Source organism: Rhagoletis zephyria, unplaced genomic scaffold, assembly GCF_001687245.7.
Source record: "Rhagoletis zephyria isolate East Lansing unplaced genomic scaffold, Rhagoletis_zephyria_1.1 Rzeph_scaffold_02006, whole genome shotgun sequence".
In the NCBI taxonomy this organism is placed as follows: Eukaryota; Metazoa; Arthropoda; class Insecta; order Diptera; family Tephritidae; genus Rhagoletis; species Rhagoletis zephyria.
This window is the reverse complement of record NW_016159090.1, coordinates 12,334-84,422: the sequence shown is the minus strand read 5'-3', so window position 1 is coordinate 84,422 and position 72,089 is coordinate 12,334. Positions and strand designations below refer to the sequence as shown.

The 72,089-nt window shown below is 34.3% G+C and overlaps 2 protein-coding genes across 4 annotated transcripts; one reads left to right on the top strand and one right to left on the bottom strand.

Annotated features, from left to right (window-relative positions):
• Positions 1–20,557: 20,557 nt before the first annotated feature.
• LOC108365803 (protein kinase C iota type) lies at positions 20,558–45,630 on the top strand. Its single transcript, XM_017619965.1, has 9 exons — positions 20,558–21,161; positions 24,341–25,529; positions 38,444–38,494; positions 38,612–38,697; positions 38,782–39,786; positions 39,849–40,043; positions 43,205–43,320; positions 43,562–43,688; positions 43,772–45,630. Exons 1-8 carry the CDS (start codon positions 20,673–20,675, stop codon positions 43,647–43,649), a joined length of 3,219 nt encoding a protein of 1,072 aa, XP_017475454.1. The 5' UTR covers positions 20,558–20,672; the 3' UTR covers positions 43,650–43,688; positions 43,772–45,630.
• Positions 45,631–53,129: 7,499 nt separating this feature from the next.
• Positions 53,130–65,119, bottom strand: LOC108365802 (fas apoptotic inhibitory molecule 1). Of its 3 annotated transcripts, none has more exons than XM_017619964.1 (4): positions 65,048–65,119; positions 53,908–54,149; positions 53,553–53,825; positions 53,130–53,479 (listed from the first exon to the last, which is right to left on the bottom strand). In XM_017619964.1, exons 2-4 carry the CDS (start codon positions 54,109–54,111, stop codon positions 53,288–53,290), a joined length of 669 nt encoding a protein of 222 aa, XP_017475453.1. In that variant the 5' UTR covers positions 54,112–54,149; positions 65,048–65,119; the 3' UTR covers positions 53,130–53,287. The 3 variants fall into 3 exon arrangements, with proteins under 3 accessions (XP_017475453.1, XP_017475450.1, XP_017475452.1); XM_017619961.1 differs by lacking the exon at positions 65,048–65,119 and adding an exon at positions 62,386–62,486; XM_017619963.1 differs by lacking the exon at positions 65,048–65,119 and adding an exon at positions 62,265–62,469.
• Positions 65,120–72,089: the final 6,970 nt, after the last annotated feature.

Sequence of the window (72,089 nt, the reverse complement as noted above, 5' to 3'; positions counted from 1 at the left end):
ATGTCCTGCAGCGGTGACTTATATAAAGTATATTGCAGGAGACTGTCGCTTAAATGTCATTAATGATCATTGCACGACAAAGTCATGTAGATGCCATCAACGACCAAATTACCATTTCTATGAAAAATGCATGGACGACTTCCATACAAACGGAGCCCAAAGTCATTGAAGACGTAAAATGACCGTACAATACACTTAAGTGACTAATGCATGACATTCGCTACGGGGATGTAGTAAATATATTACCACATATAATTGTATGTATGTACATACATATGTATTCACATATGTAAATGTGTACCTTTACCTATGCAGATGAAATGAAAGTGAGATTACAAGCAATTACCACCNCAAAGTCATGTAGATGCCATCAACGACCAAATTACCATTTCTATGAAAAAGGCATGGACGACTTCCATACAAACGGAGCCCAAAGTCATTGAAGACGTAAGATGACCGTACAAGACACTTAAGTGACTAATGCATGACATTCGCTACGGGGATGTAGCAAATATATTATTACCACATATAATTGTATGTATGTATGTACATACATATGTATTCACATATGTAAATGTGTATCTTTACCTATGTAGATGAAATGAAAGTGAGATTACAAGCAATTACCACACACTCTAGCGCCAAGAGGATCGTTTTTCTGCTATGAGTGTTGATATGTGTGACAATTTAATTTTAAATGTAGTTATATGTATACATATGCTCATAATATGTATGGATATGTGTTAATGCATCTGGTTCTGTGCATGGGTTCATTTGCTCGCGTGACACTACTCATAAGTATTGTATTTTACAAATGTACATACGTATGTAGAGAAGTATTTTAAATGATTTTTCATGGCGCAAAACAGCTGCATATGCAAATGNTATGCTCATAATATGTATGGATATGTGTTAATGCATCTGGTTCTGTGCATGGGTTCATTTGCTCGCGTGACACTACTCATAAGTATTGTATTTTATAAATGTACATACGTATGTAGAGAAGTATTTTAAATGATTTTTCATGGCGGCAAAACAGCTGCATATGCAAATACAATACAAATCCTTCATCTTTTCTTGCATTTAATTCACATTTCTTTCTATTTATTTTTAAATCGCCTTATTTTGTGTATAATTACCCTCTTAGTAATTTATTGCTCGCCTTGTGCTCTATTTCTTGCACATACCTACATATCATTGTACATATTTTGCCGCTGCTGTTTTCGTGACTTCAAGGCTCATCAAAATATACAAGCATATGTATGTATTTATCTGTGAATGTACGTAAGCACTACTTAGTGCTGATATTGCGATTTTCTGCCTTCTACTTAAATGCATGTTCATACATATACACATATGTATGTACATACATACATATGTGTCTCTGCGCCATTTTCTTTGATTTCACTTGGCTGACTTATGCTCGAAAAGTCCTTAAATGGTGTCATCAGCGCTTTTCCGTTAAATAATTTATTTATTGCGGGATATTAAAATATACGTAATGCGCTAGTAACGCCCTACATACATATATTATATACTATGTACTTACATATGCACATTATTATGTATATTGTCGTCATTGAGGTGTGCTTTAGGCGCGAAAGAGTAATCTTTGGTAAAAGTGGTGTGACGTTGGCATATGGCAGCAAGTAATTTTTCTGAAGAACCTCACAAAGGTTATGGAGAAAAAACAATGGCAATCTAGTCAACTATGGTTAATGCATTATCATTTGTTTTGACACAAATCTACTTATGTATATACACATATAAAATTTCAATACATAGCAGTGATGAGGACATGGTGATCTTTGTTAAATATTTGCAAGGTTTTTAAAGTTAGAATTAAACTCACTCTAAGCTAGCGACATCTGTATAAAAGCGTGGTCTTAAACACGCGGGTATAGGCTAGTCATAAGTAAAACTTAAGAAAGTCCAGAAATTTTAAACTAATACTTGTTATGCTCAATCGTCATCACTACCTAGATATATCGCAGTCGGTTGCTGAATGATTACTCTTTGACAGTTTGGCAGACAGCAATAAGTTTAACGATTCTTTTTGAATATGTGCTATTAGCCCTGTCCGTGTACGCACTATCCAGTAAAATCCAGTACTAATTTAACTTGCTAGTAAGAAAATCAGCTGATGGCATGTTGCTTAATGCAATTCACACTACCAAAAGAATTGGTTGTGGTGCTTTTAGAGTTGCAATTGACAAAATAAACCTATTTAAATATATATTAAGAAGGGTAATACTATTTTTCTTAGAAAATTGCGTCGGTAAATAACAAATTAATCAGCTGTTCATAAAACTTGCAACTTCTTACTGGTTTTGCGTTTTCGTACTTTCTTGTATATTTCTCTCATTGGGAGTAAATATTGACCTACTCTCCGAAATTTTGTTGCTGACAAGTTACTGGATATATTTTGCTGGAGAATACGAAAACACAACTATTATCAGGGGAGCTAAATCGTGGGGAATTCCCCGGTTTGCTTGGAATTTGAGTTTGCGTGGGGAATCGGGGAATGGTCCGTTTTTTGTGGGGAATTTCAGTTTACGTGCAGAATCGGGAGATGAACTGCTTTTTGTGAGAAATTAGGTGTTAACTAATTTATTCTTTTTTGCTTCACTAATTTCATAATGAGGTAAAAAAGTCGCTTAAGAAATGCAACTGCAACTAAAAGTACTGATTATGCAATCCTGAAAATTATACAAATTACCGTCCGCAACACCCTCCACAAAAAGAAATCTAAAAAATCAACGGTAATTTTTAACGACTTGAGACTTGCATTTTCTTAGACTACAATTGAATGGACTGCAGAAATGCATAGCCGAAAATTTTGTAAATATTCTGATTACAAATTTTGAAATTTTGATGACAATTTTTTGAAGTTTGATTATTATTATATTTTTGCAAATTTTTCAAAGCCTTGAAACTTTTATCATTGCGGTTTCTGTTACAGATTGAATTATATTTTAAATGATAATTATTAAAAATAAAAAAATAGACATAATTTGCAAACAATATCATTTTGAATTTCGTTTCAAAATAGTTGAACGTAAATATGCACACACTGCGGCTATTTTAACATGTGTATCGATAACACTGTTGATATACATATCTGGCCCAACCAGTATATCATATTCATCGATATTTGTACCGACACATTAATTGATATTTTTATCGATATACATATACAAATGTCTTGATAGTACTGATTATGCGAGTAGATATAAATATCATTGGATATCTCAATGGTTATTGTTTTATTAATCGATTTTACGTTCGATACATTAATCGATACATTTTTTTTGTAATTGTGATTATCGGTATCGGTATGAATAAAAAAATTATACGATATTATGATATTATTAGAAAAAAAAGCTTTAATCAATATCAGGCATTATGCATTTCTAACTAAACTACGAGGATTTTTGTGTAAAGCTGCTCCGAAGTATTTTTTTTTTTTAAGTAAAAACTTGCTGAAGTAATTTTTTCGTACCTATTTATTTTTAAATACTTCAACTCACTGAACTCTCAACTGATTGTATTATTTCCGCTCTATAGTTAAGTGGGATACGATTAAATTTAACGCTGCATTAAACCATATTCCCATTTTAGTCCTATGCACATTAAAAGTGGAATAATCGCATACACTTATGTATGTAAATATGCGTGTTTGTATTCATGTAATTTTACTCATCTCCTGGCGCATACATTAACGAAAACACATGTAGTACATATCATGTATGTATGTACAGAGTTATTTACTTACAAATACTTGTCGCATAAGTTCTTTGCTGCGCTGCTGTCGCTGTCACTGCTGTTGAATTTGCTGTTACTAACCTCAATTGTTTCAATTTCTATAGTTCAGCAGCATCTAGCATCCACTTGTCTCCCGATTATCCTGTCACTGTCGCAGCTGAGCTGAGCTGACGTTGGTGCCTGCCTCAACGAAATTGCGATTGTGTCATGTCATTGCATTATTAATGGCTTCACTGGGGCCCCAAAAGCTTGCTATACGTATTCATACTTACATACATGTGGGACTAAGGAGGAAGAGTAAAGGGGACGGAGAAGGGAAAACGATTTTTTTTTGTAACTTGCAAAGATACTAAGGTTTTTAGCAAACCAAAAAAGAAAAGAAAGAAAACAAAAAAGCCGGTGTAACGAAAATCTGTCACTAGGGTGGGGCTTGTGCTCGTTTGAGAGTTTATGCTCGCACATTGCACACACTTATCGCACTTGAGTTGTTTAGTAGGTCCTTTTACTGTGCCTCATGCCACACGCCGCATGGCATGTCAGTTTGCGTACCGAAAATTCTCTTTCGTCGTTTGTTTTTTTTTTGTTTTTTAACTGCCTTTAACCGTGTCGGACGGTCGATAATACCTATTGAATTTATTTCGATTTCTCACAAATCCACTCTAAAGTGGAGATTAGTCGTCGTCTTTTTTTGTACTTTTTTCCTGTTCTAAGCGGCCAGGTGAGCGAAAAGCGATTAAAGTTAGGCAACCAGCAGGGCATATGGTGCAAATTATACAAAGAGGGCGAGTGAGAGAGTGGTTTGTGTCGTGAGCTCCTACGAGAGCGCGAGGGTATAATTTCTTTGAATTAAAAGCGCATGTGCCTAAACCAGTTGGGTACCCTCTAGGTTTTCTAAAACAAAAAAGTGGAGTTATACTTTCGTGTTTCCTTCCTACGCATGAACCTCTACGCATACAATGCTCGGTTTTCTCAGCTGACCAATTTTTGTTGCTATCATATTCACATGAACTTATGTGTGCGGGTAATTCATGTGAGATTGCCTAACACTAAAAAAGTGTTGCCAGAAATGTTTAAGTTAAACGGTCTGCGTCGATGTCATGAAGCTTGGACGTTCAAAAAAGCAGCAGCGTCCACGAATCCAAATAAGCATTTAGACATAGCTTATTTAGTCGGCAAATTGCTATTTTCCGCGAGCAAATTTTTGCCCTAAAGAGCCGTATTTAGCTTCTCCCAGTAAGCCCGGTTTAGTGTCGTCACCTGATGGAGCCCTGCAGTAAATGTCGACAGTGAAACTTTATCGATTCGCTATTGACTTTGTCACCAGTACTAGTTCCAAGATATGCGACACACAATGTTATTTGCTATAGNGTATACACTTACATAAGGATCCGCATTAGTAGCTAAAATATTGTCAAATTCCTTTAATTTTTCATCTGAGTTTATAGGAAAAATGCTCATAATGTTTTCCACTGCAACATTTTGGGAAAGAAGACGGTCCAACAACACTTTGTGCTCCGCCAATATCTCGATGATAGTGTTCTGTTGCTTTTCAACGGTATCTGAAATAATAAATAATAGTATTATGCAGTGAACACTAATCAAAACAAAGTAGTCTATAAGCACAGTGCAATAGTAAAAATTCATAATAAATATTTACATGTACCTTGTTAAAAAGCACAATGGGACCTGTGTAAGCAAGAAATTGGTGGAATTCAGTCGCTTTCCAATGGTGTATTTCGTCCAAAGACCTGGGCTTTCTTGGAAACGCTTTTGGAAAATGTTTTCTTAAATTTAAAAGTCCTGAAGATATTTTCGAAATGTTGATCTTTGGAGTTTTTTCTTCCGTCTTGTTTTGTAGTATTCGAACAAGCATTTTTTTAGTAACACCTAGATCAAAAAGGTGCATACTATCAAGAGGTGTTTGGGTTACCATATTAAAATCTATTTCTTCAAGTGGAGTTTTATCCCGTTTGAAGCTTTGACTGTGATGCTCTGGATATTTTCTTGCAGTGAAGTCATGGTCGCAAATCAAACTACCACTAGCAATGCTGTACGTAAGTATGTTGCCAATTTTTTTTGCAACTTGTGTGCATTTCGTGCAACCATGCGCCGAAGTATGACCAGGAACTCCACAAACGAAGGCTTTTGCTGGCGTGTCGCATGTCAAGCAGCGAAAAACAAGATTGACGCCTTTCCCATTTAAAATTAAACCATTTTTCAGCAAAAGAACTTCTTTAATAAAATCTTCGAAGAAAATATTGACGTTGCTCGGTTTGGCATTCCCGACATAAATTCCCACGGGAAAAGGTGTCACTTTCTCTTGAATGTTCACGATTTTTAAAAGAATTGGCCACAACTGAATGCGAGAACTTTTAAATAGAGGGATTCCGTCGATATTTATGTCTACTATGATTTCGTCATAGTCTTTTAACACTTCTTCTATCTTCTTCAATTGGTTTTCCACTCCAATGTGGCAATAAATTCCAGGAAATACGTTTCTAACAATAATCTGCCCTCGTTTTCCCAACAAAGTTTCTGCTGAAAGTGGAACATCCAGGCCTTCATCATTCAAAATTTTAAGCAGTTTTTGCAAACATTCTCTAGAAGGAGCTGTTTCTGTGTACCACTTTTTTAATTTGTTCACTAATGTCAACTTTGGAGTCCCAAAATTATCTCCACACTGACATAAATCTCCTTCATTTTCAAAAATTTCATTTGCAATTTCAGCAGAAATATTTGCGTCCTTTTCGTTATCACTTTCGGGCATTCGGCCTCGGTTTTTATATAATATGGATTGTTTTCTAATTTGTCTTTTATAATTTCGTTTACTCATACTTATGTATATGTGTATGTGATTTATTAATTATTTACGTTCACCTTTTAATTCCTGAAAAAAATTTGTAAAAATTTTGTTCGCCCGCACGTGCACGCTTAAAAAAATATCAGATGGAATAGAAAATGCAAGACGAAGCACAGCTGTTGTGCTTGTTGACAAAGTGTAGACAATATACACACAAAAACGCTACAGTCATTGTCTATGGCGAGTTCGTACTCCTGCAAAAAGAAACCGTTGTCGATATTTGCACTAGTGCAATTGTCGCTGTAGACGTACATGGTGGCTTAGCGTTGGCTGGCCCCGGGCTTACTGCAGGGAGTGGACTCTTTATACGCAGACCTTGGTTCTCTCATGAGTTAAGATCATCGGAGAAATGAGGAGGGGAAAGAGGAAGCTCTGGCCGATGAACGAAATCAGCCACCTTAGAAAGTATAGCAGAATGCCATTAATCAGAGAAATGAGGAGGGGAAAGAGGAAGCTCTGGTCGATGAATACAATCACCCACCTTAGAAAGGATAGCAGAATGGCTATTGAATGTTATAAAACGCAAGAGTTGCTGGTTTGCGTATAAGGAAGTCTACAAAAAATTTCAAGGTAAGATCAGGTAAGCCGAGAGATACTTTTGCACAATCATAGAACAGTCGGAGGTAAATGTGTTGAGAAAAGCCTGGCGTAGAATCCGAATTTTACCATGTAAATACATCCATGTAAATACATACTATGGAACCTGGCTTCTCCATCACTTCAACACTTCAAATTTCCAGTTATGAACGGCCCTCCTGGGAGACTTTCTGCAATACCAAAGAGAAACAGTTGGAGGGCAATTTCTTCAAAAAAGTGCGGGCGTCTCCTTTGTACATTCAGAAGGGGACTGAACGTCATCACGCGATTCCTGAAGTGTACTGTGGAACCTGGCTTCTCCATCATTAACTCTGGCAGCCGAGGAATTTATCGCTGCCAAAAAGGGTAGACTGGTCCTTCACACACTACAAATCTCCAGCTATGAACTTTAGGCTGTAGTTGAACTCCTTAAGATTTGTCTAAGACCAAATGATTGTGGAATTATTACCATAGAAGCATTCGCTTTAGGAGCGATAGGGAAGAAACCCTAGTCTTGAACCTGTATCCTGATTCTGCGTAAATTTTGATGGCTTAAAATTAGAGCTGATAGTTGAAAGTGGGGCATACTCGGAATAGCTCTCATTCAACTTTAGTTGGACGGAGCTTGAGGAAAGTTGGGTTTAATGTTACTCTACACATATATGTAGTCGTGTTAGGTTTGCAGGAATCCCAAATTTAGACAGCTGTCAAAAGTGGCTGTAAAATAGCCATTTTGTTATTTTCAAGCCGTATTATTCCTTTTCTCTCCTAGTTTTGTTCAAACGTGAGCTATGCATTTACCTGTGTTCTTCTAATTTCTTTAGGAAGTCTAAAAGTCTCGCAGTTTAATTTCGCTTGGCGTGTCCTTGTTTTACTGAGTCAGCCCTTTTCTTTCCTTTCCGCTGTTTAGAAACAGCTCTTTCTAATTTTTTTTTTGGAATGTGACTTTGACAAGGGATCGAATCTTAGACCCACTGAGTGGTGGTATGTTGTACTTATAACCATTCGGCTGCGCAGCGACTGCTTACTGACGATTTAATACTTCGCCTGAGGTGGCAATGGGAATAATAATTGTAATAGTAAGGACATTCGTATTAATGGTAACGGTAATAGTGGTGGTAACGGTAATAATAATAGAAATGGTAGCGGTAATGGTACTGGTAATGCTAGTGGTAGTGCATAGCTCATCGCAGTGCATAGCTTAACTAATAACTGCTCTTCGTAGAATCGACTATCAAAGTTTTAAAGCAAACACGCTGATTAACCGCCCTATTCCCGNATAGCTCATCGCAGTGCATAGCTTAACTAATAACTGCTCTTCGTAGAATCCACTATCAAAGTTTTAAAGCAAACACGCTGATTAAAATGAAGACCCCAACATCTGTTAAGTATGCTACGATGTGCAATTATGCGTCTGCATATTTTTGGTTTTTAGCTGTCGCACNTTGTCACTTACTCAGTAGGTCATAACAATAAAACTGACAATTGTCATACGACATCTTATAATAAATTTGCGGCATAGTATTAGGCGCAGTAGTCAAGGCAATAGTCAGCCGCTGAGTTTTGTCAGTGGTGAGGGAATAGGGCGGTAAAACGAAGATCCCAACATCTGTTAAGTATGCTACGATGTGCAACTATGCGTCTGCATATTTTTGGTTTTTAGCTGTCGCACTATGTTTGGCATTGGATGGCTGCCAATTCGACGACCACACACACACACACACACATGCCAATGCATACAGACACTGGGAAAGCGGAATTTCCGCAACCGATTGCAACTCTCTCCGCATATCTGCGCTCGCGCTACAACGCACGCCTTCGCACCATTTCCATTGCTACAATTATTACTTTGCGATGTTTATTTTGCAACTACTTCTCTCTCCTTTGCCATAACCAACCGCCAATGTTGTTGTTGTGGTTCGCTTGCGCTATCCGTTTCGTTTTGTGTATTGAGTTTTATGGAGCAATGTTGAATTGTGACACAAGCTCCAAGTCGTTCAGCAAGGTGGCAGACGGAAGTATACACTTCACCTTTTCTACCGAGCGCTACCGCTCTCAGCAGCGAACACCTAATGTTATCCTGGCGGCTATGTCGTTGTCAGTGTCGTCACCACTGCCACTGCTCCCGTTGTCTTTACCACCAATAAAGTAAGCGAAAAAAAAACGGCCAGGCGAGGTTACTGCTTTGCGGGTAGCTACAAAAACAAATACGAAACATATGTATGTATAGGGTGATTCAATGGTGATGCAGATCTTTGACCGCAATTATTTGTGATATTTATGTTAATATTACTGTTTAATTTTTTTCAGGCAATTGATACCACAGGCTTTGGCAAACTTAGTCATGAAGCTATACTCAGTTGAAAAAAGGGTAACCTAACCTTGATGCCAATTAAAAAAAAATCATAAGCGATGAGGCACATTTTCATCTAAACGGTTACTTTAACAAGCTTATCTTTTTTCAGATAAAGGGTTCTAAGGCTTTGGCAAACTTAGTCATGGAGCGATACTCAGTTGAAANTTCATCTAAACGGTTACTTTAACAAGCTTATCTTTTTTCAGATAAAGGGTACTAAGGCTTTGGCAAACTTAGTCATGGAGCGATACTCAGTTGAAAAATGCGTAAAAATTATCCAAACTTTTATGGTGATTTAAAAAAAAAAAACACTAAGAGCGATGAGGCGTATTTTCACCTAAAAGATTTCATTAACAAGCAAAACTGTACCCACAACGACCGTTTGGTGTGGTTTTTGGGCTGCAAAAGTAATCGGACCGTACTCCTTCAAAAATTCTGCCGGTAAAGCTTTTACGGTGAACGTTATCGAGACATGAAAACAAAATTTGTATGTCCCGAATCGAATGACATGGACTTGGGAAAAATGTGGTTTCAACAGGACGGTTTCATTTGCTACACAGCGCACGACACAGTGGCCCTACTGCGAACATCTGCGGTCTTATTGAATCACCCTATCATTCAATTGTAGGGCATAATTACACATGTATATGTATGTACACATGTTAGCTTGCTTTTGTTTGCTCACCATTCCACCATTTGTGCGGAGAGCGCGTTAAATACAGTTCACTGATACATATGTAAGTAGGGACAAATATTACAAAATGCTGTAAGCGCACAAATCATACAGCGTCAAACCGAACGAATGAACGAAGTACAAAGCGCCTTCCTTGTGCGTGAATGACTCAATGGCTGATGGATGAGACGGCTTTGCTTTGGTTCGGCTGGTGTGTAGGAGCTTTCTACTTTGACTTAAGCAATGTGTGTGTCGTTAATGACTGCAGTTGAAGGTGGCCTGGCGACGCGCCGTATGGTTTTTGTGGTGGGCTGAGTGGTTGTTTGTTGTGTTTTTTGTTTGTTGGTCGCTGCTTTTTTTGCTACTTGGCTCTGACTGACTGACATTGAATAATTCAATGTTCTTGTATCCGCGGCGCTTTTGTTGTTTTGTTGCATGTCCTTAGTAGAAAAAACATCACGCACATACTAGGAAGAGAGTAACTCTCCGTAGTTGAGTATTGAAGCTGAGGCTGACTGAAAATTTGGTCGGGTGAAATATAACAATTTGTTGTATTGGTTTTGAGCGCACGCGATGTTGCCTCTACTGCTGGTCTCCGTCGTAGGTTTTTTCTTCGGCTGTTTCATTGCCTGTGCTCCGCAATATATTATATTTTCGACGAAAAACACTCTTAGGCCTTCTGTAACGAATCGGCGCACATTCGCGCACGGATTTCAGCTGAAAATGGACGTTTCGTGAGCGCTTTGGGGCAAACATCTGCGTTGTACCCATAATGGCTTTGAGATATATTATTTTGAAATGAGGTATACTTTATGTTTGATTGATTTCTTGCTGCAAAATATTTTTTTTTTTGTGAATTGGTGGACGAGCACAAGTGTTGGAGGAAAAATGAGCGAAATTCATAAAATTATTAGTGCAAAAAAAATGTGTATCAAGCGCTAGTCTGTGTATGTGTACTTTCTATTAAACGATTGCATATATTTAGGCGTTGTGCCAAGTAAAAGTGTGTTCGCTGAATAAGAATGCAGCAGTTTAAAATTAAAAAAAAGTTCTGAAATAGCGAAATGCATGCATTGGAATTTGGAAAATATCAATAAATGCAAGTCAGTGAAAAAATTCGTGAAAATTCAGCGAAAACCCCAATGCATTGCATACTTTTCGGCTGTGTTCCGTTTGTTCAGCTATGCTTACATATTGCATACTTGTGTGTGTATGCATGCGTGTGTGTGTGTATGCAAGCAAGCGCTCGTTGATAGCTGTATGTGTGTGCGTTTGTGTCCGGCGATATCCGGGCGGCTTTCGTTTCGTTACATTTTCAAGCTAATCGATGTCGGTTTTGCATAAGCGCCTTGTTGAAGAAAAAATTTAATAAAAAACGACGACGGTCTGACTTAACCAACAAGCGCAGATAATCGCAACGAAAGTTGCGAAAGTCAACTTTAATCGCCCAGAAAAGTGTTGTGAGCTCCTATGGAAAAATTAAGTTCAACGCTGTGATTAATGTGAACGCAATGCAAAAATGCCAAAACAAGTAAAAAAAAAATTCAAAATTAAAATTTATGCGAACAATTTAAAGTTCCTCGTACTTCAAATTCTCTGCAAAAGGATTGCTAATTTTTCTTCAGTATTTAGTACTAACTTACAGATGAAAATGCCCTGCTGAAATTATGCACCAAATATGTAACGAACGATACAAAAATACCCAGGGCGTTTACTTGAAAGCTTTCTTTCCTTTGCACTTCGCGTTCACAAGTACCGAACGTTATACATACATATGTATGTAGCTAGCGTATTTCATCTTCTATATTATATTTATGTATAATCCATGTATGTAGGTATGTATTTAAGCTCACCTTTGCCCACCAATTATTCCATACATACATACCCGCTCGTTTGTATATTTAGCAGCAGTAACGGTGCGGCACATTTGTCCGCCTGCGAAAGCATTTAGAATTGTCGACTGACTGACCTCCGCCTTCTTTAGTTGTAATTTATCACCAAAGATGTCCTTGACTTTAGTACTGGATGTGGGTATAATAAGTATGAGTTTGTAATCTTGTTTTGCTGCAGCAGATTTACAACAAAATGCATGTATACATATGTATGCAGCTACGTGTGTTAATTTTTCTTACATTTGGCACTTAAAACTTGGGGAAAAATATATGCGACATAATTTTCTCTATATTTTTTTCGGTAATATTATTTAGCTTATGACATATTTAGTTTTAAATTGTACTTTGGGCTACACGAACTTTAAAATAGTTGCACATGTAATTGTTTTCGCTTAGGCTGTTAAGTCATAATATGTTTTTACAGTCTACTTTTAGGTGTACTTTTACTTAACTCTTACCTTAATGCGCTGGAGCATTTAACCCTCTAGTAGGCAAATTTTTTTATGAGTTAAAAAATTTAGGAATGGGTGAATTTAGAAAGAGAAATCCAAAAATGATGCCCATTTCGATCTGTGACAGTAACTTTTTCCTACAGGGGAGAAAAACCAAGACCGTCTGGAGACGGGCTCACCGATATACTTACACATATTTTCAGCTTTCTCTTACACAATGTTGACCTACGAACCGGCAATCCCGTCTGCAGACGGTTAAAAATGCAAACTGGGTTTTTATATGTTGGCAAGCCGGTCTGTAGACGGTCTGTGTTCGAAAGCAATTTTCAATGCTTTGTAATGGTGACATAATTATAAAACTTATATCAAAATACGGTGCCTTTAACTACGAGATCCACCGAATTTTTTTATATCAAAAAATGTTTCAAAAGAAAAAATTTCTTTAATTACGAAATTACTAAATAGCAAGAAATAATTAATTTTAACCAAGTCTTTCACAATCTGTAATTCAACAACCAATTAAAATAAAACGGATTGGCATAACGGATTCAAATTTACTTCGCAGTAAGGGTACGATTTTTGACTAAAGATCGTGCCTTACGAATATAGAAAGAAATTATTATAGGTGCACTAAAAAGGTGTTCAGTTAACGACCGTCTGGAGGCGGTTCAGCCTACTAGAGGGTTAATGTATGTCTAAATAAAAATTCTATTGCCAAAAATATCAAAATGTATAACTGATGTGCCTATAATTATGCAATAAAAAAACTCAATTTAATAAGTATAAGTTTGTATAAGTATAAGTTTGTATAAGTATGAGCGGCATGCAAATTTTCATTACAGATGTTGCATAATTCTAGTCACACCTTGTATGCATTTAGAGATATTTGACGATCTGAATTTAGCGTAGCGACTACTGGAAATAGTAGACCAAATCCTGAAAGTAGGCAACTGAAAATTTATATTTGTTTCTTATACACCTTTCATTTATTTAGAGATATTTATTTGGGCAAAATCTAGCGTAATAACACCTAGAATGCTACTGCTCAACCAAGTGTTAAGAAGGTAGTAAGGCATAGCCTTAAAGTATGCAACTTAAAATTGATATTTGTAGCCTATGATCCGCTTCTGATCCGTTTACAGATATTTGTTTGTCAAAATTTAGCGAAATAACTCTAAGAATTCTACTGCGCAGCCAAGTTGAAAAAAAACAAGTACAGCACAGCCTAAAAGTATACAACTTAATTGACATATGCTGCCTATTTTAAGACTCGTATTCCTAAATGTTGTTTTTTGAACAGAACAAAAATTTTGAACTACGAATAAATCTCAGCAACTATATGTACATTTATAGGTTAAAAAAATATCTTAATTGTTTGCATACTTTAAGGGTAAAAAGGTGCAAACATTAAAAATAATAAAAAATAAAATAGATTTAAAGAGCTCTATGAAGTGACATTTTCATACAAATTTTCGATTTATAAAACAATTAGAGTCTTTATTTTTTATGAATTTTGTTGCAAATTTTTAAGTTCGCAAATAAAGAATTTCTTCACAAAAATTATTAATTTACATAAATTTTAACAAGTTAAAAATTTAATTTTCCCACAATAAGTACCTTACGTAATTGATTTTTCACAAGAAACTACATATTGAAACATTTTCCTAACCTGCTAAAAATTCATTTTTATTTTAATATTATTGTATTTTATTTTTATTATAATTTTTTTGTATTGAAAACTTTATTTTATTTTTTAAGCTAATTTTTTAATTTAAACTTTTNAGAATTTTCAATTAAAATACAGTTCTTTCTCTAACAAACCCCATGTAAAAACAAGTATAACAATTTGTAGAAAACTTCAAAAAAGTGCAACAAATTTTCACCTAAATTTCAAACTTTTTTCTCAGAAGTGTTTGAATTTTTCTGAATACACAGTTTTATAGCCCAACCAATTTTAGTCTGATAATGTGCAAGTTTCAAGTTGCTAAAAGTTACCGTTGATTTTTTAGAATTTTTTTCGCCAAAGGTGTTGCGGATTTCTTCCATATACAAATAAATTGAGTTTATTCATTATATGGAAGCCAATGCGACAAAAAAATTGTAAAAAATTAAAGGTAATTCGTAGCCACTTGAAATTTGCATATTATCAGACTAAAATTGCAGGGGCTAAAAAACTGTGTACTCAAAAAAAATCTAAAACTTCCGAGAAAAAAGTTTGAAATTTAGGTGAAATTTTGTTGCACTTTTTTGAAGTTTTCTACAAGTTGTTGAACGTGGGTTTATATGGGGTTTGTTAGAGAAAGAACTGTATTTTAATAGAAAATTCTTAAAAATAAATAAATACACATAAGTGGCACACAATATCACTTTGAATTGGCGTGCTATAGATATGACCGATACTGTATGCATATGTATAGTATGTATGCATGTACATATGTATGTAGTATGTATTTTAGGGTGGTCCCCTAGGATTGTTCTATAGCGAAAAAAGTATACCCTTTTTTATTTTGAAATCAAGAAATATTTAGAGGGCGCTCAAAGCGCTCAAGGTTTTCCATTAATTTGTATATGGGGAAAAAACTTTTCGTAGGAATGGTATAGAATTATTGAAAATCAATATTTTTCGATCGGAAAACTCTCAATAATAATACCCAATTGTTTATTTAACCATTTGTTAATACTAACGATTTTTTATTGGTCCGCCCATTGCATTTTCCGGGGTTTTGTGTTTTTTTTGGCGGACCTATAAATTATAGTTTCCATGAAAAAATTGTTAAATAAACAATTGGGTATTATTATTGTGAATCTCCTGCAGATAAACAGAGTTTTCTGGTAGAAAAATATTGATTTTTTAACTATTCTAAACCATTTCTACGAAAAGTTGTTTTTCCCCATATAAAATACATGGAAAACTTTGGGCACTTTGAGCGACCTCTAAACATTTTTTGATTTCAAAATAAGAAAATAAGGGTATACTTTTTTCGATATAGAACAATCCTAGGGGTGAGAGCGTAAAATTCCGACTTCACTTTTTCACATGCATTTTTGGACCACCTTAATGTGCATATGTACATACCTACCTTTGACAAAACAAATAGAGTCTGTTTGCTGTCGAATTTATAACCAATGTTTATATTTGTATTTGCCTAGCGCAGACAGCTGTTGTTGTAGGCGTTTTTGTTTATGTGTGTATGTATGCCTTTAACTTTTGTTTTACCTCTCTTTGCCAACATCATCTGTGTTTTGAGCGTTTGAGCGTCCTTATTATTATTTATTTATTTTTTAATTTAATTTTAAAAATATCTAATTTTATATTTAAAAATTTTTAATTTAATTTATTTCATTTTGTTTTTTGCGTTTTTGTTTTATGAATTTTATAATTTTCCACTTCACATACACTCCTTACATTCACTCTACTTGGATATATTCACATAAGCACCACCTTTACTATGTTGCGCGAATTGCAAATCAATTCACTTATAGTATCAGCATTCATACCCATAGCTTTATTATGGTCCTTTTCGTTTTTTCTCACACTTTCCCATTTAAAAGGTATTAATTTTTCCACAGTTCAGCCAACCATACAACCTCTTTACCTTAATTTGTTTTTTTTTCGCTTTTTTAACTTGCTTTTTATTTCACCTCCTTTTTCAATTTAAACATCTGGCACGAGTAGGTTTCCTTTTGAGAATATACGCTCGAGTGCTCTGTGTAGTAGGCCTCTTTTGCCGTTTTTATTTTTTGTTGCTTCAATTTATACAATTTTTCGTTCTGATCGTTGTGTTGCCTTTTTGCTCTTGTCTCTTTTTTGCTTCTCATAAATAATGTACAAATCGCTTTTTTGTATTTAATATTTACTAATACACTGCCATTGATACCCTGCCGCGGTTTTATGCGCTGCTGTGGCGGCCTTTCCGCGTGCTTATCGTTTTTTTGTTTGTTTGTTTTATTCTCACAACCTTTCCCTCCCACACATATTGGCTCGTTACCCAATCGGCTCCTACATGTCTCATGTGTTACCCTACAAACACCCACTGCATTGTGAGTGGTTGCTTCTCTCATTTATATATTTGAAATATTCCTTTGGGATTCGTGATATGATGTTCTTATGGCATATTTTTTAGTGAAAAAATTAGTGTCTCTGAGGGAGTTGTTTAAATAAGTAATAAGGATCAGACCAATAAAACAAGGAATCGCAGAGGCACACTACATATCAAATGTCCGCTTCACAACTAACAACAAAGTGTAATTTCCTGTAGAAGACATACCAAAAAAATTTACTGTTTCATTTAGACATCAAATTCTGTCATAAAACCTCGTTGGAAAGCATGGGAACTCTATCATTTATTATACTAAGCAATCGAGGCAGTCCTTTTCGTTTTAGTCTTTAAAAATTATGTATATCATTTCGTTCTTTTAATCTAGAACTGATTCCAGAAAGTTAGTGGCTCTCAACATGCATCTACAAAAGCAACAAATGTTACTCCGTGATATGTATAGCAAGAGAATCGCATAGAATTTTCATTAGGGAATTTACATCANTTCCCCATATAAAATACATGGAAAACTTTGGGCACTTTGAGCGACCTCTAAACATTTTTTGATTTCAAAATAAGAAAATAAGGGTATACTTTTTTCGATATAGAACAATCCTAGGGGTGAGAGCGTAAAATTCCGACTTCACTTTTTCACATGCATTTTTGGACCACCTTAATGTGCATATGTACATACCTACCTTTGACAAAACAAATAGAGTCTGTTTGCTGTCGAATTTATAACCAATGTTTATATTTGTATTTGCCTAGCGCAGACAGCTGTTGTTGTAGGCGTTTTTGTTTATGTGTGTATGTATGCCTTTAACTTTTGTTTTACCTCTCTTTGCCAACATCATCTGTGTTTTGAGCGTTTGAGCGTCCTTCCTGTGTGTGTTTTGTGCTGTGGACGCGGTTGACGTCAATAGAACAGCTATCCTGGGAATTATTTTTCGTTGTATGCGCTGGTAACATGAAAGGAATATTTCTAAGGTAAAAAATACAAAAGATAAAATGTGAAGATAGGCAAAAAATAATAAAAAATATATATATAAAACTTCAACAAAAAAAACTATGAAAAAATTAAAAATTTAAGAAAAATAAATATTAAAAAGTAAATGAAAATTAGAAACAAATTAAAATAGATAACAAAAATAACAAAAATCTATGAAATAAAAAAGTAAAAAAATTAATTTAAAAGTAATTAAAAATAGATATAAATAAACAGTTTACAATAAAAAAGAGGGTCACTAAACTAGTCTATAGAATTCGTAACTCTAATATCATTTCACTTGATCTGACCTTTGCTTCGTAGAACTTGACATTTGACGAGCGCTCTTGGTGCTGTTTAAAGTTACTTCAAACTTTTAATAATAATAATAATAATAGATTGGCGGTTACACATGTATGTTAGCGCCTTGATGTTGTCACACAACAACAGTGATTGTATTTTACACTCGCAGGTTTGCCATTGCCTGCCGAGGGGCGTCCGCTGTTAAGAAAAAACATTTTTTCTATATTTTTTTTGCGATGTTGCTTTGACCAGGGCTTGAACCTAGGCCCTACGGTTTGGTAGTGTGCACTGCTAACCACTACACCACAGCGGCCGGCGCTTAAGTTGACATATAGATTAGATTGAGATGGCCCTAGGCGTTCACGTGCCTACCATAAATGCACTACTGCATGAACATTTGACCTTTAGAAATTTATGTGCGAGTTGGATCCCATTTAATATGGCAATCGCTCAGAGAAAAACTCGCGTTGATTGGTGCGGAAAAACCCTGAAAAAATATGCACTAGCACCAGGACGAAGAAAGAAAGGGCCTATCAGCTACCTGAAGCTTTCAAAGTATCTAAGAAAAAACAAACAATTTTCTCTTAAAAAGCACTTTGAAAAAAATGGTCGTTGAATTGTTCGCTACAACGGTTTATGTGGCTATAGTAGCAATATGTAAGGGCACGTCGAATAGTTCATTCTAAGTGGACAGAATTTTTTTTATTGAAAAACGCGAAAATATGACCTACTAAATCGGGGATTCTATCTTTTGATTGTATTACCTACTTCCAATTTCGACCGGAAATGGGTTAAACTGACAGGAAATAATTTTTTTTTTATTAGACATATGTACATATTTTTACGACTGATTCGTATTCTGAGGATTCAAATACGTAACTATGGTTTGACACTTTTTTCTCAGGAGTGTCTTTTTCAACCCCTAAATGACCTTCGGACTTTTTATTCGAAAACCAAAATATTTGAATCACCAAGTCGGGGATACTCTATCTTTTGGTGGTATTACCGACTGCCAATTTCGACCGGAAGTGAGTTATACTGACCGAAAGTCCCACTTCCGAACACAACCGGAAGTTGGCAATACTACCAAAAGATAGATCTCCCAATTTGATGGGCCATATTTTCGCGTTTTTCAAAAAAAACATGTCTCTCCATTTACCTCTAGAACACCGGTTTTAATTTGAAAAGACAAAAAAAAAATATAAGTATATTATTTTTTAATGTTACATGTATTACATATTGTATTTTTATTTTTTGAGTTTTTATTTTCGTTTCTACGAAGTCAAATATCCAACTAATAATTTTCGAGTTTGGAAATGGAGATCATGCGCTACTTTTGGCTAGAACAGCATTCTTTATTTAATGCCACATACAAATATATCATATTGGGCGTGGCTGCAAAAAATATATTCGCCAAATAAAAGCTGTGCAGCCACAACATTGGCGAAACGAAATGCCGTGCTAAATAAAAGCACTTAAATGGCTACAAAAATCTCAAAATATAAAAGTTATACACAGAAATCAGCAAAAATTGCAGCGAAATATTTAAAAGAAAATATGTTACGTATGTAGGTACATTGTCATTTTTATTTCACTGCTAAAACTCATCTGAACAACAATTTTTTACTTGGCGGCCTCCCGCCTGCGTTCTTCTTCTCGTGCTCGGTTCGAGCTCACAATTGGTCTCATTTAACTTTAGCACTCTCAGCGCTATGTGCGCACTCACTCATTTGGTGTACTCTGTGTGTGTGTGTGTCTCTCTCCGGGTTTTCACTCCCGCCTCACTCTTGTTAAATTTTTTGTCCTTAAAAACTTCTTTGCTCTCTTGTTGGTATGTCCCTTTTTCTCTTCTCCTTTTCACGCCCTTCTTCATGCGAGTTCATTTGTTTTTTTATGTCGTGTGTTTTCTTGTTGTTTATCGTTGTATAGGATACCATCTGTTTTTGCTTTCCCGGTAGTTTTTGTATTGTTTTTTGTGTATTTTTTATATGTTACTGTTTGTTGTTTTCTGATATTTTTTATGGTGTCACATGCTATCGAGGTGTGCCCAAAGCACATAGAATATGTATTTATATATGAGTAGATACATATGTATGTAACATTTTTTTTTGATTGTGAAAACTTTATTCTAAAACGTTGCAACGGTGGCTTTTCATCTCTGTTAGTTTCAATTCGGCTAACATATGTGTGCGTACAAATATTTTGCAGATATTGTCTTTTACTAGAGTAAATACTCGATAGCATATTTTTGATGTAATTTGAGAATATCTAAACTGAATCGACATGCTTTGGCTTACGGCGGGTATATTATGCACATTCACTTAAATTTTGTTTACACCTAAGCTTGGTGAACTTAAAGTGCACAGAATATCAGAGTATTGAAAGTGTTCGACATGTCGTATGAGTGATACACCGAAGAGCATTGTGTACGCCATATCGTATGAGCAATTCTTTTTTTATGAGAACGTGCTAATTCACAAGCTTAACTAATGCATATTTTAATAAAGGCTGCTGCAATTTCAATGAAGAATAAAAATAAAAAATAAACAGTGTTGAAAAGTGAAAATAAAAACAAAAACAAAGTCACTGAAAGAAACCATAGAGCTCAAAGGATAAAAAAACAAAAAAAAAATCCAAAAAAAAAGACAAAAATTAAACCAAAACTAAAAAAAAGTATTTTATATAAAAACAAATTTGCCGCAAATAACCGAATACCAAAAAAACGAAAAAAGTCCTCCCCCCTTACCAGTAGTACTATTTTCCATACCACAACATGGCGTGGGGCTATTGGAGTGCCACCACAGTGGATCGTGGTCGTTCGCCACGTCGCAATACGCAATGTACACCTTTGCCGGTGAATTTAATGCAACAGGACGAGGATACAACCTGCAACAATGCGCAAAATACTACAGTTGCCGCTTCGGCTTCGGCTTCGGCAAATAATGCTAATAGTGGCGGCAATGGCGGCGTAGCCACTGGCAGTGGCAATTCTAATACCTGTCCGAATACACCATCCGGCACGCAAGCAAATCTCTGTTATAGTCCAACATGTCGCAGTCGTTGTAGTAGCCCCTGTCCGGGTAGTCCATGTCCGGGCAGTCCGTGCGGTTCGATTACACCACCACCGCCGCCTCAATTAACTTCCTCACAACAGCATTTGCATCAACATTCGAATAAGAATTGTCCGGCCGCACAACAAATACTTAATTTGGATGATTATCCGTCGCGTCGACAGTCGTTGGACCGATTGGATAGTCCACAGGTGAGTGGATGTAGGGCTAAAATTGTGAATATTTATAGGCATATAAGTCCGTATATATGTGTGTATATACATACATATATATTTACATATACATACAGATGCGTGCAACTAATTAGCAACGAAACTCAAAACGATATTGCTTGAAAATTATGTTTATTTATTTATTTTTAATAATTTTCGTTTAAAATATAATTCAATCTATAACATAAACCACAATAACAAAAGTTGCAAAGCTTGCACAAATTGCAAAAAAATTAATCAAACTTAAAAAAATCGTCATCAAAATTTCAAAATTTTTAATTAGAATATATAGAAAATGTTGGGGTATGCAGCTTTGTAGCCCATTCAATTTTAGTATAATAAAGTGGAAGTTTCAAGTAGCTAAAAATTACCGTTGATTTTTTAGAATTTTTTTTGTCGAGGGTGTTGCGGATTTTTTTCCATGTAAAAAAAAATGTTGATCATGTGTTATATGAAAGAAAATGCGCAACACCCTCCACAAAAAAAATTCTAAAAAATCAACGGTAATGTTTAGCGACTTGAAACTTTCACTTTATTGTACTAAAATTGAATGGGCTACAAAACTGCATACCCGAAAATTTTCTAAATAGTCCAATTAAAAGTTTGGAAATTTTGATGACAATTTTTTGAAGTTTGATTAATTTTTTTGAAATTTGTGCAAGCTTTGCAACTTTTGTTATTGTGTTTTCTGATATAGATTGAATTATATTTTAAATGAAAATTATTAAAAATAAATAAATAAACATAATTTGCAAGCAATATCGTTTTGAATTTCGTTGCTAATTAGTTGCACGCATCTGTATGTATATATAGTGAATATATCGGGGACCGAATCATGATAAGAACAAAAATTTAAGATTAAATTCATTTCGATAATACTTGATGGTTTTTCCATAAGTTGTTTTGTTTTAATTTTACTTTAATAAATTTTTTTTATATGTTTTTTATTATTTTAATTTAATTTAATTGTTTTTTAATTTAATTTAATGTATATATTTTAATTTTTTTATGTCTTATAAATCTTCCATATTTTTTATTTATTTTTATTTTGTACTTTTTATTTTTACTTAATATTTTATTCTCATTTTGTTAGTTTTTATATATTTGCTTAAATTGTTAAATATACAGTGCTGGAAAAATAAATCGGGACACGACATTTTTTAAAATATTGATTCAGAATAAAAATTATCAAAAATCAACGCGATTGTTTGGGAACTTCAAACTTGCACTTTATTCCACGAAAATTTAATGGACTATAAAATTGCATACTCAAAAAATATCTGAAAAATCTAATAAAAGTATTGAAAATATGCAATTTTTTTAATTTTTGTACAAAGTTTGAATTATGAATTTATATGGTTTTTGTTAGATAATGAGCTATAATAATAATAATAATAGATTGGCGCTTACACACATGATAAAAATATAGTAAGGTAGAACCGCTGAGAGACACTTTTTCGACGATTCTTGACGCTTCCAAACCATTTAATTTTTAAATTTACTCACAAACTCACACACACATTTTCATTTTCAATCTCAAGCAACAACAATTTCGAACAATTTCAATTTTTTATTTTCACTTTTATATGATTTTAAAATGTTGGCAAACTTCAAAAAAAAATCATGGCCGACAAATTGAGAGAACGGTTCTACCTTGCTATGTTTTTATCATGCTTACACATATGTTAGTGTATGGCCGAGCTTCTGATAATGAACTATACTTTTATAAAAAATAACAAATATTAAATAAACAAAAGAAAAATTGGAAAAATTTGTTAAAATGTCGTGTCACCATTTATTTTTCCACCACCGTAAATTGTTGTTAGATCCAAAAAGTAACCAAAAGATATTTTTTAATTAAATTTTTGTTAAATTTTTTTAAATTTTATGTTTTTTTCTAAAACACGCGGTTTTTTCTCTTTTCGATCAAACTTAAATTTTTAAATTTTCATGTTTGCCATAAAATGGTTAATGTTTTATTTATATTTTTCTGATCATTACATTTTCGGTCAAATCTTAAGGGAATAAATTAATTTTAGTTCAAAATTTTACGTTCTCTTTTCCTTTCTAACCTTAAAACCCTTATTGTTTTGATACATTTATAAGACATTCTATTCAGACAGAAAAAAAATTAACCAACTTTTGAATTATGACTCCATTTGGATCCACGAACTCAAAATCTATAGGGAACTACTAGATTTGTTCGACAATCAAAAAGAAGTAATTAATTAAATGAGACTGTGCTATATTTCCAGAATCTGTATTTAACACTGTTCTACAATTTTTATTTTTTCATAAAGAAAGGAATCCGAATCAACAATCAAGCTATCTTGCTTTTTCCTTACTTCTATGGTGCATTTATAGTAAGTTTATTAAGGCTAGAATGAAAAGACCTACCAATTTTTGGATTCTGACTACGGAATACGAATCTGCAATCAGAGTTCAAAAGTTTTTTTTTATATTTTTATTTTTATCTCTCTAACCTCCAAAATGATAGCAAGTTTTTTGAGGTTAAAAATAAAAGACCAATAACTTTTGAATTCTGACATTAATTTTCGGATTCAATGATGCAAGCAAAGAATTTGCTTATTTGTAGGGTTATGTGATGATCGTTATGCCAAATTTCCACTGGACACTAAATGAGCCAAGAATTTGAATGACAAAGTTGGGATCGAATGGCGTTTTTAAACGGCACAAAGCAATTGTCTTGAAATGCCTGGTGGAAATTCGGCATTATCCTTAAATTAAATTTTTTCCTATAAACATTTTTTTTTCGTTACACCTTGAGTTCTTATGTTCGTTTTGGTTTATTGAAATCTATGCTAAAAAAAAATAACAATATAAAATGAAATAAATCGTTGGAATTATGAAAAAGATATATGTTTCTGTCCTTGAATTAATTCCAAGTAAATATATATTTCAATGCATTCTCAAATCGAAAAAATTACCATTAAATGCTGCATGGACTCATCATTTACAACTCACCTCACAACCTTATACGCCTCGTATTTGAATTGGAAACAAAAATAAAATTTTCGAAAAAAAAACACACAAACGGTGGCAACACATTCCACCTCACAATCAACTGACCAACCAACCAACCAATCAATCAACTTCATCGCCTTTTCGTTAATTTATTGCGCAAACACGAAATTCAGTCGAAATTTTACGGTCTACAGGCCAATCAGCTGTCGGATATTCTATGTCGTGGCGCTGTTGTCTCATCGATACAATCGGCAAATAATACGTTGACGCGTGGCGTTTCGCTGCACAGCCGCAGCGGTAGCGCTCATGGTAGCATTCATGGTGGTAGTCATCACGGTAGCTACGGTGGCGGCGGACCGGGCAGTGCGCACGGCTCAATGGGTTGTCTGCAGGGAAGCATGGGCCACTTGATGGGCGCTGGAGGCATCGGCGGCGCAGGTGGCGGTGTTGGCGGCGGCGCAAGCACAAGCGGCAGTGTCGGCATGCTGTCGGGCGCTATTGATACCGGCGACTATGATGTACCACATCCGCATCCTTATACGCATCATTACATGCAAACATCTACATCGATAACGCCGCCCCATTCGACAATGAGTTTGATCGGTTCACGACCCGGTTCGGCTGGCGCTTGTCCGGGTCATGACTCCGGTTCAGACTCGAGTCAAGGCTGCGGCTCCACAATGGGTGCCGGTGGCGGCGTCGGCGGGAACGTGGGCATGGGAGGTATTAACGCTGGCAGCCATATGCCGGCGCATATGATCGGTGGTGTAGGAGGCGTTGGCGTTGGCGTTAACATCGGCATGGGCATAGGCATGATTGGGCACCATAGCGTCGTCGGCGGTGGCAGCGGTTCGCTGGGACGTTGTTCCAATCGCTGCCACAATACCATGAATACAACAACAACCAACACCACCACCACTGACGATTCCGGCGGTGGCAGTGGTGGTAGTGGTGGCAGTGTTTTTGTCGGCGGCTGTCGCATGGGCACATCCAGTGTCGTTGGTGGCATAAGTGGGGCGGCGGGTGTTGGCATGAACGTTGTTGGCATAGGCATGAGCATGATGGGCGGCGGCATAGTGGAGAATCCACATCGCACCAGTCTGCACGGCAGCGAGGGTAGTGGCTTGAATGTTTGTGGCATGGGTGGCGGCGGCGGTGGTGGCGGTAGTGGCAGTGGTGGTAGTGGTGGCGGACGCAGCAGTACACTCGGCACCATACACAATGGGCATCATCATCATCAGTATCACCATGAATGCATACACTATGAGCGTCTACCTATACCTGTTCCTATACCGACTGTGCCAACACAACAGCAACAACATTTGCATTCGGAGGAGGAAATCGAACCAGCCTATGCAACAGGTAAGTACGTACACACATATCTATGTATGTATGAATGTGTGCTGAGTAACAAGTGTGCTTAAGAATCTAAATTTTGTTGCGGTGACAAGTGCAATTGTCATGAGTATGCACTTATAATAGAGAACGTCCTTATATTTCTTTGTATGTATATATCGAGACGTGTATGTATATGTAGAAGGAGAAGGTGTAAACTTATTAACCGTAAAACGAAAGATTTGAAACCTTTCAGGTATAGGGTCTCAACGGTTAGTTAACACTACATAGTGTAACAGAGTAAGTTGTAAAAAATGTTGTCTGTTAGTTAACATGACGAAGACAATTAACATAGCAAGCGTATAAAAGAGTGTTATTACCAAATAATCTGCAGTTATTTTTTTCGAAGGTACCATTAAAACCCTCTCCCATTGTATATGATTTCCCCCAAACTTACAAAAAAAAAAAATATTTTAAGCAAGAAATACCGATTAATTTTTGCATTATATTTTTTAAGGCTAAAAGGCAAGTCAATGCTTGGTTGATACTTTTTTAACAGAAAACTATCCATAATTTTTGTTAAAAAAGCAAAATGTTGTTTTTTTTTTTTGAAATTAAAAAAAAATTTTCGGGTTTTTCTGCAGACTGCTGAGGTCTTCTCGTGTCGTGTTTTATTTTTTTTGAATTTTTGGATATTTAAGGAAAATTTGCGAATTTTTTCGAATACTATCGTTTTTTCTCTTATGAATCTTTTTGGACCTTAACTTTTCAGGGAATTTTTAGAATTTTTTAAACCTTTTCGATAACCTTCGAGATTTTTCAAGACCATTAAGGATTTTGCGAGACCCTTCGTGTTTTTCTTTTCGGAAATTTTTAAAAACTTTTTGAATTTTTTGGAACGCTTCCGGCTATTTCGGCAATTTTGGTACTTTCTGGAACTTTTTGACAGTTTTTTTTTTGATTTTTGCGGGACTTTTTGAGAAACTTGGGAATTTTTATAAATTTTCCGGGTCTTTTCGGAACTTTCAATCTTTTTCGGGAATTCTCACATCCAAAAACATATTTAAACTTTGACTTTGCTTTTGGTTAATGCTTTAAAGATGAAAAGTAACAGTTATCGAAAAAATAAAAGGCAAACTTAGCATTTCAATTCAACCATAAAAAAGCGGAAAAAAGCATCTTGCTAAAAAAATATAAGTCAACTAAATTTGTTTGCTTTTTTACTTCAAAATGCATAATTGCACCAAATTGCTCATGATAAGGAAAAAGCCAGAAGAGTCAGAAAACGCGACCTTTAAGTTTTATGGGATTTTACAATCTTTTTTTCAACACTTCTCGGGATCATTCGAGATTTGCAAAACCATTAGGATATTTCGTGACCCCTCTTAATAAAAAATTCTCAAAAATTAACGCGGTTTTTTTAACTAACTAAGTTGAAAACTTGCATGAAAATTTATTGAATTTTCCTTAGCTTTGCACAAAGTTTAGAAGGGTCTGGTGCGATACGTCGAAATTTAAATTGTCGAAACTAAAAACACCGAAAAAAAATGTCGAAAAAAATATCGAAATAATGTAATGTAATGTATTTCAACAGGTTGATTTATTTAAGTTAAATTCCACTAATCCTATGTACTAATATAATAAATGTGAAAGTTTGTGAGTGAGTATGTTTGTTGCTCGTTCACGCTAAAACGTCTGGATATATTTCAATTAAATTTGGAATATAGATATAACATACTAACATATAAAATATTTTTTGGAGTTGCCACCTCTTTCAAAAAAACCCGATTAATTAACAAGNATGAATGATGTGTAAAATTCGCGCGAATTTTACACATCATTCATTACATTATTTCAACAGGTTGATTTATTTAAGTTAAATTCCACTAATCCTATGTACTAATATAATAAATGTGAAAGTTTGTGAGTGAGTATGTTTGTTGCTCGTTCACGCTAAAACGTCTGGATATATTTCAATTAAATTTGGAATATAGATATAACATACTAACATATAAAATATTTTTTGGAGTTGCCACCTCTTTCAAAAAAAACCCGATTAATTAACAAGTTTAACAAAATATTAGCAAGCGAAAGCGGTTCAGAAACTATATATTTCGGAAGTATTTTGTAATAGGGTTGCCGCCTGTTAAAAGAGTAAAAGTCAATTAATTGATAACTAAATATACTTTAAGACGGTTGCTATCTGTTTAAAAAGTTTAAATCAATTCCTTGAAAAAGTTTAAACGTAATATTTTAATGTGGGTATCAAACGAGAATGCTTTATTGTAGAAATATTTTTAGAGAGTTGCCATCTTTTCAAAAAGTTAAAATCAATTTAAATAACACGTTAAAAAATTTTTTTCTGCGTAATTTTGCAGAACTTTCTTTTTCCATCTTAGGAACTCTAGAACATTTGAAAATCTACTCAGAACACTTTTAATTTTTATTTTTTTTCACACATTCAACTTTTTCGACTTTTTTCGACAATTTACGCGTTTTGCATTTTTTTCGACCTTATTCATTTCGAAAGCATACGATTTCGACATTTTGCGTTTCGGTTAAACATTATTTCGAGATTTAAAAAATTTTTAAATTTCGACATTTCTCTTTCGACATTTTTATTTTCGACTTATCGTACGGATCCCAGTTTAGAAATTATATTTTTATGTTTTTTTATTGTAGTATGAACCATGTTTTTCTAAAAAAATTATCTTTGCCACTACCTTTTTCCTGCAGAGTACATACAGTGGTGGTGGTGGGGTTTTCAAGTAGGTTTTTAGTTTTCGGAGTTATTTTTCTTCTGTCAAAGTTCAGCCCCGCTGATTTCGTTCAATCATGTCACTTATCTCTTCCATGTCTACCACTCCATTATTCACATCAGTTCTAAAGAACGGTTTGAAACTTTACTAAATCACTCACCCGCTGTATCTGAGTATTGAGTAAGCATCAGAGAGCTTCCTGCTAGGTAGCTGATACAAATTGATATAACGGAGAAAATAAATGAAAAAAATATTTAAAATCGGAGAGCTATACATACTTGCGGACGCTTTGTCGGAGCGAGGAAATTTTTGTGCATAGAACGTAGCACTCAAGAATTATATACATATGTATATTTATATGCATATACACATTAGGGTGGGTCTTAAAAAATCAATGAACGATTTTTTTTCAGTCTCACCCCCTCAATCGTTAATACCACGGTAACAGATATCACATATCACAGGGGGGAAAAAGTCGAATGCTTCTATGGACTCAAAGAATTAAAAATACTTTTTTTTCGATTTAATACCCAAAATCGATACTAGTAAAGTCCCGGATATCACATATAAATTTTGAAGTCGGTTAAAGCGTGTCAGATGCCTCTATGGACTCAAACAATTAAATTTTGTTTTTCATTTAATACCCAAAATCGATACTTCTTAATTCGAGGATATCACATATAAATTTTGGACTCGATTGGAGTCGTGATATCTTCAACAATGGTATTCTCGATTTTGAGTATTAGATGAAAAAAATAATAATTTTAATTTTTTTGGGTCTCCATAGGGGAATCTGAACTTGGCCCCCTGTGCGACACGTCTTAACCGTCTTCAATCGGGATCAAAATTTATATGTGATATCTTCGACTATAGTAGCATCGACGTAGGGGTTGAGGCCTGGGAAATCTGATGTAAAAATGTGCTTGCTTGATTTAAGGACCACCCTAATGCACATACATACAATCGCTTTATTTAGTACTGTACTAACACATTAACAGTTCATTTAATTTCAATTTATTTTCGCGTACCATCTTAACGCGAATGCATACTCGCACTCTTCTGTTTCGCATTTGCACATAGTAAGTACGCTACTGTCTTCGCGCTTTGGCATACGAGTATTGACAGTGGCTGTTGCGGCTGGCTGTGGCTGCGGTTGCGGCACATTTGACAGCGACAATTTCTTTTTTTTTTTTTTGTTTTTTGATTCTGTTGGTGCTTTTATTCTTTCTCCTTTTTTCGGTGGTGGGTCTATGATCGATTATTGTGACAATTGAAAAATAGTTCACGGGCAAGAATTCACAAGCGTGCAAGCGTTCTCCACTGCTCTGGCAGCTGAAGGAGTCGAAAGAGCAAGTGTTGTTGAAGAATTCTTTTACACTGTCGCTTTGCGCTCAGCTATCGGAAATCGTAAACAGAAAATAACGCTTATCTCTGAGTGGGCATTGTGGATTTTTTGTTTTAGCAATAAGGTGTCGCAAAATACAAAAGTGATAAGCTTGATTTCGAGAAAAAATTTATGATAAAAAGTTGGTAAAGTCCAGAAAAAAAGAAAGCATACACGAAAAATTTTCTGAGAAAAAATTGCTAAGCGGTTCTTGTGATTTAATTTTGCTTTGTTTTTCGTATTGCATATTCCATTGCGAAAGTGTGCAATTCGCTTTTGTGAAAAAGAAGAGAATTAAAAAAAAGTTTATTATTAGCTCTTCAAATACATATCATATCAAAGAAAAGCGTCTTTTCGCGCGGTCATTGCTGCGCAGCCGATGAGATTAAAGTTCACACACCCGAGTACCCGCTAAAGATGATCATGTGGAGTGGTATCTGTGAGGTTGCCTCTCTCTATGGCCTGCAAACTTCATCGTTCTTCATGAGTGGTGGTGTTGGAAGTTAGTATGGTGGAATTTTGCAATAAATATTGAGTTTCTAAAAGAGATGTTAATGCCTTTTTGTTGTAAAAACGTGCCAAAAAAATTTGTAAAAGTCTTTGGCAATGTTTGACAGTGATAGTAAAAAAACTAAACATAAATCAGTACTCACGAAACTTCGATGGAAAACTGTTTGCTTGTGTAATTTTAAAAATCCATGCCGACATCGATATACGTATTTACAATTATCAGTACATTTATCGTTTGAGTTACCGATGTGTTATTAGTAGGGTTCGAACGATACTATCGATATTGAGTAAGTATCGATACTAAGGGTTTTAAAATGAGTACTTTAATACTCGATACCTTATTTGGTGATTTTACCCGATACTTTGCAAAGTACTCTTAGTATCGAATACTTTTTAAAAAACACACTTTTTAAATTTTTTCTTCCATTGCTTTTTTTGCTTATATGGATTACTATCATTAAATTTTGTCCATCACTTAAAACAAACTGAAATTGTGTCTAGTCTGTTGCATAACCTAAATCAAATAAGTTAAAGTTTAATGGCCTTATTCTTAAAAAATAAAGTAAATTTAAAGAGCTTAATAAAATGACATTTTCATACATTTTTCAGTTTATGAACCTTTTTTATTTTTTATGAATAAGGCCATAAAACCTTACGCAAAGTTCACGAAAATGCAGAATTTTTAGAAACTTTTTGGGTATGCAGTTTTGTAAAATATTCAAATTTACGTGTAGCCTACTACCGTCGACTTTTAATTCAAACTTGCACATTATTATACTAAAATTAAATAGGCTACAAAAATGCATACCCTAAAACTTTACAAAAATTTATTAATAAAACTTGAAATTCGTGAAAGTAAATGACATATATACATACATTTAACGTTAAATTACTTCTAACGTGAAAGTAAGTTTTGCAATGAAATAAAAATCAGATATTTTAAATTTATTTTGTTTTAATTTCAGGAAATAACTAGTAGATATACGATTGAAGAATAAAATAATTTTAGTATCCCAAAAAACGTGTTTTAATGAGTCCGATACTGAGTAGTATCGATACTTTTTCCCTGATACTTTTAGAGTATCGATACCATGAGCTCGATGCCAGAATGAGTACTCAGTATCGATACCAAAGTCTGAAATTTCGAACCCTAGTTATTAGTATGTAAATTGAACGATAAGTTGATCGATATACTTATCTAAATACATATATATTTATCGCTATCGATATACATATTTTTAAATATACATACATAGGTATCTAACGCTATAGATATATGTATGTATATACATATCGTCGATGTTTTTGCAAAACCGCCCATCGACCAATTGCAAAACCGCTTATCTTACGCCACTCAAATTTTACAGGAGAGCGAAAAAACGGGGTTTGTTTGAAGGGATTGCCTTGATAGGTGGTATTTTCTCTAGCTATTAATTTACAAATCTGTTGTTTTAATAACGATTTTAAGATTTTTATGCATAAATCTCAATGCATAGAGTTCAGGGTTACCAAATCTCATTTTTGCTACAACGGCAGTTTAGGCGGTTTTGCAAAAACATCGACGATATGTATCGCTATCGATATATTTATCTTTGTCGGTGTGTTTATCGTTATATGTGTATTTATCGTCATCAGTATATTTAACGTTATGGGTATATTTATCGTTAGCGATATATTTGTCGTTTATCATTGTCCATACATTTATCATTATGGATATAATTATCACCGATAAATTTTTCTTTATCGATACATTTATCATTATGGATATTATTATTAGCGATACATCTTTATTTATCGATATATGTATCCTCATCGGTATATTTTTCGTTATCGATATATTTAGCGTTAGCGATTGTATTTTTCGTTATCGATATATTTATTTGTATTAATTTAGATTCCTTTCCTTTCATACGAACTAAGATCGCTGTGCGACTTTTATTTTGCATATGTATTACTGTAAGCTGTGCAGCTGTGAAAGACTTGCGCTTTCGAATCTAACCTACTGAAAATAATTTGTAAATTCCGAATCTTTACTAAATTAATTCCAGAAATATGTTTGTATGTATGTATTTAATTAGCTAACGTCAGCTCTATTGCTCATTGCATACAATTAATTTATGAACTTCTGCTGTCTGGTATTTTTTCTTCTGCAAGCTATGTATACAATTCTTTTCTATCCCTTGTTAATTTCATTTTTCCCAATTCCAATTAGATTGAACTAGTACTAACGGGTTATATGCATCATATGTATGTACCTATATATGTAAACTTATTCCAATGTCCATCGTTTTTTCTTCGTTTTTTGACTCACCACTTAATGAAGTCTTAATTTAGGCACTTGTGCAGACAATTGTTCTTTGTTATTGTTTTTGTTATTGATATTTGTATATTGTCATTCGAAGATATCAATTAAAGTGACAGTATAAATTGTTAAAGCCATATTGTACAATTTTGAAGTAATAATTTTGACTAATATCAATTTAGTGAATATACAATTGCCAGAAATGTCGTTTAAAATTATGTTTCAATTCAGTTCAGTTGATAAATTTAAATAAAATTGGTTAAAATGGTTGTTGGCTCACGTAGACGCTTCAAATAGTAAATTGATTGTGATGTATTGAGCGTGTGAAAGCGAGAACGATTGCCTTCATTATAAATTAATTTTTGCTTTGCGAACATGAAAAATAAAAGGTGAATGCCTATCTAAACAGAGCAAAACAATCAGCCTTATCCTGAGTTTCGCTCGAAAATAAAATTTATTCGAAATTTTTTCAGCCGCCCATCGTGAATAAACATAAGCGAAAAGAGAAAAGTCAACGATTACTGTTAGTTGAGAATGACCGCCTAATTATGCATCTCAAATTCGAGGCACCCTCTCGTGCATAGAAAAGTTGGTCAAATTGTACATAGCTACACTCTCGTATTGTAAAAGAGACTGTGAGATGAATTGATCGATTCATAAAAAAACTTCGGGTGTGTGCACCTTCATTCGCGAGCTGTATTTGTTTTATCAGCGCTTATTACGCTGCTGATCAGCTAATCTCTCAGTTCAACTATAAGCACTTTGTGTGAACTAGCCCTTATGTTCGAATTAATTTTTTGCTGACGAGTTGTCCGTAATATTTTTTTTTAACTCTTTCCTTCATCAAATAGAAAAGATACACTTCTATAAAGAAATGTCATGGAGTTATTCTTAATGACAAGCTCTCATAGAATCCGCACCTTCATACGTAGATAATGCTATTCAGATGGCAAGATACCATTTCCAAACCCACCCCAGCATATGCTGCGACCGTATGGTATTAGAAGTAAAGTCCACGCAGACCAAGCTGATCAAAAACTACAACGAAAAGTATGTAGTCAAGCGTGGTCATCGATGGTGCGATGAGTACGACAACAATCGCGGCTCTCGTGTGGCTTCTAGTATGCCGTGTCTACACATTGTAATCCAGAAAGACACTCCACTCTTTACAGCAAGACTCATAACAGGGAACAATTTAGAGGCTGTGCCTTCCTTAACTCCACACATAACTTCAAGGTATTTTTAGTCAAGGGGCATCGATCTCCAAAAAGTGTCAATTTGACAAAAAACGCGTTTGTCGGCTCCTTTAACCCTAAGTTGCTCGAAAACTAGAGCCAATCCAATATCTTTACGGTCAGATTCGGATTCTACGTGAAAAATCTTATAAGAATCGGCTACAATATTTTACACAACAGAACTTTGTTGTGCAGTGTAATATAATTCAAGCGTCCTCTAATGCAAAGCTTCCAGGAAACATGCTGTTCCATTCATATTTAATCTGATCTGATGCAATTATCAACAATCTGCTCGACCGACTCCCACACACACACGCACACACTCGCACACAAGGTTAAACCACTTCATTCACACAAAGTCCCATAGTAAATTTTATTAACCGGAAATACTTGCAAGCTTCAGCGCTTCTGTTGGGCAATAGAAGCTTTAACAGTTATAAATTAAAATATGTAATTGCCACGTAATCGATCAATTTTTTATGATAATATTTTTTTTCGAATTAAACATACGACATTTGCAATTTCTATACAAAAGTGATACCGAGACTGAGACCAATTGAAATGACCTTGTTTCAATAAATAAGAAAAATAATGAACCGATTGACCGCTGATAGTCATAAAACATAGCAAACAACAACAATGACGGACGATAATTTAATGCAAACTAAATGTTGTATTGAATTATGCATAAATTTATACAAATTTTTTTACCCACCTGGTGTTTACCTCCGCGATGAAGAAAAATGTCAATTTGCGTTTAGCAGGAGGTGAGATGCATGCCTATTTCCTCGTAGACTGATGTCAATTAGTAGTCTCTCGCTCAACTGGCATTAATGGTTTACCCATTGCTGTGATTCCAATGCCATCAGCATGCGCTATGACTCGCTAGCCAGTACCCTTAAGATCTAAAGTAGGGTGTTAACGTTTACATTCCTTAGTAAAGAGAGCAGAACAATTCCTTGGGATGTGGAGCTGGTAACATGGACCCCTCCCGCAGTGACTTAATAAATAATTCCAGTCCGAGTTTTATTCCCACTTCAAAAGTTCCTCAATTCGTTTCTAGCGCTGGCCCTAAAGACCTTGAGACTAAACATCCCTCTCGGTTGGTCCATAGGTCATTATTTACGGCTGTGGCATATTCGTTAATTGCCCTCAGTAGAAAGATGACAAGTCTTATTCGCCTCAGCGATTTGCATCTACGAGTCATGTCCAGCCATTTAATTCCCAATTTTGTTTCCTCCGATATTGCTATATCCAGGAACCCATTATCAAGTGAGGTTAACGTGACTCACGATTCTTACTTCACTGCCTTGGATCCTTACGCTTTCAATGTCGCTTGTTAAGCGTTCGAAAAGAGAATATTAAACACACAACTTTTATAATCAAAATAGGGCCTTCGCTCTGCCGTTAACGTAATCACCTTTCTTGTGAAGCTGCATTACACTTACTTCTTTTAAATTGCCTAGCTTGGTCGCCTCATTAGTCGCACGCTAATTTCTACTACCATAGTGTAGGAAATAGTATAAGTTTACTGTCCGAGAGTGAGCCAGACATATGTGTGTATGGTGAAGTCGTGAAACGTCGCNGCCAAACAAAACAAAAGAATATTATGTACTTCAGAAAGTGCTTTTGACACACACACTAACCCACACCCACACCCCACACCCACTCTCTCACTCTTGCTCTCCCTTAACACACGCTCGCCAAATGCTCGCAACTCTCAATTTCTTTAGTTTGGGTGCATGCTGATAAAGTTTTGCCAACTAACTTTAGTTTAAAAAAATCGGTGACCGTTGTGTTGCGTTTGGAGGAGGTCGGTCGGTCGGTCGGTCGTTTAGTTGTTGGAAGTGTTGCTGTGCCATTAATGACAGTGATTGTAATCGATGTGATTGTACATATGTTTATTTATATATGTACATACATATGTATGTCTAAATCTCCAGAGATAACGAAACAAAATTGTATGTTTTATTTGGACAAATGTTACGAAGTTTAGGAGAGTAAAACAAAAAACTAAGTTGACTGCTATTAAAGCACCAATTTGAAAAAAAGAGAAAAATAAACAATTCTTAGTGTGTGTTATACTATACATGTATGAATGTACAAAATATGCGCATGTTCTTAAAATAAACGCATTTTAATTGTTTCAAGACTACCTCGTGCTAAAGCACTCACCGGCTGGACGCAGTCAAACGACAGCAGACAAATGTTCAACTATAAGTACCTACCATTAACCTGTATAATTTGTGTGTGTGTGTGTGTGAGTGTATGCGGTTGATAAGGTAGGCGTGCGTGCTCTAATTTCAAAGCGGTTGCCGCTGAAGTCATTATTTTTGTTTAAAAATAATTAATTAGGAACATTTTTCTCTAATGAAGATTTTAAAGCTTTAGTACCTTGATTCCTTATCCTTTATAGTTGTCACTGTTTTCTGAAATAATTAGGTATTTTTTTTTTTAATTATTATTTTTTGTATTAAAATATCTTTGACTAATCGGTTTATAGAATTTATGATGACTTAAACGGGCTTAGTGGATTTTTCATGTTGTTTCATGCAGTTACGTCCTTGGATTAAATTATGATTTATAATTTTTTATGAATAATACAGAAAATTTTCCACACTTTACTTACGAAATCTTTGTATGACACAAAATTTTTGGTTAAAATTAATCATATGTGCATTAGGGTGTATCACTCTTCATAAAAAAAGTCGGTGCAGTTTTTCCCACGGAACATATTTAGAATATGCCTTATCCTGAGTTTCCCCCGAAAAAAATTTCACCCGAAAATGTTTATTCCGCTCATAGTAACTACATACATGGAAACCAAACGTGAAAAGTGAACCGGTTCGGAGAAAATGTAACTCATGATAGGGCTGAATGTATTATATTTTTAGACTTCCGCCGAAATTCTTCTGAAAATATTAAAATTTACGTGAGCTGGACCGATTTGAAAATATCTACAAACCTCCAAAAATCGAGTTTTTTTAATAAATAAAGTTAGTCCTTAAAAATATTTTTTCTAAAAAATCACCTCAGACGTCTTCTGTATGGCTAAAAAAAATAGAGAATTATTGGCAAGTAGAGTATGTGGAAAGAGGATACTTAGATTGCAAACGCTCTTTCGGGAGACTGTACTGAGGAGTAGCAGGACCGCTGGAACAATAGTTCCAACGGCCGAGTGACTTTTATGAGTACATTCGGAATGTTAATTAATTCCGTGAAACTCCGGATTTCAGATTGTCTGAGTCTGGGTTTTCTTTAGACCGGACATGGGCTATTCAGCGAGTTAATGCATAAACGGAATCTTCACGATTCGGAGGGTTGCGTATATGGTGCCAAGAGCGAGCATGTCAGACACGTTGCGAATGTCCGATGTACTCAGACATTCGGGATTTAACTATGATGGGAATTAGATGAAAAGCTGGACGATTTATTTTCGACGCTGCTCTCTCAACGAGTCGGCATATTGAAACCTTTTTGGGAATTTGCACGATAGGTCTTTAGACGGCGAAGACGTATAAATGTTTGAGGGGTAAATGAGCGGGTGAAAGCGAGTGGCATGGAAACTCAATTGATAGGAGTTTCGGCTACGAGGTCGGACCGGAGACTTAATTCTGGTACTACGGGGAACACGAACCCCTAAAGTTTACTCTCCTGGCCTGTTCTTGGGTACGGCTCCTCGCGAGTTTAAAACCGAATGTGGGTAGAGCGGACTTTTGTTGGCTCGATGTGGAGAATCGTAACCGGGTGCTCGACCCAAAGTACGGCGAAGTTAAGATAGACCTCGAACCCTACCAAGATGGTTAGTGTGTCCAATTCGCACTGCCGATTGGTAATGAGGTGCTTGCATTTCGGGGAGCTGATCAACGCATTGTTTCCTGAATATCGTGGGGTTAAGCCATCGTCGCACATACCCACGTAAAATACATCAGACGTTGATGCGTAGTGAGACGAGAGGCTCATTCATCGAGCCGAATCGCAGTACTCGGCGACGAAGTCTCCTTCAATTTACCAATGGAACACCGAATTCGTGGACATCGGTAATTTTGGAAGCTGTAGTAAGCATCTTCTTCATTAAGGGTATGGAAGTGGCAATTAATGCATTTATTTTCGCCAATTATTGCTTCTACAACTATTTCAAGAGAAAAGTTGCAAAATATTGTGTAATTAAGTACGTCCATAAGTTTCTGTCTACTGAAGCGATCTTTTAATGGCAGCCAGCTTAAAAAATATTGTTTATTTTAAATTCGCGGATGCTCAGCGCATCTTCAAGCGTCCGGTGTTAACTTTCATACACACAAATTATCTTCCTCAAGCTACAAGTGGCACCCCCCTGCGAAGTGCTCCACAATGCACCCATTGAGTAGAGTACATCAATTAGTTAGGAGCCAACTTGGATGCAAGAAAATCTGTTGATTTACTCTGTGGCACAATAACTACATAGCTAAATATGTACGTATGTATGTACGTACATAAGTATGTATAAATATGCTTGTGATGGCAAGGGTTTTTCTTGCAAAACTCGTTATTTTGTGTTTATATTACTTAACATTTTTTTTTTCAAATTTCCGCTAGTCAGTTTTATTAGGCTGCATTGAGAAAAGGCTTTGGAATGGTGTGCTCTTTTATGAATATACAAATTATTTATACTTTTATATACTTATTTAAACTTCATAGCTCAATTTCGCATACATTTCTCTACCCATATAAATAGTTTAATAATTTTCAATTTTCATATTCACGTTTTACAGTATTTCCAAATGTACCTTCTGGACCTGGCATGTCCTGTGATGGAGAAGATCGTAAGTGATTCACAAGAAGAAGAAAATCATTATTTTACTTCAAAATTTGCTGCTCTGAATGAAGTGCTAACTGGCTTTAATTTTCCTAATCGCTCCTTTTTCCACTCTCCTTCGCAGGCAGCATCTACAGACGTGGCGCACGCAGATGGCGCAAGTTATATCGCGTTAATGGGCACATTTTCCAAGCCAAGCGCTTCAATCGGGTAAGCACGCTCGCTCGCTGCTGCACTAGTTTTAAATTATTTACCTGCTAATTAGCAACTACAAATATTTGTGTTTCCTCACAGCGCGCCTTTTGCGCCTACTGTCAAGATCGTATCTGGGGCTTGGGTCGGCAAGGTTTCAAGTGTATTCAATGCAAATTGTTGGTGCACAAAAAATGCCATAAACTTGTACAGAAGCACTGCACCAACGAACATGTGGAGCCATTAGTTAGAGAACGCGACGATGCTTTCGCCGAACAGTTGCCGGAGGTGTTGCCACCATTGCCCGATTATGCGTCGCAAGCGAGTGGCAGCGTTCATGGCATGGTGGATCCATGTGATCCACTAGCTGCGCTAGAAATACAACCGCATGATGCGCAACAGCAACAACAACAGCATCAAAATATCGAAGAACAATTGGAGCCGGGCACACAACGGCAATACTCAATTAATGATTTCGAATTGATACGCGTCATTGGACGTGGCAGCTATGCCAAGGTGTTAATGGTCGAGCTGAAGAATACGGGCCGCATTTATGCAATGAAAGTGATTAAGAAAGCGCTTGTCACCGATGACGAGGATATTGATTGGGTGCAAACGGAGAAGCATGTGTTCGAGACGGCCTCCAATCATCCTTTTTTGGTGGGTTTGCATTCGTGCTTCCAGACACCGTCGCGGCTCTTTTTCGTCATTGAGTTTGTGCGTGGCGGTGATCTTATGTTCCACATGCAACGACAACGTCGCCTGCCCGAGGAGCATGCGCGCTTCTATGCTGCGGAAATTAGTTTGGCATTAAATTTTTTGCATGAAAAGGGTATAATCTATCGCGATTTGAAGTTAGACAATGTGCTGTTGGATCATGAAGGTCACATCAAGTTGACCGATTATGGCATGTGTAAGGAGGGCATACGTCCCGGTGATACGACCTCCACATTCTGCGGCACACCCAATTACATTGCGCCAGAGATATTGCGAGGTGAAGATTATGGTTTCTCAGTAGACTGGTGGGCGTTGGGCGTGTTACTGTACGAGATGTTGGCCGGGCGCAGTCCATTCGATATTGCGGGCGCATCGGAGAATCCCGATCAAGTGAGTGGTATTGGTAGTTGATTTTCGGCATTTGTGTAATATGTTTGTTTGTAATTTTGCAGAATACTGAAGATTATCTGTTCCAAGTGATTTTGGAAAAGACCATACGCATACCGCGTTCGCTGAGCGTCAAGGCAGCGTCTGTGTTGAAAGGTTTCCTTAACAAAAATCCAGCTGATCGTTTGGGCTGTCATCGCGAGTCCGCCTTCATGGACATTGTGAATCATCCGTTCTTTAAGAGCATCGACTGGGAAATGGTGAGTAGAATTGTAGCAAGCTGTTGACTTCAATGTGGTTCTCAAATGGAAAATTAAGCAGTCGCGAACATAAAAAAATTATGAGTGTCTGTGCTCGATAATTGGCGAAAAAATTTAACACGATTTGCATGTGTGAAAATTGATGATGATTTTCCTACCTCTAGTTATTAGGCTTATTTTTTACGACATATAAAGTTATGTTAATAGTATATTTAGCTATTCAGCATACAGACTATTCACGCAGAAGACGCTAAACCGTCAGGCAAGTTTCATATTAAAACAGAAAGTAGCGGCGAAAGAAGTAAATTATTGCCGCAAAATAGGTTCTTTAATATTTTCACTATACAAAGTTAGCGTTTATAAGAATACATTTTTGTTTATTTTTCGTGCTTACAAAAAAACGAAATCGATTTTCAACAATTATTATTAAGATTGCACAAAAGGAAGTACTACCACCATATAAGCCCACATTTGATCCTGGCGATCCTTATATGGCAACAAATTTTGATGCGCAATTCACTAGAGAACCAGCCGCTTTAACGCCAGATGATCCGTAAGTTTGTAGCAAGTAGCAGGCTGGTTATGCAGTGGTTATATTTCATACACCCTCAGCGCTTAGTTTTTACACGTTTTTTTGAATTGATGTTTTTGCTGGCGTTGGAATGCACACTTTTTTTATTGCTATACTACAATTATTTACTGTTTTATATTAACTGAATATCTTAAATTTAAAGTATGTGAAATATAATGCTTAAGGGGTTGTATGGGTTTTAAAAATGTCTGGTAATAGATTTGTCTAAAATGTGCACCTAAATCGTTCGGTCTTTTGTAATAAAATTCTAGTAGAGACTTCAATGCTCCAAAAAAACTAGAAAAATCCGTACAAACCCCTTAAGTTTTGCTTGAAAATTATCATGAACAAACTAAAAAAATTATTATCTTATTAGACTTCAAACCCCTTAAGAAGTGTTGCCTCTTAAGTCGCATAAGTGCCAAATGCTTAAATATTGTTCTTAAAAATTATAACTTTCAAATCCTCAGTGGTGCCAACCATATAATTTCCATTGCTAATTTGTTTTTTATTCTCTTAATAGGCTAAGTGACTTCATGGTGATTTTTGTGAAACTTTTACAATGTTTATTCAAGTTAATTTTTTTTGTTACTTGAATGGTTTATGCTTTAATCAAAATCACATAAGTCAATCTTTCAATTTTGTTTTATAAAACTTTGGAAAATTTCAACCAATTTTCATAATTTTTGAATCTGAATTATGCTATGAAATTCTAGTAAACAGTGCAAGTTTTATGTGGCTAAAAAACCGAGCTGCCTTTTAATATAGTATTTTTTTGCTGACGGCTTTTTGAACTTTGTACCATATAATCGTAAATTTATTGTAGAATAAAATGCGCAAGACCGTTTGCAAACCGTTTGTACTTGTTAAATGAAAAAAAAACTCAAAAGCCGTCAGCAAAAAAAAAAAATAAATTATTAAAAATCAGCGCGATTCTTTAGCCGCTTAAAACTTGCTCTTGTTTTACTATAGCCGTCATCGATTCGCCAACAGTTAGCGAGTGGCGAAACGAACGAACTCAATGAGGTACAACCAAACTCGCTATCGTCTATCCGTGCTAGCTAACTTTGTTGTTGCTTTCACATGCAAAATTGTTCTTTAAGCGACCGGGAAGTGCCGAAACGATGACGGCTTATAATTTCATAAGCCATGTAACTGCAAACAAAAAAAAATTTGTAGAAGTTCAGAATAAAAATTTAAAACTTTTATGAAAATCTGTTATAAACTTTTCTAAATTCTGTATAAAGTTTGAAAGTTTGACTTACGTGGTTTTAGTTAAAGCGATAAAGATTTTAAGCTGAGAATAATTAAAACAAAAATTACCATGCAGTAAGTTTAGATCGCCGTTCTACCTATTTTATAATTTCTTGGCGTCACCACNCTGGTTTTTGTTAAAGCGATAAAGATTTTAAGCTGAGAATAATTAAAACAAAAATCACCATGCATTAAGTTTAGATCGCCGTTCTACCTATTTTATAATTTCTTGGCGTCACCACCAAATATTTTTAATGTTTGAAATAATATGTATATGCACGTAAGGATATTAAAACTATTTTTTGCATACTATATACCTTTCTAGCTGCATGCTTATATAGGAGTTTCATGCACTTTATTATCTTTTTTTTTTTGATAAACTAGTATTGTATCAAAAAAGCAAATTTATTAAAAAAAAAACAATTTTTGTAAGTATAAATTTTGAGCACCCTACATAATTATATTTTACTCAATTAAGCCGAGACTTTGGTAAGCAGTATTTAGTCTAATAAACTGTAAGTCGCTACTTCACGTTCAAAGTAAAATTCGAAAATTTGCCAAATTAATGGACACACCCAAAAGTATGCTACTGCAGTAACGCAGCCCAATCATCTTGTAGATTGGTGCAGTTATTTGTTGCCTACTTTTGGGTGCAACAATTTCCGTTAAAGAAATTCCAGCGGTGTTTTCTATGCTCATAAACTCAATGCGTAACATAAATTTTATTTTTCATAAAACTATAATCGAATCATCACTTTTCACAAATGCATTTTAGTCGGTAAAAAAAAACAACAAGCAAGAAGAAAAACAGAAAATTTATTTTCTAGTCTAAAATAAGGTTGAGGTTAAAAATGTGTATTTTTTTCGAATCGATTTTTCTGGAGGGGCTGCCACTTAAAATGCACATGTACATATGCTTTTAACGGCGGTTCGCGATTCGTTCCACTTTCTATTACGAATTTTTTCGAGCTTCAAGTATTTTTGCTTTCGAGTTTAAAGTGGTCACCTAAATTCAAATACATATTCATTTAAATATCTTCTTAAGCAAGGGGATTAACTAATTCGAAAATTTAAAAGTATATCATCTCTTTTTTTTTATTAAATTTATATTATTTTGCTACTAATCGCCTTTGATTTTACTTTTTCTTGCCGCTAATGCGCCACATGTCACCTCAAACGATTGAAAATTTCTTCGTCTGTTTCTATAAAATCATCGATTCAAACCATACATCGCTCAATTGTTCGCTCGCACTTTTCAATTAAACGCCCCATCATCACCTAAATCGGCACACATTATATGCATTTGCCATTATCAATATTTACGCTACAATCGCAGCTCGAACGCAAGCAAGTTTCGCCACCATTTAAGCCGCGCCTAGACTCTGATCGAGATCTAGCCAATTTCCCACCCGAATTCACAGAGGAAGCTGTACAGCTGACGCCGGATGATGAGTAAGTAGACAGCGTCGATATAAAGTAGTTTAATTCTTTGTGCAACACAGTCCCATTTTAAAGGACATTTTGTTTTTGTATTACTTTCTATGTATTGTATATGTTTACCTTTTTTGATTTATAACTATTGCATATTTTCATCTCATCCATTTTTATTGTAAAAATATTTTGTACATGCACTTTTTTCATATGTACGTACATACTATTTATTATTCATTGCCTTTTATCAACCTATTCACAGTCGCGTTATTGACAAGATAGATCAATCGGAATTCGAAGGATTCGAATATGTGAATCCGCTGCTTATGTCGCTAGAGGATTGCGTTTGACACCACGAGACATGTGATTTGCATCCCTATAATATGCGTGTAAGTGTATGCCACAAAAAGGAAGAAAGAAAATGAATTTTATTTTGTAGTTTCCCTTTCATTTCATCACACTCCCTTTGCAGTTGTATGGCGAGGACTCCAGTGATTATGACTCAGTAGCTGATGACTTAAGTATTTTACAATTGCACGCACCGCCTCCATCAACCGCTAATAATAATTTGACGAATCTTCGTTTGCAACAGCAGCAACAGCAACAACACTTACAGCATCACCAGCAGCAGCATCAATTTCCGCCGCTAAATCAGAACCCCAATCATAGTCAGAATAATCATCATAACGGTAACAATAATAATCATAATCATAATTCCAATAATAATAAAAGTCTACTGCAGCACATGTTTTGCCTTCCATTAAATTAGAGTAAACAGAAACAAAATACAACAAAAACAAAAATGTAAACAAACAGCAAGCGAATTAAGAAAACTAACGAAAGTTTGAAATAATGCAATTGAAAATTAGAACAAAAGCAGCTGAAGTTGAAGTGACAAAGTTATACTAATAAAACAGTGTAAACAAAACAATGACAACAGACACAGCAACAACAACAACAACAACAACAACAACATTACTGTAACTACTATAGCACACTATCTATTTGTATGGCTTTTACGTGGCAGCAAGTAAGAATGCGCTGTAAAAGTAGAAAGGTAACGCGTTGCAAGAGAGTGCAAAATGCAGTAAAAAAAAGTGGTAAATGTCATGCAGTATATCGCGCAGAGATCAACAAGTAATGGAGTTGTAGTATAACAGCCTTTTAAGTGGAAATAGCCCTGCTATTATAGTTTTAGAAAGAGCGTTTCAAACACTACTCAGTTATCCATAATCAATCGCAATTCTTCACACTCCATTCTAAGCGAAACAAACTTGTGATTTGTCTAGGCGGCGATCCTTCGAAAATTGCGCTAGATAAATTGAAAAGTTAGAGGCATACTGCCAAAGTTGCTTTGATTGAGTCTGATGATAAATATATATTTTGAACCCTTTAAAAAACTCATCACCAACCATTATCAGTCGCAATTCTTTACACTCAATTCTAAGAGAAATAAACTTTTGATTTGACTAGGCATCAGAGGCATACATACCGCCGTAATTGTTTAGACCAAAGCTGGTCGTATCTTGTGACTCGTTTCCCGTATTATTTGGCAACCTCATTATTATAATTATTTTCAATTTCAAGCATGAAATTTAAGCTAGTATTATAGTGTTATATATTTAATTTTTGGAATGGTAGCTCGATTTTCGCATGCGAGTTGTTACGCGACCGCCATTTTGAAAACATGCAGCAAGATGAAGGAGTGTTCTAGCTGAAATTATTATTGTCCCCAGTCACTGTCGCTGTCCTTTGTTTGTGTTTTACCCGAAGCTCTTATTTGACTTAGTTAAAATTAGTAAAAAATTTTAACAATGTTTTGCTTGAGCGAACTAATTCGATTGCTTACCTAAGCCAGTAATTCCCATTTTATTACATTTGCTGGTAAACTCTTTTATATTGTGTCTACTTCTATTCTTAGTGTTTTTAATCTATTTAATTTCGCATATGGACAAACGCTAGGCTGCCAGCCATGGAGAGTATAGGGATCTCAAGTATAACTTGAATGATTGCTGACTAATAGAACAAAAGCACTAATTGGTACTGAAAATGTTGCAAAAGCTGATAGTGATGAAAGTAAGTGCTAAATGAAAACGAAAATTAAATAGCAGAAAAACTAAAAACAAGCAACAGTTTAGGGTAGTATGCATGCACGAGATAGTAGCTGTTAATGTTAAGACGCAACTGAAAGGTTTTTTAATATTAGTATAATACATAAAACTAAAAATTAAAAGAAAAAAAAGACAAAAAAGTAATTATGTCATTTTAGCAAGACGTGTTGCAGAAAAACATAAAAAATCTAAAAAAAAAATTACCTATACATATACACAAGTAAAAAAAAAAACTCACAAAAAATCAGTAATTAAGGCATGCCAGGTATTGTAATTGCAATTAAAATGTATATTTGTAGCGCGAAAAAGCGACAAGCGAGCAAATAAATGTTAGGATAAAGGCAAAAAAATAATTAGCGAAAATGATGTTCGAATTTTCAAGATGTTTTACTTTTTAAAAAGAAATAAATTCACTTGCAAACGTCACACACATTCACACACACACACACTCTCGTATATACATACATAAATACAAAAGATGATGGTACTTTAATCTAAACTATGCATTGTATTACAACTGCAACTACAAGCAAAACTACTATTATTATTTAAAAATTAATATGTAAGCAAACAAGAAAATTCTAAATATTTAAATTCAAATAATACAAAAATAGAAAATAAAAAATGTTTAAATATAGACCGAAACATCTAATTTCATAAAATTAACTAAAAAATTATTGCGCATGTGTACTGCCGCCTTACTTTGTTTGGCATTTGTTTGGGTTTGCCTGAATCTGAAATTCTGCTCTATTTGGAATAGAAAACTTGTATACTCAAAAGCCTTCTTCAAATGCTAAATTTCGGAATTTTAAACTATTTTAGCAACATTGAATGCAGAAGCTTACGTGATTCAAATTCAAGAGTAGAAAAATGCTTTCTACCTTTGAATTCTTTCTTTGAGAGATTCGAAAGATTCCTTTTGATAAACTAAAGTTTTACTGATCTGCCAAAAGTTCTATCAAATACATTAACCCTTAATATTAGGTCGAGTAAAAAGCCATTGCGTATTTTTGTCTCATTAGACACCCAGTAGATAATTTCATTAGCTAAAATCCGATCTAGAAGGCCTGCCTGAGAGTCGAAAGGCCTGACACAATACATTCCTTTCTTTTTTGTATGGATTGGCACTAATCGAATGGCTTCTGCCTTCGCTACCCATAGAAGGGGTTTTGTAAGACGTACTTTGGAAAGCCTTTTTGAGAAGTTTTTTTAAAGCTGATTCTTTAAGTAATAAGAAAAAAGGTATTCAAGGTATTCATTCAAACTAAAATTTTGTTTGTAATGCTATATAACATAATATTATACATTCGCGTAAATTGTAAATAGGAAAATCCCTTCTAGAAGGCATGCATGCAGCGGAGCATCTTTTTTAGTCTTTGTTGGGTAAGCATTTTAGAATGGCTTCAGTTAAGGGGACCTACCCAAATTGTCTTCGCCTGACCACTGAGGTTCTTTTGAGGCATAAAAACTCCAAAACTGAAAAATTGCTTCATAGGTCAGCTATGTATGTGTGAATGACTCCAGTACTGCCAAAACATAATACCAGCTCCTACAGACATACGCAATGCCATTTTAGTTCATCAAATACGTGCGAGTTTCAAGTTTTTCCTGTTCCTCGATTTTGAGCTAATCACCCAAACGAAAAATTCAGCAAAATGTTACACCCTGCAAAGCAAATGTTTTAGAACAACAACAATTTCATCTCATTTGCAACCCGCTTCAGAAAGTTTAGTGAAACATTAAAAAATAAAATAAAATCACAGCATCAAACTAAAACCACAGCGAAAAATATTTACATACGCAATGTTGTTAAAACGAACGATTTTTTTCTTTAACGTGTTGTATATACCTACATATTGTCGTACATATAAAATATATGTCAATATGTGGGCATGTATGTATGTATAGCAAACAAAAGATATCCAACTTTCGAAAGTGATCGTGGCTGGTCGAAACATTCCAATTGTACTTAAATTGTTAATATTTAATTTGTATTTTTCTTACTTTTAACTAACAAATCGTAAGCTCTTTATACATACATACATACATACATATACACTAAAATACATTCTTACACATGTACATGCATTCAATGATATGAGCATAATTTAATGAAGTAGTGATTTAAGCGTAAAACTAAATTAAAAAAAAAAAAATATATATATATAAAATCATGATGAATATTCTAAAAGAAACAACACCCTTAATATTAATATAAGCAAATCAAATGAAGGAGTAAAAGTTTGTGAGAAATCGTAAAATGTGAAAAAAAGTCGAAGAAGCAAAGTTTAGTGAGCAATGATGAAAAAAGGCAACTTTTAACTTTCGATTAAGCTAAGACATAAATAAATACACATAATAAAATTACCTACATACATACATATTCTTATGCTAACAACTCGATAATTAAGTTGATGAATTCTAAAACAAATAAAAACAAAAACAAATTTAGTAAAACAACAAAAAGAACAAGCAAAAAACAATGAATGCTCCGATAGATATGTTTTTTGTAGTGGTATGTGTACCTATAGATACAATCCTTTAAGCAAATGTTTAAAAAACTATAACACAAATACATACAATTATTTGAGACCTTTGTCAGCTAGGGGTGGGGAAAATGTTATGTAATAATGTCTCATTTGTGCGAGTGTTGGCTAACTGTGATTTTAACTTATTCTTGCTTTCAATGTTCATGAATTCATATTGAAACTGAAATTAGAATGATTGTAAAATTCCGATAAACTTGAACAAATTTTTGAGCAAAAACTAAATTTTAAAATGATGTCTCATTTTCGAAACCCATTATACTATATAACTCGCACAAATAAAGCATTAATTAAGGCTAAGTTAAAAAGTTAAACAAAATTTTAAAGTATTGAGTCTCAACTTGTAAGTCGCTAAAAAGAAAATACTGTTATGCTTAGAATTATTGTTTTTTGGAAAAATTATTTCGTGGTTTCATAAACGCCTAGCACCAGCGGTGTCAACGGTGTCAGCGGTGTGGAATGGTTGAAGGTTATTAATTGAAAAACTGGTAGTGTACGAACGGATGTCCTCACTGCTGATGAAAAGATTTTTTAGTGACATATCATGCACCAATTTTGGTATGCTCAAGGAGTAAAGGAGTGTTTTGAAGGTAAGACCCTTTGAATTGGCAATTTCATGTGTTTCATTAGGGCTGCTAATTCTCACACGAAAGGTTTTGTTTCCTCGCTCTATGTTTAGATTTGATATTACACTGGGAAGATATAAGAAAAAAAATCGAGCGCATCATGAGTAATATGCCACAAAAAACGAACTAAACATAAAACTGAAAAGTTGAAAAGTTTTGAAAAATGTACACGTGCAACCAGAAAGTTTTCGGAATTAGTGTATAGAAACTTTCAGTTATGTTCGCAAAGTTTTAATAAAAGAAAAATATTAAACTAACGTTCAGATTTATATTTTTCCATTAGCTCGTGCGTCAATTCGTAAATGAATTACTGCAAAAACAGTACCTTTTATTGCTAAATGATAATTGATGGAAATGTCCAGCATCCGAAAACTCGGTTAAACGCCAAATTGAAACCAAGTTGTGAAAATAAGGCATTTCTATGAACTATAGTTTACGAATAAAATAATTTAATTCTTTGCAGTAAGACTACGGATTGCATTTACGAACTGACCCCCCGTATTGATAGCTCTACACTTCCAAATTTCACTTTTGAAACACTATTGAAATACCGTTTTTCTGGGACTCATATATTTAGAGTTGAAAATTTTTGATTTTTTTCAAACATATTCGTTACTGTTCGTCGATGTTTCACCACATTTTCAGTATTATATGCCAGAGCTATCTGTAATCCCAAAATTTCGGGATTTTTAAATTTTTGCGAGAAATTACTGTAAACTGCGGACTTCCGACTTATGCCGAATTTCCACTTGGCATTGAAATGACAAAAAATGTAAGCCATTTAAAAAATGCCATGTGGAAACAGACATACTGCAGACATAATTTTTTAATGGCCAACATTGTCATTAAAAAAGTTGTCATTTAATGCCTGCCTAGTGGAAATTCAGCATTATTTAGGCGAAGTAAAAAAAGTTGCGAGTATTTTGGCTGAACAAAAAAGTTTTCCTTTCGAACCCAAAGCACACCGCTAGCCATATTTATTAATAAAGGATAATTTTTTCTATTTTGGTATCATTTTAAATTTTTTCTTATTTCCTTTATTTTTTTGTAATGATACAGTTATGTTCATTAACCATCTTTGTTTTATCATTTTTAAATTGTTTTAAGGCGAAATTATTTTTTTTTGTTTGTTTAAATTTTTATTCGTATTTTCGTTTTTGATGTATGTATTTCTGTACATAAAAAAAATTTTGCGGGTTTTCCATCGCAGTTATACTATTTATTATATTACATTGTAAATCTTCACTGTTTTTTCGTCGGAATCATAAATTTATTATATTTAAAGATTTCCGCTAAAATATCTCGGAGAAATATTAAAGTTTACGAGAGCTGGACCGATTTAAAAATACCTTCTAAAATCTGATTATTTTGATTCCGCTGTGCTTCCGTTAAGCTTAAACTCTTCTTCATATGAGGTGATTTTTCCAAAGAAATATTTAAAAAAAACGAATTTTATTTATAAGAAAAATTGAATTTTTGGAGGTATTTTAAACTCGGTCCGGTTCGCAAAATCTAAAAAATTTTCCGAAATAGTTAGGCGGAGTCTAAAATATAATAAATTTTATAATTCCGATGGGAAAACTGGCAGTTTTTTTTTGTTTCAAATGCAGAGTGATGTACCCCAATGTACAAATGTAACTAAATGCTTTTTCATATTTTTTTTAAATTGTCGTTGTTCCTCCTACAAAAAAGTTTCCCTCTCGAACCCAAAACCGTCAACTAGTCACATTCCACGCTATACTTGCAATGTTTTTTTTAGATTTTGTTTTTTCATATATTTTTATAATTGCTTTAGCTTTGTTTTTATTATTTTTTAAATTTTTGTACTGCAACCTTTTTTAAATAAGAAAAATGTTTTATTTTTTTTTACTTTTTAAATTATTAAGTTTTTTATATTTTTGTGGCATTATTCATAATAAATAAAGTAGGTTTAAAGAGCTTTATAAAGTGACAGTTTCGCACAAATTTCCAAATTTAATATACCTATTTTAATTTTTTATTTTTGTTTTTGTTTTATACTCAAATTTATAAAAAATAAATTAGACTTTGCTAGATAATTTATAAATTGAAAATTTTTATGAAAATGTCACTTTATCAAGTTATTTTTTTTTATAAGGTCATTGATTTCTTTTTATATTTGCAATTATTTTTTATTATAGTTATTTTCTTTGATCTTTTTTTTTGTTTTTGTTTTTTTTGCTTTTTTAAATTACAATTGGCGCACAAATACGAAAGTTGTCGACAAATGACAGTTATTTGTTAGCATCCGTTCTCTAACATTATGTGGGTTTTAAAGTTACCTAGATAATGTAATTAATAAGCAGAAAAAAATAAAATAATACAAAAAATATTAAAGCACTGTTGGAAGGTGCCCTACAGTTACTACTATTTATTTTCTATTTAGTTAAATAAAAAATACATAAAAATTTAAGCGAAACAATATGCTGTGTAGCGATCCATTAAAAAAAATATTTTAAAATAAAATCTTAAATTTTTTAGCCATCTAATTTTAACAAGCCCTATCAAATAGAAAAAAATACGTTTCAAGGCCAGTATTTCGATTTATGTTTTATTCTTCGATACTCGTATTAGCACACACTGTTTACCTGATGACTCACTCGTCCGCTGCTATTTGCTGTATGCCTTTAAATTAATTCTACATAATTTATACTCTCAAATGTAGCTGAAAGTAATCTATTACGTTATGCATATGTAGGCACACCTACTTCTATATAGTACATATGTGGTAGTATAGTAGTGCGTTATGCGTATTTGTTTACAAGTTATCATTACCATTATTATTATTGTAACTATTGTACTAGTAAAATAAAATTTTTAATAATATATACCTATACAGAAAAGAAAAACATACACTTCGAAAATTATATACATACATACATACAGTACATTAAAACCTACAATTCTTAGATATCGAGATTTAACACAAAAATAAAGGTGAGCATAAAAAATATGTTTATTTGTATTAATATAAATTTTGGATTTAACAAAAATAAAAATAAAAGAATGACAAACACAACTAATGAGGTTGAACATTAAATATATACTTACATACATAAATTAAACGAAAATAAAAACCACGAAAAAAATTATGTACATAAGCGTTTCCATTCAGATAAGGGGCAAAGAAAAAATTTTCCTCCAAGAGAAGAGAAGAGCACGCTGGTAAGCGAAGTGTACGTGTGGTGGCAACACATGGCAGCTTGAGAAAGAGACGACTAGATATAGCTTTTATCTTGTGATGCCTATACATCAGTGACGAGCTTTTTCCCTGTGCACATCCATACAAAATGTATAGAAGCTCTCTGATTCGGCACTCTTGGTGAAAAGCTCCAACTGTCGTAATGGCCGAGTGAGCAAAGCACTGTTGTGCCTTTCGAGAGATTCGAGCTCGAAACATCGCGCAGCTATTTTTTTTACTATAATTTTCTTTTAATTTTTAGATTTCATTGTCTTGAAAAGAAACTTAAAATTAATTAAAATTTTTTAGATTTTATTGTAGTAAAAAGAAAAATAAACATTTTTTTAAATTGACTTAATTTGGGGAAAAAGAAAAATATATATATATTTTTTAATTTCATTAAATTTTCAGAAACGTATTTTATATATTTTTTTTAATTTTTTGATTAATTTTTTTTTCAATTTTATATTCCTTTTGGTTTTAGATTTTATGGTTTTATANTATTGTAGTAAAAAGAAAAATAAACATTTTTTTAAATTGACTTAATTTGGGGAAAAAGAAAAGTATATATATATTTTTTAATTTCATTAAATTTTCAGAAACGTATTTTATATATTTTTTTTAATTTTTTGATTAATTTTTTTTCAATTTTATATTCCTTTTGGTTTTAGATTTTATGGTTTTATAAAGAAAAATAAATTGTTTTCAAATAATACACATAATTATAGGGATCGTATTTTTTTTTGTCTTTTAAATTTGACTATGCTTATTTATTGATATGTTACCATGTAATAATTAGTTATTAACATCAATCAATATTCGAAAATATATTTTTTAAATTTTATTTAATCTTTAGAATCTAATTTTATTTGGTTTTAGATTTTGTTGTTTTAAAAAGAAAAAAAAATATTTTTTGATTTCATTTCATTTAAGAAAAAGAAAAAGATATATTTTTTTTTTATTTACAAAATTTTTAGCAACGTAATTCAGTTTTTTTTAAATTTCTTAATGAAATTTAATTTTTATTTTTTTCAATTTAATTTTCCTTTATGTTTTAGATTTTATTGTTTAAAAAAAAGAGCTTTTTTCATTTAATACACAAAATGTTTAGGATGTTACTTTATTTACTTTTTGTCTTTTTTTATGATATTATGTTAACATGTTATATTTAATTATTAATATTAATTAATATTCGAAGGACTATGGTGGGATGCAAGACAGTTGCAAGAATTGCCCTGTTAGTCATCACAGCAGGCATTTCAAGTTGAGAAATGCACTTTTATTTCACTATAACCTCACCCAGCTCTTTCCTCTTTTTTCTTTTATTTCATAAAAAAAAGGTCGTATATTTTATAAGGCTTCTTCATACTTTATTTTTACATATCACTCTAATTGTTTAACACACCACAAATATGTACTATGTATCTACTCTTTCATAAATCACTTTTTCTTAATAATTTTTTGACACAGTCTACACAACATCGTATAGTTATTCCACACTTAGTTCTAAGTCGCTGATAATATTGAGAATGGCTCATGCATAATTTCCAATATCTTAGCCTCAGGCACCGCCTCACCATTTACTATTAGCGTATACGTCAATCCATCCAATTTATTGCCACTCGAACGCGCTTGCAGCACAAATGCATTACCATTATCCATAAACTTTGTATCCGTGCCACCATCCACAAATTCGCCCTGCAACAGGTAGCACACATTAAAGTACATAACTCTTAAACCTTGCAAAAGCTTATTATAATTTTGCACTCACCGTTTCTGCACGCAGCTGATCATTCACATACAAATTAATCGTATCCAATTCTAACATTATACGATATTCGTTATCCTCAATGCTGACCAACCATTGACGATATTGTTTTGCCAGCTCATCCGTGTATTGCTCGTGTGGTTTGCCGTCGATATATAGTGAGTATGCATAGCGAAAACCTGGCGCTGGATCTACACGTATAATGCAACGTGCTTGTCCAATGTAAAATGAATCTTCGCCCACCAGTTTGAACATCCAGTCGCGTCGCAAGACTTCCTGAAACGAGAGAAGAAGAAAAAAAGTGATTATAGCTATATTTTCACCTTAAGAAGGGTTCATCGTTTCTGTCCTAACTTACCTTGCCATTAACCCATATCATTCGTCGACCTGTTGTGGTGCCATGTTCCAATTCGATGCGATACAATTTTCCATTTATTGGCGCACACCACTTGGCTACAATGTTGTTTTTGTTGTAACGCTTTTCTTCCGGTATGTGATCGAGTGTCATAATCGGTTCGTTGGGAAGGTTCTCCAATCTGAGCGTCGGCGATAGGAAGGACATTTCGGTGTGTAGCTTTTAGATGTGGCTTTAGCAAGAGTCTGGAAAAGTATTTAGAGAGGTGGCATATTTTAGTAAAATATAATAAATAAGGGAGATTGGATAGAATATTTGGATCTCAATTTAACATAAAGTCTACAGTCCCATACACCACAAAACCTTTCAAATGTTACCGCGAAGGAAACAACACATCTTCGCTCTTTCCGTATTCCTTTAACTGAAAAGTGTTTTGTATTATTTGCTATTGAAAATTGAACGTTTTAGCCATAATATGATGAAATATACTTATACCTTTTTTTACTTTTTTTTACAGCTGTGTGCATAAATTTAAAAAAAAAAAATTTAGTACTCTTATGTCGAAAAGAATACGATGGCCCAGTGAAACGAAATACTTCAAAATCGGAAGCGATGCTAATGTTATTCATGGTGAATGGGGTGAGTTGACTTTTAATTTATTTTCAATAAACTTGTACACTTCTTTAATGTCAATGTTTCCATATACTAAATAGTATCTTATCACCATAAAAAGTTGCGGGTATTCCACCGGAATTATAAAATTTATTATATTTTAAGAATGGTGCCAACATTTTTCGGAAAAAGTTTTAAAATTTACTTCAGGTAGACCGATAGATCCAAAAATCTAGCTCTTTGTATTCCGTTTATCAACGTTTAAACATTTTTATGCAGACCTTTAAAGCTTAAACTCTTCTATCATCTGTGATCATTTTTTACAAAAATATTTGTGAAAATTAATTGTATTTATAAAAAACTCGATTTTTGGAGGTATTTTCAAAACAGTTCGGCTCACATAAATCTTAGTATTTTTTCGAAATATTTTGGCGAAATATTAAAATATAATAAATTTGACATTTCTGCTGGAAAAACAGTACCGATTGTCTTTGTATAGAGAGTGAGGCACCCTTGTGTACATACAGCGTTGGAAAAATAAGTACCTAGGGACGCGACATTTTAGCAAGTTTTGCTTATTTTTCTTTTGTTTATTTAATATTTATTATTTTTTTATTATACAAGTATAGCTCAGTATCTTACAAAAACCATATAAATGCATATTTAAAACTTTGTGCAAAAAGAATAAAAAATTTGCAAAATTTTGTTAATTTTTAATAACTTTTTTCTGACGTTTCTTGATACAAAAAAAAGTTTTCGAACATATTTTGTAACACTTTGTATGAAAGGAAATGCTTAAGAAAAGTGCCAAATATCAACGGGATTTTTTAGGTACTTAAAGCTTACGCTATAATTTAATGGGTTATAAAACCGCGTACTCAAAAAAATTAAAAAAAAATCTTATTAATAAGTTAAAAGTTTAAAATATGAATTTATATGTTTTTTTTAGATAATGAGCTAAACTTATGTAAAAAATAATCTTATTACATTAAACGAGCATATATATATATATGCATAGGGTTCTCGGAAACGGCTCTAACGATTTTGATGAAATTTTGTACGCAAATAAAGTTTTGGATTTTAAGGTTATCTGAATAGGCACTATCTCCGAGAAGACTCGTATAAGGTTGCCACCTATTCGAAATTACTTACAAATTAACTAAAACATCATAATATGGGTATTAAATGGAAGGTATTTTAAAGATCCCTAATTCAAAAATATTTTAATAGGTTTGCCACCTATTTTGAATCGCATACTTATTTAACCTTTTTTTTTAGAAAAAAAGGTAAAATATTACTGTTCCCGGGTACCGAGAGCAGGTTCTTAAACAACCCCTCCCCCCATATACAAAATTTTATCCCTTAGGATAATAGTGTAAGGTTGCCAACTATTTTCGATTCTACACAGTTTATCTAAAACATCGCAAAATGGATATCAAATGAAAGGTATTGTTGAGAACTTTGGTCAGAAAATATTTTCTATTAGGGTTGCCACCCTTCTACATGTGTAATACAATTTTTTATTTTGTTAATTTCAATCGGCATTTTTTTTATGTATACACAGTATGTACATATTCGCTCAAGATATGTACCATTAATTCCAGCTATTTCAGAATAGGGTTGGCACCTAAATTTTGGAGTAAGAAATTTACTTAATAGATATCGAAATCCAAGTTTTTTCTTTTTTTCCAAAATGTTGGATGCTGGACATAGGAGTATTTTCTTCACGAAATTTAACTTGGCCTTTTAAGAATGTATCATTTGTATGTAAATAATTAGGTGGTTTACAAGGTGTCGCAAATGTCATATTGTCGTATGTTGCACTTGAAAGCGCAACCAACTATTTTTTAACAGTGTGAAATTCCATAATATGACTTGATCACACTGCATCCTTCGTCGAGTAATCAGAAGGCTGCACAATCACCCGAAATCTAGTTTAGATCTTAGTTTTATCAGCGAAAGATGTCCGTTAGCCATCGGGAAGGCAGACGCTTCTAAAGCCATTGGCGCTGACAGATTATGCATGTTGATATTAAAATAATCTCATAGACTCAGTTGGGGTATTCACAACGGTGTCGTAAGTGTCGTATTGTTATATGTCGTAAACTTTAAACGCCTAAAAAAGAAGAGTGGTCCCACTTCTGAAACCATGGAAAACAGCCAAGAAATAGGATTATTATCGTCCGATAACTATCTTTTCCCCAGTAATGAAGACACTTGCGGTATTACTACTCCCGTACTTTATGTGTGCCACCAGACCCACGCTACTCATGAATATGGTTTTTCTAAAGTGCACTTTAACTCCATAAACACTCTGTTAGCCATAACTGTAACCCTGACTTCTCTTGTGAGATAACTGTCCTAGTAGTGTTGCACTTGTCCAAGGCCTTTTGTATCGTTTTTAATTCTCCGCCACTAGAGAAAACTGCGATATTCAGTCAATAGCGAATTATCTGAGTGGTCGTTAGTCAAAAGTACTCTTTCAAGCTTAAACCTTGAGGCCCACCGGGTCCAATCACCACTGTTTAGCTTCTACATCTCGAAGCTTCCTCCGCCACCACAGGGAGTTTTACTTTTATAACGGGCTGATGACTGCTCACCTGGAATGAAACTGATGACCTGTGTTTGAAAGCATATATCTATTTACGATCTTTCTCGTTTCTTCACTGCTCTGACCCCATAACCCTCTCCTCTGCTCAATTAACGACGACGCTTTTAACCCCCTGCACGTCAAAGATCAAGATGCAATTAGGCATCTTCATCGGCGTCACACCATTACCGACAGTTAATAATACCAAATTTTAAGGGATTACCTTAGAAAACTTGCTTCCATTATCCCCCTCAGGGAACATAATTTCATGTTCGGCAAGCAATTTCTGCCTGATACCGCGGGGAACCCCCGAACAGACACTTGTCCAACGCTCGGGGTTTTACAGATAGGCCATAAACCACATTAATCGAGAGACAAGCATCAGCTTTCTCAACCTTAGCCCCGTGAATGCCGCCATCAGAGTTCAACCATCACTCATTGCAAATGAAAAGCTTCAGCTGCCTCGAGAGATGCGCGTAGCTCAGGCGCTACTAAGGGAGACAGCGTTTGATCGGTGGAACAGCAGCGCTTGATCAGGTAAAACCTAAGTCATTTCGGTGCCTAGAAACGACTATTTTAGGAATGTTGCTTTGAGGAGAAAAAGTACAGTTTTAAGAGGGCGAAAGCATATCCTTCTCGTTATCTGCGCGATTAATCGTACGGCCTCTTGTTCAAGTTCCTAAATTGATCCAATATATTCAAACAATACCCTTCTTTGCTCTTGCTGAAACGGTGGCCTTAGACATGGATTAGACAAGGATTCGATACAGTTAAACGGTTTGTTTGTTAATTGTATCGTTAATGCAGGCCGCCGTAGTGTTGTGGCTAGCAGTGCGCGCTTCCATTCGAGGCAAAAAAACTAAGTTTTTTCTAATAACGGTCGCCCCTCGGCAGGCTCTGGCAAACCTCCGAGTATTTTCAAAAAAATTTCCAAACCTCTCTAGGAAGAAGTTATTATCAAACATAGAAGAAAAAATTATCAGACATTATTTTATATGCAGAAAATGAGCGACACCTTCAACAAAAAAAAATTCCTAAAAATCAATGGTAAGTCCTAGCCACCACAAACTTGCACTTTGTTATACTAAAATTGAATGGGCTAAAAAACTGCATACCCAACTTCTTTCTAGAGAGCGTAAATAAAAAGTGCAATATTTGAATGAAATTTTGCGGAATTTTCTTTAATTTTGCACAAGGTTTGGAACTTTTCTTTTTGGGGTTTTTGTTGTAGAATTAACCATATTTTTATAAAAAATTTGCGAAAAATAAAATATTTAAAAAATAGTTGCCCGTATTGTAAAAAATTCGCTGTACCTAAACTTTGTTGACTGACTGTATGCAAGTTCAATCAAATATTAATTTTGAACATTTTGTTTTCTTCAAGAAAATTTGTGAGATCTCGAATGCTTTTTTGTTCCTAATGTCAATATGAGCAGCTGTTAGTGAGTAATTAACTGCGCTTGCTACCAAATCTTTTGTAAACACAAAGGGCCTTCTTCTTTCTTCTTCGTTTACTTATCCTCTATAATTTTTTTTTTCTTATTATCAGCTATTGAACTATAGATGAAGCTATATTGCCGTCTAGTCTAGTAATAAAAAAAATGCTTTGTAATATTTTCTTTGCACTGGCAAATCAACAAACATGCGCACACACATACAAGTGTAATCCATATTTTAGTAGTATAATCCTTTGTACTTTTCTGCATTCGTTTGTTTGTTTGTATGCAAGAGTTCTTGTGAATGCACTGTAACTGCATACATATGCACATATGTACGTACGACAAACATAAATAACTATAAAATCAATAGCTATACATACTGTCATGAATGAATGAGTAACAAAAAAAAAAAACAGACGGCAAGAACAAAATTATTTTCAGATAATTAAATGNCTGCATACATATGCACATATGTACGTACGACAAACATAAATAACTATAAAATCAATAGCTATACATACTGTCATGAATGAATGAATAACAACAAAAAAAAACAGACGGCAAGAACAAAATTATTTTCAGATAATTAAATGATTAGGCAAACAACATATGTATGCACTTGTCATATTAGTGTGTGTAGTAGGATGGTACTCCCGTATGTACATATGTTTGTACATTTGTTGTGGTGTGGGAAAGTCTACTGCTGTTTTATAAAAGCCTATACAGAATAAAAGGTTAAGGAAAGTTCGCGACGAGGATTTTTGCTTTTACAGTGAATTCCGCTTAAGTAAGCTTCCGGGAGAATTTACTTTATTTTGTGCTTTCTGCGATTTAAAGGGGCTTATAAGTGAAGAAGTATCTACAAATATACATTTTGACTTACAGCTTATATTTAAAAATAAAAACTGAAAAAAGAACGATTTCTAAAATTTTTTTTTTTATTAAAAATTGGCAAATGGCTTAATGAGAAGCTTTTTAAAGGCAGAATACACTCGGAGGTTTGCTATTGCCTGCCAAGGGGTGACCGTTGTTAGAAAAAAACTTCTTCTATTTTAGATGTTGCTCGGACCACGGTTCGAACCCAGCGGGTCTACCCTGTAATGCGATGCGAAAAAGAAATGCGATGCGATAGGCAATCGTCACAGCATATTACTTACGGCGTATTTACCTTTCGCATAGTATTGCTCTTTCGTATCGCATTACAGAGTAGCCCGCCTGGTCTCACGATGTGGTACAGCCACACTTCAGCTATATTAAAAATACAAATTTTAAGCAACAAATTTTCAAGCAAAAACTGCTGCACCCATTAATAAAAAAATGGAAATATTATTTTTGTGTAGGTGGTATGTACATATGTATGTAGTAGTAAGTATTTTATGACAAAAATAGTTTTGTGTAAATTTAATAACTTAATTTTTTCTAAGTTATTGATCAACGTTTTCTTAAGAAACACATTATCACTCAAAACCTCTGCTGTTAAAAAAAATATAACTACCTGATATTTAACCTTTTCATAAAATTTACTCTAAAATCTTAAACAAAAACTCAAATTCACTCAAAAACTGACTGAAAATGAGAAAAAGATTAAAAATATAAAAAAAAATTTAATTTTTCACCAAAAATTAAACTTTTATTTAATAATTTATTCAACAAATCATAGATACTCAAAAAACAAAATTATAACTTTTTAATAATTGCTCTCCTTTAAACTGACATTATCAATTAAAAAATGTTCGACACATGCGATTGAGTTAAAATATTAAAAACTTAAAATATATTTTTTGGTTTCACTCAAAAAATTTGTAAATATACGAGCAACTATTTTCTTAAAAACATATTTACGAACTTGCCTTATCATTTATTTTCGCTTTCCTTTTCCTTTTAGACAATATACTTTTTTTTTATTTCAATAAATAACATTCTCACTCAAAAAGTGGCTTGAGAAACCAACCCAAAAACAATAAATAAAAAATTATTTGTTATTGATTCTACTCTTGTAAAAATCGTGTTTTCACTAAAAAAAAGACTTGAATAAAATTTCCTCTCAAAAAAAGTGTAAAAATTTAAGAAGAAAATTCATACATATTTAATATTTATTCTCCTTTTGTTAAAAATCGCTTTTCCTCTTTAAAAAAAATTAAAATAAATATATGTACGCACTTTTGCAAAAAACAGATTTCTACTCAAAATAACATTAAAGTCAGTATAAAAATCAGTAACATATACTCTTTTTTCGACTTTTATCTGCTTCCATTGGTTTTACTTCATTTTCCTCCAAAAAAGCCTTTTACACAAAAAAAATCACTAAAAATCAATAAATATACAGTATCGGTCATATCAATAGCACTCCATTTCAAAATGATACTGTTTAGCACGTATGTTAATATTAACATCATCGTACAAAATAAAGACATCCACGAAAATTTCAAAAAAATGTTTAAGGTCGCTACGACGGTCTGAAAAATTTGAATTTTTATAAAAACTCGCAAAAAAATTTGCCTTTGACTAGCTATGTTTATGAATTTATATGAAATAGTATTTGTCAAACTTTTGCTTTTAAAATAATCAGCCTCATTGCGTAAGTCGTTAATTAGGTTAAATTGTACGACTCGACAACAGCAGCATTGTCTATTGTCGTACTGAAATAAGTAAACGACCAAAAGCGTCGAAAACTATACAGTGCTGCCAAGGTTTTCCGTTTTAATACACTAGTAGAGTGGAAATTTTAGGCAATGACGTGAAATTTTCGATACGATGCGACTCTCGAAAAAAGACTTGCATTCGACACGACTCTCACAATGAGGGTCAATTTCAGATTTTTTGAAACCCTGCAGCGATCGCTAAAAATTTGTTTAAAAATTTTAAATTTTCGTGGTTGTCTTTATTTTGGACGTATAATAAAATACAAGGATACCCATACAAAATTTAGATATTGACATTTTTAAGGACCACCCTAGTGTGATACATACATATGAATGTATACCGCGATTTATTTTCGATTTCGATTTATTTTTGTAAGCTTTCGTTATATGTATTTCAACCAATCACATTTTCACTCAAAAACCGGAAATTACAAATGTAAATTTTTTTTCTTATATATGTAATTCCTATGATAAAAAATACAATCTAATTCTTCCGACGTTTCAAGCAATTTAAAATCATATAAAATTTAAAATAAAAGAATGAAATTGTTCACAATTGTTGTTTGAGATTGAAAATGAAAATGTATAAATGAGTTGTAAGTTTTGAGTTTTAAAATTATATTGCTGGAAAATGTCAGACTGTCGCTCAATGGTTTTATCTTGTAATGTTTTTATCATGATATTTCCCATATGCATTCTATTTTCACTCCAAAAGGATCTTAAAAAAATAAAATTTTGCAAAAAATTTTTCGAGAACACATTTCTACTCAACATAAATACAAATTATTAAAGAAATTTTTAATATTTACTGTTTAATTTTTCGTTTTTAAATAAAAAACACATTTGAATTAAAAAAAAAATAAGGAAAAAATTCACCAAATCCACGATTGTGTGTAATTTGGTTTAAAATATCTATTTTTCGTTGAAAATCACAATATCACTAAACAAAACTAAAAACAAAAAAAAAATCAATTTTTCACTTTTCTAAAATACCGCTTTAGTAGAATTCTTTTTCGTTTAAGAATTTTAATTTCATTCAATTTCAACAAACTATGTATAAACATATTTCGCACTCACTTTTTGGAGTTTATGAAATTTAAATTACAATACGCTTACAAATGGCTTTACTCAGTGCTTATACAAATTCACAATTAAGCCACTAAAAAAATTTGCAATGTTTTTTTTTTGTCTACCAAACCTTTGACTTCACAATCCTTTGAGTTTTTTCTACTTGGCTTTCGCTCACACGCCGCTTTCTAAATATTCGAAACCATTTCGTTGAGCCGTCAGTAACGTACTGAATGTGAATGGTCGGTCTTTGGTGAAAACGTTGTTAGCGCCTTACGGTATGCAACAGCGAACACATATGTGTGTATGGGATTCGTACATTCGTCGTCCACTAATAAACTATTATTCGCGCTGTTCGATGCCGTTGCTTTTGTCGTTGAAAGTCGCCTTCAACCTCTATTCCTGACGTCGTGGTTGTTGAGTTGCTTGCATCGACCACGCTAATAAGTATGTACATATGTAGCGGAGCTAGATACTGGTGGCAGCAATGAAAAGTGGGCGCCAAACTGTTTTAGCCAACCGGCAAGTTTCGATACATAGCGCATTCATATACATTTGTATGTATGTATGTATATGTCGTAATACATACATACTCTACTAGGAGTATCATTGCCACAATTGCCAAGCTGGTATGGATATTTTTTCCAGTTTGCCCGATTGGAAAGTGCTTTTCGGGTACTTTTTTTTTTGATTAAAAATTCAAGAAAAAAAATTCACTTATTGATGACCCTGTTTATATATGAAAGAAAAAGTTATAAATCTTTATTAGAGCAACAGAAGTCAAATCAAGAATTTTTAGAATTTTTGTCTGTCTGTCTGTATGTTTGTATGCGCATCACTCGATAACTTATGCATGGAATTGAATGCATCTTTCACCGATATATTGCTTAAGGTCCAACTTAAAACATAGAAGTAAAAAAATGAGGCAGTTGCCACCTGTTTAAAAATTGCAGTTTAGGTAAATTGATAAGATAAATTAAACATTGCAATATAGCTGTCAAAAGAAAAAAGGTTTAAAAGGGCTTACAGCCGAAACAGTTTTATGGAAGGTTGCCAACTATTTGAAAACTTCGGTTTACTCGTGGTATTCTTTGGTTGAAGCTTTCCAGGCGATTATAATTTTTATACACAGTGACTCAAACAAGTGATACCGTTTTGACTTTCTTAAATATTCACAATGTTTTTCAAATTAACTTTTTTTATTTTTCTATAAAAATATTACCCAAGCCTTTATGAAAACCATATAAATCAAAGCTTGAAACTTTATATAAATTTAGAGAAATTCAAAAAATTTTCATCAAAATTTTGAGTTTCTAATCTGAACCTATAGAACATTTTTAGGTACGCAATTTCATAGCGCATACAATTTTAGTCCAATGAAGTGCAAATTTCATGCATCTAGGAAATCGCGTTGATTTTTAATATTTTTTTTTTGCTGACGGATTTTTGCACACTTTCCCAAAAAAACATGAATTTCTTGTAAAATAAAAAGCGCAAGACTGTAAGCAACAAAATTTCAAAACATCAACGCCAGTTTTTGTAAATTGCACTTGTTGCAAAAAAAAAAAAATTTTTAAAAGCGGTCACTAAAACAAATTGTAAAAAAATCAACGCGCTTTTTTAGGCGCTTCAAGCTTGCACTTCAATGGACTAAAATTATATGCGCTGTAAAACTGCATGATCAAAAAATGTTCTGAAGATTCAGATTAAAAAAGCTCGAAATTTAAAAAAAAATGTGTTGAATTTTCATATATTTTGTATGAAGTTTGACCCTTTGTAGTTTTGGTTAAATATTTAAAAAAAATCAACACCTGAATACTTCTTTGAGTCACTGTATAAATGTAGATTTCATTGACTTCGGTTGCACATAAATCTCTTACCCAGTTAAAAAAGAACAACGATATTTAATTTCTAAGTCAATAAATTCCGCGAGGGAATTTGGCTCCAAAATATTTGAGTATACATATAGGCGCACAGTGCCATTGCCAGCTATCAGTCATACAAACATATGCACGTATGGATGTGTGTTGATTAAAGTACATGTATGGTAAACATTCATATGTGTATGTATGTACTAGAGACCTGCACGAGTGATTCCGGCATCGTATGAGTACGAGTGCTAGTAATCTTTTTATGAGTACAGCGATGATATGAGTATGCGACATCATAGCATCAGACGATTACTATTTTGGCATAGCCGTAAGCTCGTCACGTGGCAAAAAAGTTAAGCGAAATGCAACAAATACACATGTTTGAAACATCTCGTCATTAATAATGAAATAAATCAAAAGATTTAATAATTTTCCGCCTAAAAAAAATAACTAATTGTAAAAACCACCTTTATTGAACTTTTTATTTAATTTTATAATTCATATTTTAGAGATTTGTGTTGAGAACGCACATAAAATAAAATTGCATCCAAGCTTTAACTTTCTAAATATATTCTTCTGCCCTATAAAATGCGCTTTTCAGAACTACTTCAGGCGTTCAGGAATTTACAATTTGTTTAAAGCTTTTCCATATGTCACTGGGCCTGTTGCTCCAATCGCGAGTATTTTGTTTAGCACTTCTTCTTCAATCAATTTTTAAGTTTTGTCGTTTTTACACATACTTCAAATCAAACTTCGCTCATCGTAAACGTCTCATATGAAAATGATGGTATGAAAAAAATATCCGTTTGCTACCAAGTAAAACGATGCTTTGCCTACGAGATGTCTAATTTAAATTCAAGTATTATCATCGTTTCTTCTATTCATACTCGGCGATTATTAACTTGTTATATTTTTACTTACTCGTGCAGGCCTCTAGTATGCACATATGTAGAAGTACATAAAGGGCGTAACGTCAATGGTATGAGTATTTATTGCGCTGAGTTGGCGCGCAACTTTAACTGTCTTTTCAATGCTGCTCACATCATTTGTTCTTGTACTTTCCTTCCTTCATATTTTGGCTCTTGGCTTAGAGCACCTAAAGTTCATTTGTTTATTTATTCCTATGTTTGTTTGGCTGTTTGTTTTTTTTTTTTCAGTTTTGATGTGCAAGTATGGACTGGCCTCTTTGTGGCTACAATAAATACAAACAGAAATGCAAGAATTTATACACACATACATACAGAAATAAAGATGTATGTACATACCTGCATATGTGGCAACATAAAAAGTTTGGCTTGCAAGGTTTTCTCCCTAAGTGTTGTTCTTCAAATTTTATTTATATAATACTTGGCTGCAGTAGGTTACCTCTTAATTTGGCTATTATAACGGTAAATTTGCTACTTTCACACGAATGCAAATTTAAAAAAAAAAAGTTTGTGGTATGATAGAGGGGAAGGACGAAGGAGTTACTTGCAGTTCAATATTTTTGCCAACGTAATTGGCGCGTTAACTGTCTAAACCAGTGCTCGTCAAACTTTTGAGTGTGACGGACCGGCTGCAGTTTTTCTATTACGTCGGGGACCGGTACCTTTTTTTATTGATTATTTTTCGTTTACGATCATCTCATATATAGATCAAAGAAACTAAACAAAAGAAAGACACATGTATCAACACATTGCCTCTTGGTTCCACGAAAAACAAACGGTATTTGTCGTTACTTTTTGTATGTGCCAGTGTTGTTAGTTAGAAGCAGGGTACGAAAATAAACTGTACAAAACAATTCCCATTTGCTCATCGATCATCATATCATTTGTGGTTTTGTACAGTTTTGTACATAGTCAGAAATAAATTGTAAGATTCACTGTCATTTTCCCCAACGAGAAACGTTTGCTTTTCGTTTGTGACAATTGTACCATAGGGTAGGTTTTATATGTATGCGAACGTTTCAATTACGTGAAGAATACTTTTTTCTGTAAATTTTCATATCCAATTAAATTAAAAAACATTTTTATTTTTTTTATTCATTGCAGCCATTCGTTTTTTATTTAGTTATTGCATATATGTACATACATACATATATTTTTCTCTGCACGATTCATTTCGTTTGTTGTTTCGTCTGTAACTACTAAACTACTGTAGTGTACTATCGCCAAAGTGAACTCAGCCGTTTTGTTTTCGTATTGTACCGAACTGTTGAAGTAATAAACGAAACGAAATAGTAACGTACAATATAGTTTATTTTCGTACACTGGTTAGAAGCAAGGCGTCTTAATCGAGGTGATAGCAAATGAACAGCTGATCGTTAATTTGAACAGGTGATTTTGTGTTGGAGATGTCAAACTAGGTTACTTTGCTTTGTTCGTTTGTGTGTTCGCTTGTGTTTTGACTTAATATTTTGACATCTCGGACGTGAAATTTCTAGTGCTACTACCATGTAGATAATTGTACCATGGTTAGAAGTGTGGAGTATACATATAGTCGTATATGTATATATAATCGTTTAAAAAATCGTTGTCCATTTCGCGACGCCCTTTGCGGACCGGCGACTTATGGCTTACGGACCGGCACCGGTCCGCGGACCACCACTTTGACGAGCACTGGTCTAAACGATTTTTGGCTGAGTTCAGCAAAACGCGGCAATTGTTTTTAGATACGTGTGTAAATTTGAAAAGCAGTCTACACTCACTTGTGTTAAGAGAAATGTTTGTATATATAGAAATATTTTTAGTCGACGTAACTAAACTCTTTTATCGGTGTAGTTCTCGCACTTCCACGTAACTTGAGCCGCCTAAAAGCGTATGGTAGCCTAAACAGGATTTTTCATTACGCTGGGTTTGTAGTTTCTTACGGGTTACTTGTGTCGTGTAAAGTCGACTTGAGGGTGAAGCAGGTAGTCGGCGAGTCCTACCTGATAGCTCAAATATTTGCTCCATCGACTATATTTCATGAAAATTGAATAATGGGTGATTGGTGCAAATTCGGAAAGGAGTGACGAAATTACAAAGCAAAATATGTATAAGAACACGAATTTGATAGATTTGTCAGCGTTGGAAATTTCGGTCTCATTAGTGTGATGAATTCATCTTATAAATTGTAAATTTAGTAAACGACAAGAAATCATGGATGCCTAAAGAGCTAAGGGCCGCCAATCAACCAAAGAAATTAATGCTAAAAGTAACATCTTCCTGCCCTCGCCAAGACAGGCAGCTTGGAGACTACTCAATGTCTTCGACTTCTTCTTCGTCGCAGAAGCTAAAAGCCCCTATTGCAGCAGCTTAATGGTGGATGCTGTGGTGAAACAGTCTAAAGATCTGCTACTCAGCTGCCCAGATTTTGCAAGCTTTAGTGTTGAACACCTTGGGTCAAAGCCTTGAGGATATATCTGGAAGAGAGATTAGTCGCTCGCCGAACTTTTTCGTTAGAATAGAGTGTTTTTCTACCACAAAACCCCTAGGCGTCACCGTTCAACCCTCGCTTTCCCTATACGTTTTTATCATCTGCCGCTTTTTAAGGCAAAGTTTATTTATTCGTAGAAGAGCGCCTCCGCCTATATGGGCAGCCGATTTAATCTGATCTATATTTATATTAGATAAGGAGATAATTTTATCAGCAGCCTTCCGCTCTTCTTAAAGAATACACACTTCAAAATCTTTTCTGATCCCACCTAGCCCAAGTTTGCCTAAAGTTCGTTTCAACAGGTCGTGCTTTGCGTTCCCATTTAAGTGGGTAGAGTATAGATGAATTCTTTTAAAAGCGTCTAGCAAAATGAACACTAATGCGTTCTTTTCTTGCAACATTGTGCTCGGTCGTGTTACAGGAGTGTCGCTGGTTCTCGGCTCCACGGCTTTAGAGAGACCTAAAACGAAACGCAGTAAGAGTGGCAGAAAATCTTAACAGAGCTTTAAGACGTCATTTGGTTTTGTAAATATTGCTCCGCTAATACGGATCATATTAAGCCACCTTACTGTGTTGGGTAATTTAAGATTGGTTCCTTTAAATATGGCAGATCATTATAGTGTTCAAACTTGCTTACAGCTCAACTTTTCTTCCGGAGTTACACCACTGACTAGCGTTGCTTTATATCTTCCTGTTGCTGTTGTTGTAGCAGCAGAGCTTAACCCGGCGTTTCGTAATGAATCATCTTCATCCTCTGACTCTGCAAGCCTGAGCCGAATAAACGGGCAACGTCGATAGGCGCAGTCCATAGTGCTTCTGGTGGCAGGGTAGTCGGGTTAGAGCTGCATGCGCAGAGGTGTAGGGTATTGTGCTTTGACTTCAGCCGAAAAAGGTACTGCTGAGCCTGTGCCACCACCCTGAATGACGTTGTGCAAGGGTGCGTTGGTCTCTCTCGGCAGTTCCGCTTCTTCAAGTAGTTGACCACCTGAGACACGTCCTTATGGTCTACGTACGGTACGATGTCAGTTGTCCAGTTGTTTAGTTGCCGTCTCACGTGTCATGGGGGGAGGGGTTATCGTTTCGAAGTAGAGTTGTTGGCTGGGTGTCCACGATAACATCCCACGAGGAATTGCTTCGAAAGCATGGTGATGTGCGCTTTCACAGCCAGCATTTGGCTTTCTTTGTGAAGGCAATGCTCGGCCGTCATGAGGTGACAGCTTGCAGTAGTACTTGGAGCTGAGTTCTGGTAGGTTTGTAGGTTTCTCCACTGTGTGTTGCTCGTTTCTGCCGCTAGTGACTTGAGGACTTTGTTGCTGGCTCGAANCAACGCTTCTTTGATTTGACCAATGATTGGTGCCCACATAGATAGCTGGCTATGCAACGCTTCGTCCGAGCTGGAAGCGACGGGTACAAGACGTCTTGGCAGAGAGTCTCGTCGTTCACCGTGCCCAATACTTTCGATAGGTCAACTGCGACTAGGACCGTCCTATCGCATAGTCGACGTTGTATCAGTCACTCGCTAATCTGTGTGGTCATGATTGTCAGATGCTGTGGTGGTGTTGTGCATTTTCCGGAATTCATGCTGGTATTTGGCTGGTTTCAGATGTTTCTTCAGGCTTGGGAGGACTAGTGCTTCCATGGTCCATAGTTCCGTAGAAACTACTGGCGTGCTTTATTGTACTCGTGGCAAAATCAATCTTGAAGAGGTGCAAAAGTTCCACTTTGCTATCTGCGGCGACATACCGCCGTACGCGATGGCGACATCATCAGCATAGGCGCTATATTTGGCGGATCTCCATTTCGTCTTCCGCAAGAGGTAGGATCTCTGTCGAGTTACAGACTCTATTCGGCCAACGTCTATTACTGCCTATTTACACTATGAGGTTTCTTGGAATATTTTGATGTAAGCTTAAATTAAATTTTCTAGGCTCTGCAATTTTTGTAATCGTATATTAAGCGTCTTTAGTCAACCTTACGGTTTCTAATTGCCTTTCAATTTTGTATGTATTTTCCAATTGAAACTCATATAATAAAATTCCACACAATCTGTCAAATAATTGACCACTCTTTGCTGCCAGCAAATTTATTGCACTCCATCAGCTATTCAAATAGGTATATATACATATGTATGTATGTAGTACAACCAAAAAGCATAGTGCGGTCTCGATGAACCACGAAAACTCTGCATAAATTAAATTGATTGAAGAATTAAGTATGTGCGCGTGTGTGTGGGTATACGTTAAATGAGCTGAAAAGTATGCAATAAAAAGTGGAACAACTTAATGACAATGAAACAACGGAGCAATTGAAGGCCAAACTGCACACTTTTAACACAGAGAAAGTGTATGCAAACCCCTTTTATCAACACGTATACACTTGCAAAAGCTAATACACACACAAGCATGTGCATATGTACCGTTAATATTGTTTATTTACGCCTTCATGCATTTCAGAATGTTTATTCATTTTGCTACAACTGCAAATAATGACATCATGAAAATTTGTTGTTGTAGTCTTCATAGTTTTTGTTGCACATATTAAATTATTCACGTAGGAATTGAAGCAGCAATAACCGCCGAATGACTGGCTAGCATTCTGGCTGGTTGGCATTCATACAGGAAGCTTGCATTCCCAAATGGCGAGACGTTGAATGTTGAGCCTCTGAATGGTATGCGACAGGCGACAGGCGGTTGGCGGTTGGCGGTAAGTGGCAAGCAACGCATGGCAGGCAAGTTGCGTATAATTCATAACTTTTCGTAATTTAGTGAAAGTTTAATTTGTAGGAAGTAATCGCAAATACCTACAACTGTCGCTTATTGTGTGGGTGTCAGCATATGCGGTTGTGTGTTTATTTTTTCTTCGTATAAATAGGCGGGTGTAAGTGAAAGTAAATCGCGCGTGCAAGTTTGGTTAGGAAAGGGTGTGTAGCGGAAGTGCGCGACAAGCAATAGCAAATTGGCGTAAACTGATTGCGAAAATTGAAAGGATTTCAGGGTGAGAAAAAAAAATCATTAAAGTGGGAAAGTTACTAAACTCAACATTTGGCGCTGAAAGTTCCATTTAGTTAAAAGGCAAGTTTTTGTTAATAGTAATTTTGAGATGGCGATCTTTTTGTATTGGCACGAAAATCATAAGGATATGACGGGAAAAGTAGGTGCATTAATTGGAAGCACAATCATTGCTTTGGCCTTTTAGAGTTTGCATAGTGCCAACTGGCGCACTCTTTACGTCTTGGCTTAAATTTACTTACTTAATCTTTTTGTTCCTAGCACCGAATATATAGATATGTACTTTTTACAATATTGTTTGAAGAAAATATAAGCCGCTGGCTCTGAAAGCCGCATCCGAGAGTGTCAATCATGTAAAAAGTATTTTCTAGTAGCGTTCCTCTCTCGGGAAACAGTTACAATCCTTTATGTGCCATTAAAACGTGTGTCTGCTTTAAGGGCTCCATCATATTTGGTTTGCCTAAGGGATACCAGAGAACTGCCAGATTGTGCTCATTGAAACATAAACGGTGTGAACTAAATGTTCTTCATAAATGAAGCGTTACGAATCTGCGTTATGCAAAACAAAATGAATAGTCTACTGGTACACGAATAATTTGTTCGGGAGTCTCCGTTGATTTTACCGGACTTTTAGGTTTTTTTTTGCTAATCAGACATACTAATTGACTTCTCGATAATTTTGGGAGATGGTACTTTTTTTGTTGTTGGGTTGGTTTTTCTTTTGATTTTTTTAAGCTTTTTATTGAGATTCACAGTGATTTGTCGAGAGTTTTTCAAAAATTTTCGTGAATTTTTGAGACTTTTCAGGATTGCACAGAACTTTTCCGTCTTTTACGGGACCTTCCACGATTTCTACATATTTTCGGGACGTTTTTGTATTTTTTTTTGAGTTTTCGAAGTTCCTTCGGCAGTGTTTAGAGTTTTTTTGAGCTTTAGCATGATTCCCCCAACAACTTCTTCTGGATTGTACAAGACTTCGGTGTTTTTAGGTCTCTTACGAAACTTTTTGGGGCTTCATTTTGAATTATGCAAGGAATTTTCGATAATTTATCGTATATTTTGAGATCATACGAGGAGACTAATATGTTTCTCGATATTTTTCACGGGTCTATTGGTAGTTTATGTGGTTTTTAGATTTTTTTTATCACCTTTTGGGACTGTATGAGAATTTTTCAGAAATTTTATGAACTTTTTAAGACTTTTCTAGATCATACAGGAGGTTTCAGTATTTTTTTAGTCCTATCGTTTTTTTTTTTAAATTATCGGCAATTAAAATTTTTTTTTTCGTACTTCGTGGACTTTTGCAGCGGCATCAATTGACTAATCGATTTTTTTCGAGCTTTCTGTTATTTTTTATTGTTTTTTCGAAATTTCATCGAAAATGTTTGGTTTTTATTGGAATTTTCTTCCTAGGAATATTTTCAACGTATTCTTTTTAGACTTTTCAAAGAAATTAGTTGATATTTCGATATTTTGCCAGTCTTTTTTGGCTTTTTTTATGTGTGTNGTACATACATATTTACATTTAGATGTAGAGGTATTTAAGTGCTATTTTGTAC

Bases quoted from the DNA above. Each gene is read 5' to 3' on its own strand.
- LOC108365803 (XM_017619965.1), top strand. From the start codon at position 20,673: ATGGCGTGGGGCTATTGGAGTGCCACCACAGTGGATCGTGGTCGTTCG. The intron at 38,698-38,781 runs GTAAGCACGCTC...GTTTCCTCACAG, and splicing joins AAGCCAAGCGCTTCAATCGG to CGCGCCTTTTGCGCCTACTG. The intron at 43,321-43,561 runs GTAAGTAGACAG...ACCTATTCACAG, and splicing joins CAGCTGACGCCGGATGATGA to TCGCGTTATTGACAAGATAG.
- LOC108365802 (XM_017619964.1), bottom strand. From the start codon at position 54,111: ATGTCCTTCCTATCGCCGACGCTCAGATTGGAGAACCTTCCCAACGAA. The intron at 53,826-53,907 runs GTAAGTTAGGAC...CTCTCGTTTCAG, and splicing joins TGATATGGGTTAATGGCAAG to GAAGTCTTGCGACGCGACTG. The intron at 53,480-53,552 runs GTGAGTGCAAAA...TACCTGTTGCAG, and splicing joins ATCAGCTGCGTGCAGAAACG to GGCGAATTTGTGGATGGTGG.